We start from the raw sequence: 72,089 nt of genomic DNA on the forward strand, positions 1-72,089 counted from the left end.
AGCAGCGCTCCACCACAGCTCCACCCGCTCTGGACTCGTCCAGCCCCGTGACGGTGAGTAGTCGGCAGCTCCGCAGCTGGAACCCCGGGTCGTTCCTGTTGGAGGCCGCTCCACGTTGCAGCCCCAACGACAACGGAGACCCGACAAAGAAAAGGTCGGGTCTCCCGTGCAAGGGAAAGATTTTAAAGTTACCCCCTCCCCCCCCCCCCCCCCCCCCCCCACACACATACCCCGACAAAAAAAATAAATAAAAACTACATAGAAACAAGACAAAAATAATAAAAACACAGACGGACTGCAGAGGCCGCTGCTGACGAGAGTCGCGCCGCACACGCTTGCCTCTTGGCATAAACGAACTGAATGATGCGTGGAATAAAACTTCTTGAAAACAGAACGATCCTAAATTTAGTGTCAGTCATGGACTATGTGCAGACGGCTGGAGGCATATCACAGCTTGATAAGATTCTTTGCTCACAAATACAACCTTTACTTAGAACTTCAAAGTGGGTGAAAAAAGCTTCATGACATTTTTAGCACAGTTTGTTCCATTTTAAATTATTTGATGTTTACAATAAATATAAAAAAATTAAAATTCTGATTCAATTCGCTTTCAAGATGGCTGGGGTGTTGAAAATGCTGGGTTTAGAGAGCGAATACTGTTACTTACCCTTATGGCAAGAAAAAAGTAGGCCATTTTGAGATGAGAATTGAATAGTGCCTTTAGAGCACAGAGAGTAGCTACAGAGAATGATTCAAATAAGATGTTGACAAGGACAACAGCTTACAAGTCAGGCAGAGAAATTTAATGAAATGTGAAGGTTATTCATTAAAATATCCGAGAACTAAGGGAAGAATTTCATGTTTTGGAAGGTTTGACTATAAATAGAAGCCCTCAATTGCAGAGGAGCACTTCATTAATTGCAGCTTAATATTCATCTACATTAATTTATGTTGGATGGGGAAATGTATACAATAATTTTTGGTCATGGCTCAATTGCTAACATAAAAAAATCTTTTTTTTTAAGATTGTGAAAAAGATTGCATTTCCCTGCATTATAAAAAATACTTTATTCTCTGTAAAGACGTTGGACGTCATCATGTGTTTGAAATTATAATATACATGCAAGTCATTCTTCCCTTTTATCTTGGTTCAAAGAGAGAGGTGGAGAGTTTTTTTTAAACTTGGAGGAATTAATAAAGGTTAGATACCAGAACCATTTAACTTTGAAGTTCAGGAATCAAAATCTTTGGTAAAGTCCCTTCTAGAGGAAAAAAGTGTAATCTAATGACCATCATTTGCTTCATAACTAAAGAAGCAAACTGATGGTTCATATATCAGTCCCTGCATTAATCAAAAGTTGTCTGGGTTATTGTTCCAGACTTGAGTTCAAATCTCGCCATGGAAATAGGCAAATTCAAAAGCAAATAATTAAATTAATCTCATAGCAAAGAAAATTGGCTTTAACTACCAGAATAATTGTAAAAGACAAAACTCAGATGCACTAATGTCCTTCAGAGAAGTAAATCTGCCATCACCACCCAGCCTGACCGGTACTGACAGCAGATTCAGCAGTTCCTCTCATGTAATGGATACTAAATGCCTTCCCAGTGATAGACAGACAACAAATGGACATCCAGTGACATCCACATCCCAGGAACAATTAAATGAAAAATAAAGGTGTATAAAAATGGCAGGAGCTGTGGTGTGTGAATCTTTGAGAATATTGGAACATAGCAATGTAAAAGCTCATATTTGGACATCAGTCACAGAGCCATAGAGCCATGCAGCATGGAAACAAATCCTTTGACCCAACTCATCCATGCCAACAAAGATGTCCCATCAAAGCTAGTCCCATTTGCCTGGGTTTGGCTCATATCCCTTTAAACCTTTCATAGCCATGTACCCATCCAAGTGTCTTTTAAATGATGTTATTGTACCTGCCTCAATTAGAGGTGGCGCAGTGGCAGAGTTGCTGCCTTACAATGCCAGACACCCGGGTTCGGTCCTGACTATGGGTGCTGTCTGTATGGAGTTTGTATGTTCTCCTCGTGACCTACGGGGTGGGTTTTCTCTGGGATCTCTAGTTTCGTCCCACACTCCAAAGACGTGGGTAGAGGGTACTGCACCGAGGAGTCCCCTGCAACCTGTTTCTCTCGCGGTTGATGGACTCACTAGCTGCCTGCCACTTTTGCGGGCTGGAAGAGTCTGTGCACCACGTATGTATGGAGTTAGTGAGGTTGCATCCCCTGTTCCATTATCTAAAGGGGCTGCTCCTTGCCTTCTGGCTGCACTTCTCACCCACCATCTTCATCTTCGGACACCCTGTGTGTAGAGGAGAGGGTAGGACCGAGGATATCCTGGTTGGGTTGCTCCTGGGTCTGGCCAAACTGGCCATCTGCGAGTCACGGCTGCCTGCCCTTTCCTGGGGTTATGTCCGTGCCTGGGTGGTGTTAGAGAGGGACTACACGCTGTCCATGGGCGCCCTGGGGGAATTGCGGGACTGCTGGGCACCGCGGGGGGTTGAATGCATCCTTGACAAAAAGTGAAAGATTGTCGTGTATAATGGTGATCGGTTCTGTCTTATTTTTTACTGTATTGTATATATAATTTTAATATTTGAATAAATATTTTTGATGAAAAAGAAATGATAAAAGCTGGTTATGCGAGCCATCCACGAGTCATGGTGCCAGGCGGAAGAGGGCTCTGCCCGAACCAGATGCTTGTCGGCAACCGGGTGGTGTTAGAGAGGGACTTAGTTGTATAGTAGTTATTTAGTATATTTGTAAGGATTGTAACACAGTTGTTTGAAAATTTAGTGTCTAGATAATTTGGTGATTTTGTACTAAGTTGGTGGGTGCGTTACCACGGTAATGTTCTTTTAACAGAGAGGTATGGTATAACAAGGGCAGCTCTTCAAAGTTACTTTGATGCCTACAAAGTACTTTGGGCTTTCCTATTGCCAGTAATAATGTTTCAGAACTCCTTTATCTGGCAGAGAGGACTCAGTCTACCCCACGACAGAAGGTGGAGGAGTTGTACAGTTTGATAGCCACAGGGAAAAAAGGATCTGTAGACAGACTCCAGACACGCTATGTGATCCAAAATCATCTTTAATGAACACTTATACTTTAACAGCACAAAGGATGGTTAGATGTCAGAACATTCCAACTGCTGCTCGAACTGAGCAGTGCCGGAAGCAAGTGTCAATATAAACGTTATAGTGGGGTGGGGTTAGTGACGCTAACTTAGATGTGATTGGTTGACATGCGTATTCAATCTACAGGATGTCCTGTGGCATTCTGTGCTGGATCATTGACAATTTGTGTGATTGTGTTTTGCTGGTATCCTCAAGTTGTCAGGAGGTAGCTGTTTCTAGTGAGGGTACTCCACTGAGAGTCAGCATGGTTTTCTCTCAGTTCAGGTGGCAGCATCAGTACATCATAACCAGAGTATTTCTGTCTCTGGATAGTGTTGCAGATTTCCAAGATTCTTCAGGAAGACACAAAAGACACAACTGTAGCTAATGTCAAATTGTCTGTGTGTAATATTATATCTTAATATAATATTACGAACATGGTTAATAATAATAATAATAAATTTTATTTAATGGGCGCCTTTCAGACATCTCAAGGACACCTTACATAGTAATCGGAATAAAAACATATAATCGGAATATAACAAGTAATAAAGACATCACAGAGACACAAATTAAAAACAGAATTCAATCCAAAAACAGAAAATCAAAAACACAGTGTGAAGAGAGAGCAGCGGCAGCCAAAGCGCGCCAGCGTCCACTCTCTCTTCACCAACCATGGTTGGTTTAGATCCTCGTTGAACAAATGAAAAATACAATATCAAGGGGAGCAATATGGGAATTGAGTACTCTTCTTGCAGTACTCGAGTTATTGCACATCCTAAAGCCCTAATCCATTGCTGGCAGTCTTTATTTCGATTAGATGACTATTCATTACCTGCATCGATTACTGAACACAGGGAACTTTTTAAAACTTCCATCAGACAAACAACACAATCAGCAATTGCCGAGCACTTCCTTCAATTGTGAAGTAAATATGCTGATCATCGTTTGGCATCTCATATTCCTCATGCACCAGAAAGATAATCAAGCGAATATGTGGTCATGGTGCATAAAAGTTCTGTCATCCTTCCCAATCCACATTTGCAAAGGCCTCAGTAAAATGCCAATTGGCCGTATTAAATAGGCACAGATATAGTAGGTCCTTCAGATTGAAATAATTCTTGGGAATTGGATAGTTTTAATAGTCATGTTGAATAAACACATTGATCAAGTGAGCAATGATTTACTTTAAAATCGAATACATTGAGAGTTGGTCATTTTTTTGGTTGTCTTAGCTTCTCTCAGAAAATCCTGTTCTTGTTGTTTGTTTTCATGTGTAATTATTGCATTAACATCTGATTTGAGATAATAGAAAGATAAATGCTTGTTGGCAACGAAGTAAATGCACAAATTAAGCCAATTACTACAGCCACAGACTCCATTTACTGAAGTAAAAAACTGTTTACAATGTCACTCATCTTTTACACTTCCAAGGAGACATTCGCAAGTCAGTAAAAATTGAGAGAACATTTTTCAAAACTTCGATACACATGTCGTCACTCTTACCCAGTCCAATTGATTCATCACCCCTGGGCTTGAGGTTAACTTTAAGTTCTCCTCCTTGTTCTCAGGTCTCTCAATCATTCCCATCCCTTCCTGCCAATAAAATCTTCTCCACCTTTGTAAACTTCTTAGAATTCAAACTCTTCCAGTTCTGGTCTCTTGAAATTGTTATTATTCTGCCATTGGCTGACATACCTTAATCTGCCTATGCCAAAAACTCTGGAGTTTCCTCCTTAAAACTATACACTACTGCAGCATTTCTTCCCTTTTCATGCTGCATCAGTAAGGCTGCCAGCATTGTTAAGGACGTGTATCACCACAAATACTCCCTCTTCTTCCCTCTCCCATCAGGCAAGAGGTACAGAAGTGTGAAAACGCACACCTCCAGATTCAGGAACAGTTTCTCCCCAGCTGTTATAAGGCAACTAAGCCATCCAGTACATGTGTCGGAGTACTGGCACCTACATCAGAGTTTATGGGGGGGAAGGCAGGAGAATGGGGTTCGGAGGGATGGATAGATCAGTTAGGATTGAATGGTGGAGTTAACTTGATGGGCCAAATGGCCTAATTCTACTCCTATTCCTTATGACCATATGATCCTGTACCAAGTAGAGAGCAATTCTGAGCTACCATCCAGTACCTCTTTGGAGACCTTCATACTATCGTTAATTGGACATTACTGGACTTAATCTTGCGTTAAACTTTATTTCCTTTATCCTGTATCTGTACACTTTGGACGGCTTCATGTATAGTCCTTCTGCTGACTGGAAAGCACGCACAAAAAAGCTTTTGACTCTACCTCGATAAAGTGACAATCAATTAAACTATACTCTTCTGTGAAGTTCTTGAAACTTCCTCTTTGAACAGACTTTTGTTCATTTGTCCTTATATTTCTGTATACATCACATTGCCATTTTGTTTATGTTTGACAATGCTCTGGTGAACATCTTCAGCCCCTTTATTTACTTTAAAGTGGTGAGCAAACAAATTAGTTGTTCTATTTGTCGTATTTGAGGTCCAAACGACATTTCGTTTGGACCTCAAGGGGTCCAAATGACAATCTCCAGCCCGTGTCGCGGGGTTGGAACGACCCGGAGCGGGGTCGTACATCACCCGGCACGGCTTCATGGCCATGGGACATTCCAGCGCCCGCCGGGGGCTCCAACTTCGAGACTTCTAGACCGGGAGCGGGGCCGTAAATCGCCCGGCACGGACTAAAATGGCCGTGGAACTTATCATCGCCCGCCTGGGTCTTCGACATCGGGAGAGACATGGAGAACAGGGGAGAGAAAAGACAACAGTTTTATAGGTGATGACCACTTTGTTCGGGGCACTATATCAGTGGGGTGGGTGAATGCAAGGATGGAGGGTGGTAGATCAAGGCACAGGAACCTGGGCCTGAGACTCAGATGATTGTTTGGTCAGGAATAAGAGATGTTGGGAAGTAATCAATGCCATGTACCAGAGGGGATGTGTCAAAGAATAATGGGAGACACAAAATGCTGGAGTAACTCAGCGGGACAGGCAGCATCTCCTGAGAGAAGGAATGGGTGATGCTTCGGGTCGAGACCCTTCTTCAGACCGAAATATCTTCGGTTTAAACCAGCATGTGCAGTTCTTTCCTACACAAAGGATAATGTTAGACTGGAAAGGCCATGTTGACATGGGAATGTCCTATGATTAGCAGCCCTCAGATGATGTGGACCAAGTAGAGGATTTTACAGGAAGCAACATCATCTTGTGTGACTCTGATATAGAAATTGTGGGACCCAATGCAATGACGTGCCCGATCAATTTTCTGGAATGATGCAAAATGACTAGAAATGGTCACTGTGTTTTGCACTGGGGAATGAAATGATTTATACATCCACAACACTGAGAAAAACAATATAAAGCATTTGAATTTCAGGCAACTGTTTCTTAAACACAAGGAAAACAAATCCCATGTGGAATTGAAGTGTTTTGCTGTGACTAATGGCCGATACCATGGGTTTGAGTACATATACAGGTTTCACAGTGATATACAAGTTTGAAGGCAGGTTTCACAGGTAGCGCATAGAGAAAAATAACCAGAGTACAAAATATAATGTTCATAGCATTACGGTGTTATAGCTACAATGAAAATGCAGATTAAAAAAAGTGGAAGGGCCACATATATGAGGTAGGTAGGGAAATGGTACCCTTAGGATTATACTCTTAGTTAATGAGTGTATTCAACAGCCTGATAATAATGGGGAAGTAGCTGTTTCTGAACTGGGTACATCTGCTTTCAAGATTTGTATCTTCTGCCAGATAGTGCCCCATCACAAAACCTATGTGAATTCTATTCATACTTTCTTTAGTGTTAGTTGCAGTTCAGTTTTGTTTTAATTTTTAGAGATAGAGAGGAAACAGGCCCTACGGCCCATCGAATCCATGCCGGCCAGCAATTTCCATACACTAGTTCTATCCTACACTTACCAGGGAAATTTTCCAGAAGCCAATTAACCTACAAACATGCATGTCTTTGGAATGTGGGTGGAAACCGGAGCACCTGGAGAAACCCCATGCAGTCACACGGAGGACGTACAAACTCCGTACAGACAGCGCCCATAGTCAGGATCGAACCCGGGTCTCTGGTGCTGTAGGGCAACAACTCTACCACTGCACCACTATTGCCTGCGAACTTTGCTCTTGGTAAACTAGTTCAGTTCTCTTTATACATTTTGTATTTATTTACTTACTTATTTTCACAAAAAATTCATAACAGGGAATTTTTTTTACAAATCTCAAATTTTGCTCATTATTTTTTTTATACGGACAAAATGACACCACAGCCTCCCTCCCCTTGGTTATTCTGCAGGCAAATGGTGCCAGATTGAAAATATGCCTGATCATGGGAATTGCTGGAACACAGAATGCTGGAGCAAGGAGTTTCAACCTGCAGTGGAAAAATAGTGCCATTGGAAATAAATGATCAATAGAATCCAAGCAATCCATCTCCATTCGAATCAAGTTTATTTATTGTTGTGAAGTTATCCATTTGGCACCCATTGAAATGTGCCTCTCTCACACACTCTGTGTCACTTGTGGAAAGTAGCAGGACAGTGCTGAATGCAAGCTCCAATTTTACAATATAAATATTCGCCACTGATCCTTCTAATCTTTGACAAAATGAGTAGAAATGTCCTCCAAAACCCCTTAAAATGTTTCCAAAAATAGTTAATGATTGTGCTTTGTCATTTCATTATGTTGTTTGAGCAAGTTAAGAGTGTGATTATTAAAGTCTGAACTCTCGGTGTAGTAGCAGGTACCCACCTTGAACTGTAAGTCCTGGCTAAAACAGAGCAGTAACAGCACCAACATTTAGTAAAGGACTCATGTATTGTTAGGCCATTTTGGTCAAGTCTGATGTGCACTGCTGAAATAAGACAAGCTTCTGAATGGTGCCAGTTATGGTCCTGTCCCACGGTACGAGTTCATTCCAAGAGCTCTCCTGAGTTTGCCCTGATTCGAACTCAGAGATTTACGATAATGGCCGCTCGTTGGTACTCGGTGCTCTCGTGGACATTTTCCAACGTTGAAAAATATTCCCGAGTCTTCCCGAGCTTACCTGCTGTTAGCGAGTCTTCCCGAGTACCTGCCGTTAGCGTTACGAGTCGCTAAGGGATGTCCCCGAGCTCCGACGTACCCGCTACGTACATTCTCCGTGCTTACCACGCGTTTGATTTTTTTTAAACTCGGGAGAGCTCTAGGAATGAACTCGTACCGTGGGACAGTCCCTTAAGTCTAGGGCCCAAATCAATGTTACAGCTTCAATTGACAGAATGAATGAGATTTCTGCAGAGAACATCCAAGGAAGTGTAAAATGCATTGATGTGATTGGATTACTGCAAAAGCATTGTATATATTGTAAACAATGTTGCTAGACAGTTACCCTGCTGTTTGTTGATTGGCCAAAATGTTGAGCCCCTGGCAGGTTTGTTTGGATTCCAGGGTAAATGTTGCATTATTCAGGTTAAGTTAGCTTCTTCCAGAAGCTTTTCCTGAAACAATTTAAGGGAGATTCTGTTATTGGTCTGGGTAACTGTCACTAATGTATTGTTGTAATTAATATGTTTGATTGAATTGTAAAGAGACCCCCCTCAGTAGTTCGGCCCCTCGAAGTTTGGGGACCTATAAAAGGCAGCCCCCATGAGGTCCTTGATCGATCTTCTGGAAGAGCGCTTGGGACTGGTGACCTTTTGGAGTGTTTCTGCTTGTACGAGGCTGAAGGGCTTGGCCAGGCAGATACAAGGATCGAACCCACAGTGGTTTAGGTATCGTATAGGGGGATTTGTTGTGCAATCCAAAAATAGAGATCAGTTGTTCCAGTGCTTGACTCAGTGCTTTATTGACTGAACTAGACTGGAGGGAAGCTTAGAAGAGCTTATTTACATTGGGGGCTCATCCGGGATCTCAATGGACCCCCAAACATAAGCTTGCGATTAAGGGTGTTGGACTGTTCCCGATCGTGAGTGCAGAAATCGGCGCCATGGTGCAGTTTTCGCATCAGTTTTTGTCACCTTGCTAGTCGGAGCGGATCGATCATTCGCGGGCTTGGGAAAGGGTCCCAACATGATCGTAGAACAGAGTCTAGCAAGCACTGGGGGCAAAAGTGCCTTTCGGGCTAGAGACCCTAAATCAGGGTTGAGGCAAAGGCCCTCTCCTTTTTACGCAGTTGGAAAAAGGTACCCCTAAGTCTAAGTTAAAGACCCGTAAAACTTGGTCGTAGTCTGTAGCTGCAGCTGCTGGCAAAAACCAAAAAACTATTCCATAAAAAACCCCCAAAAACTAGAGGTTCGATGCCCTATCCTGATTGGGTATCCAATTGAGTGGATATTTCAAGATGACCTGGGTGTAACAGTGCTAAGTGGCTAAACACTGCGTCGTTGCTGGGGGTGCAGATTGGAAGTGCGCTTGAAGAGTCTGCATCGACTGCCAGCATGAAGAGGTTACGCTCTAACGCCCAATGTCAAGCAGGTGAAAAGGAAGAAGCCTTTTTGACAGGGTGAGCCTATGTTGGTTAAAGTCCATGCCTGTTTGAGGGGGGGCGGGGGGGGGGACCCTCATAAAGACATCGGGCACTCGGTGATTAGAGTATAGATTGGTTGAGAATACTCTAATCAATTGGAGAATTCTATATCCGAACAAATTTGAATTCGAATTTGCATACGTCGAGTTATGCACCAAAAAGCTAATTGGTCCGATTTGAGCGATCTGAAATTTTTCGATTTGAAAGTCACTAAATTCAGAATCTCATATTGAGGTACTAGACAATTTAAAGTGTGCACATATATTGTCAGATTAATTTGTGTATATAAAAACTTCAAAGTCTGTATAGAATGTTTAAGATCGATTCCGAATCGCGGCTGATCAACCAGGAGTTCGTACCCCCTCTGATCAATTGTTGATTAGTACCTGATAGTGAAGAGTAACTGAGAGAGGGAAAGTAATTTTTAGTAAAATGTAACCTAACAGGAAATGGTACCCCTAAGTCTAAGCATGTAGTGTGAGGAAAAGGTATCTGAAGGTAAAGAGTAGCTAATAAAGAACTAGTACCCCTCTGCGAAGAGTACCCTAGGAAGGGGAAAGACTTCTGTATCGGGAGGAGAGGTTCACCGATGGGATTAAAATATTATAACTTGCTTTTGAAAATGTATTAAAGATCGCTGTTAGTGTGTTGTGGTTATAGTGATTGCCTGTGATAGGATTTAGTGAATCTTAAGTACATATTTCCTTCAGAGTTGAATTGTGTATAAATATTTGTTGCCTGTAAGAGACATTTGGAAAGTGTTAATCGTGAATTGTTATATTGTACTGATTGAGTATTGTTTAAGCGCTTTGAGTGTTGGAAAACTGGCGTAAAAGTGGATTAAAGTGACGTGTAAGAATTTTATTTGGTTGGGATTGTATTAGTATTGAAGTCCGATCCATGGTTGTTTGATCGAGGGTTCGTATCCTTCCGATCGATTGCTTCGTGAGAGTGATTGTTCCGTTGACGGAGCACACCACGAGGAGGAATTAAAATAGTGTGTGATTTACTTGAGATATTAAGTGGATGCTTGTAGTTTATATTGGAGTGTGTTTTTGTTTGCTTGTAATAGGTGGTATAGTTTCTAGCTTGGGTATAATTTTGCTTGCCTGGTTCGGATTTATTTGTCTTTGTTAAATTGAAGTATTTTGAGTGGGAGAGACTGCTGCTATTTGAACATTAAGCACCTTAATCTGGGAGACTGAGGATTCTTCCGGAACTGTTTACAGATGGGAAGTTGATGGGTGGTTGTGAATGAGACAAGGCTGATAACAACGATTGAGTAGAGCGGCTGAACAGAGCGATTGAATAGAATGATTGAATAGCGATTGAATAGTAGATTTGGAAGATTAATTGTGCCATTGTTTGAGAAAGGTGAGTTAGTGCTTTGGAGACATTGGCTATTGTTCAAGAGTGATCTGGGTAGCCTTGGAGACTGAAAGGGAGGAGCGAATTATTGAAGAGGTGTGAGTTGTTAGTGAGTCAGAAATGTATCTGTATTGTGTTGGTGAGTCAGAAATGTATCTGTAGCTGTATTGTTTCTATTGTACAATGGAAAAAATGGGAAATAAACTGGAGAAGGATTTAACGACCACTTCTGAAAGCCCATTACAAATAATGTGTGATGAATTCCCTCTGAAAGTTGCGAAGTTACGGAAATTTTCGGGGAAATTAAATAAAGAGTTAGGAAGTGAATTATCGGTGGTCTGAAGTCAGTGACGGGGATAATGTATATTGAGAAAATTATCCGGCTGTATGGGAATAGCGAAAAGGGAGCTTATAGAGTTATGGAGAATGTATTTTACGAAGAGTGGCTAAAGAAATTGTTTAAGAAGGAACTGCAGATGCTGGAAAATCGAAGGTACACAAAAATGCTGGAGAAACACAGCGGGTGCAGCAGCATCTATGGAGCGAAGGAAATAGGCAACGTTTCGGGCCGAAACCCTCCAACAAATTTAACGAAGACGGCAGCTTCAAAGTCGGGAATAGAGCTTAAAGAAGTGGGAGCTGGTCCTTCTCTGGATATTTCTGGAAAGAAAGAGAAAGATATCAAGGATCGAGAGCAGGAGCAGAGAAGAGCGGAGACTCTTAAAGGGGAGTTGACTACGGTAACTCTTACGGGGAAGTGGCCCTGACAACAATTAAATTTAGCAAGAGCGCGATGGTTAGTGTGGACCTTGAAGGGAAGGAAGCCCAACATTTAAAAAGATGGGCAGACTTTTTTGATATAGAATCGCACCATTCCTCTCAGCCATCTCACGTTCCCGATCCTAAGGCACTGTGTGTTGCTTGTTAACAGGGCACTCGAGTGGAGTCAACGGCATCTTTGACTCCACCAACTAATTTTAAATCTGTAACAGAGACATTGGAAAAGGATTCTCTGGCCCCGATTGCTTCATTGACAAAGGATAGCGTATTGAGTCAGGGAGCAAGGTTCCTTATAAGCCGGTTCCAGAATAAATTAAAGGGACAGCAGGAGAAGTAAATAAATAATTCCTAAAATATAGAGATTCCTTTATTGGAGAAAGCAGTGCTACTGAGGGTGAGACAATTGCGGGCTATAAGATAACTGATCCTAAAGACATTGTTAGGCCAACAAATGGGAAGATGGCGATTGTTCCAGTGCTTGACAGTGCTTTATTGACTGAACTAGACTGGGGGGAAGCTTAGAAGAGCTTATTTACAGAACCAGGTGCTGCAGGGTCCATTGAGAAGAACACTTGCAAAAAGATTCCTTGAAATAAGGCAGCAAAGAGTCGTTTAGATATTAAAATAGAAGTAACTGGCAAGTGAGATCACTTTCGGTCATGAGGTCATAAGTGATAGGAGTAGAATTTGGCCATTCGTCCCATCAAGTCTGCTCCGCCATTCAATTATGGCTGATCTATTTCTCCCTCCTAACCACATTCTTCTGCCTTCTCCCCATAACCTCTGACACCTGTACTAATCAAAAATCTATCTATCTCTGCTTCAAAATATCCACTGACATGGCCTCTACAGCCTCCTGTGTCAAAGAATTCCACAGATTCACCACCCTCTGACTAAATAAAAAATCCAAATTACACCCATGATTAGACACCATATTGTAAACCAGCATCTGCAGTTCTATCCTACACATAGTTACAATCTGTTCAAGCTTACGTACATGAGACAGAGCAAAGGGGAAAATACAGAGTGCAGAATATGGTTCTTAAGGGCCTGTCCCACTATACGAGTTTACCCAAGAGCTCTCCCGAGGTTAAAAAAAAAATCAAACTCGTGGTAAGTACTTAGAATGTACGTAGCGGGCACGTCGGAGCTCGGGACGTCTCTTAGTGACTAGTAACGCTAACGGCAGATACTCGGGAAACACGGTAAGCTCGTGAAGTTTTTTCAACATGTTGAAAAATGTCCACGAGAGCCCCGAGTGGCTATTACCGAAATTCTCCGAGTTCGAATTAGGGGAAACTCGGGAGAACTCTTGAATTACCTCGTACAGTGAGACAGGCCCTTTACTTTTCTAGCGCATTGTAGAGTGTCAGTTTCATTGACAATTCAGTTTCATGGACCTTCAGTGAGAGGTTCTAGATTGAGGCGGTGAATGCACTGCTGAATGATCTACAATAATGAGGGATGATCCTACCAGAATTCAAAACTTTCAGGATGACAAATCCATTTTATTCAATTTCGTGGGAAGTAAGAACACTTTTCAATTTTGCATTCATATTAAAAAGTCAGTCTGATAACCCCAGAGGCAGAGGGTGAGAGAAGGGAAGACAGAGAGATTTACGATGCATGCGGTCTTATGAACTGCAACACTTCTCTTGTGTGAAGAATAATTAAATCTTCATGAGAAAGGCTTAACAGAATGTTAGAGATGAAAAACATGTGTTAATTGGAGTCCATGATGAATATCTACCATCTTCCTTCTCAGCCTTTATGTATTGACAACAATCATTTTCATTAAAATTCTATAGTTCTTGTTATGTTCTTCTTATGTGCTTCTTACATGAGCTCCGTTGGTCAGAAATCTCTTTCTCTATTATTCTGATTCAGATTACTGATGAAGAATGTGGCAACCCAAATATATTTGACCCACTAGCCCTTGGGACATATACTGTTTTTTTAGTTGATTCCTCCTACTAGTGGAAACTTCCTCTCCACAAGTGACTGCCTCAATGGGGATCGCAGCAAAGTTTTATCTAATTCAATGTAATCTTTTGTTTTCTGATTTTTACAATGTATTTTACAGCAGCAGTCAATGGACTAATTAACCTTTCCTTATAATGTCTACAGATCCAACTATACCAAGCTTAACCATTTCAAAATGTCTTTTCTGTGAATATATTCTAATTTCTGGTCATGCATTTTCACGGCCTCTGAAGAAGTGATTTTAGTTTTCTATCAAACTTCAAATATCAAATATTGTTTTTATCTGCAAATTAAGACAAATTTATTATTCAGTTTAGAGAAATGCAGTTATCAGGAATGCTTTGGTTTGAATAGCATTTGAATACCACTTTATTCCCTTCCACACGATTAAAATTCTCTCGTTTGAACTTTTGGTAAAACATTTGATTCAGTTTGTCTCTTGTTTATCAATTTGATTTTGACTGAGATTTGTTATGATGGCTTCACTTTCCCGGTAATCTGAGAGGGCTGACTAAGCGATTTGGTGGAATTAGGTTCGTTCTTGATGCAACAAGACTGAGGGAGAAAGAAAGATTAAATGAGGAAGCAGGGTAACTGATTAGAAAGAAACACATAAGAAAGATGTATTTTTTATCCTCAAATTAAGATTAAAAAAAACTAACAGCTTTATTAAAAGTTTATGCATTAAAACCGTATCGAAATAGCTTAATTATTAAAAAAGAAAGATGGACATATAGTTTTGCTACGTTTGATTATTGCCAATAGGCAAATTATTTTTCACAAATGCTATTCAGACCAAAGCATTCCTGATAACTGCATTTCTCTAAACTGAATAATACATTTGTCTTAATTTGAGGATAAAAACAATATTTGAAGTCTGATAGAAAACTAAAATCATTTCTTCAGAGGCCGTGAAAATGCACGACCAGAAACTTGAAAATATTCACAGAAAAGACATTTTGAAATGGTTAAGCTTGGTATAGATGGATCTGTAGACATTATAAGGAAAGGTTAATTAGTCCATTGACTGCTGCTGTAAAATAAATTGTAAAAATGCACAAAACAGAAAACAAAAGATTCCTTTGAATTAGATAAAACTTCGCTGCAATGCCCATTGAGGCAGTCACTTGGCTTGGATGGAGTGGATGTGGAGACGATGTTTCCACTAGTAGGAGTGGGACTGGAGGGCAAAGCCTCAGAATTAAAGCACGTTCCTTTAGGAAGGAGATGAGGAGGAATTTTCCCAGTCAAAGGCTGGCGAATTCCTTTCCACAGAAGGCTGTGGAGGCCAAGTCAATAATAATTTTTAAGGCAGAGATAGATAGATAGATTAATATGGGTGTCAGAGGTTATGGGGAGACGACGAGAGAATGGGGTTAGGAGGGAGATATAGATCAGCAATGATTGAATGGCGGAAAAGTCTTGATGGGCCGAATGGCCTAATTCTGTTCCTATTACTTATGACCTTATGACCTTATGCCATTTCTACAATAGTCAAGATTTTATAATCTTACCTATGGAAGGAAATGCCCATTAATTAATCTGAAATTTTAGTTTTAATAGGAGCTATTTAAGGGCAGCACGGTGGCACAGCGGTGGAGTTGCTGCCTTACAGCCACAGAGACCCCGGTTCAATCCTGACTGCAGGTGCTGTCTGTCCGGAGTTTGTACGATCTTCCCGTGACCGGCATGGCTTTTCTCTGGGAGCTCTGGTTTCCTGCCACAAAGACGTACAGGTTTGTAGGTTAATTAGCTTGGTATAATTGTATAATTGTCCCTTGTGTGTGAGGGATAGTGTTAGTGTGCGGGGATCGCTGGTCGGTGCGAACTCGGTGGGCCGAAGGGCCTGTTTCAATGATGTGTCTCCACATTAAACTAAACTAAAAGAATGTGTCACCACAAGTGAAATAATGTACCACTTCCTCTTCTGCTTGCGTATGGCATGCACAGCCTAAAGTTGTAGGTCAACTTGTTCTATTTGATCTTGTTTGTGCACATTGGGTTGATTGCATTAGTCGGAACAGGGTGGACCACGTGAAGGTTGCAATCTCCCACCCCAATGTACCACTGAAACAACTCTACAGTGCGGCTCTAGAAATCGTTGTATCACCTTACATTCGTGAAGTTGGATAGTTGTCAGCTCTGGTTTACATGATTTTGTAGTCTAATCACCCCTCAGTCCCTCGGTTCCAGTATGAAACATTTTGCAGTGATGGCTATTAGTGCAGCTACAGGAAAAAGAAAATCAAAGTCACCAGACACGACACAGAACTGGCAACTTATAAGCATCACAGAGACATCATGACGATTGAACTGGAAGATCATTAACAAAATGCCATTCTCTTTCAACATAGCATGAGCTACACCCAGTGTGCTAGTTGTTAATTAAAGATTAAAAAATTGGCTTCTATAAGCATATGCAGTCTCAAGTCACTTTGTCTTGTCAAAAGATGAAAACTGTGAATTTCAGTTACACAATATAAATTAATTAATTTGCAACCTTATGAGATCCCTGTTTGCAGCGATGGAACACTTAATCTCCTAAAGGAAAGACCTTTGAGGTCTCAGAGTTGATCTATTGAAAGGTCTCACCTTTATGCTATCTGTGCTGAACATATGGTAAGCAATAATTAAACCCGATAAACACTCACTCAGTGAATATCTTTAAAGTCCTGCTTCCCTCTGTAACAAAATATTCGGTGTTATTGTGGAACAGTTTCACTGTACTTTCCTGAATAGAACAGTGTCTTCATTCAATTAATATTTGAGGACAAGAGAAAGGCAAATGCACAAACAATAGTTCACAGGAACTGGAAATTAAATGTTTGATTGTATCACATAATTGCAAATAGGAACCACAAAAGACCTGTAAACCAACATAATTTTAATCCTACTGGCACATTAAGAAAGGAGAACTCATATTTAACAGTTTGGCACTACTGACTTTGTAATAAAAAATGATTCTGAAACGCATTAATCCTTTCAGAACACAAGTCGGGCGATGGCATTGTGAAATCCATTTTCAGCATTTAATCAGGCCATTTATTAGAACCAAATTTGGTCTCATTAAAAAGTCACTTTTTGCTCCTCTGCTAAATTCCCGTTAGGATTGTTTCCATCACAGTCAGTTTGTTCACAGGCTGTAGGGTGAGCTGGAAGATTCTCATGTTGGCAGGCCATGAGTGAATTCAAGTGACACGTTGAAAGGTTTATAGTTAGCACTGCTGTTTGAGTATTCCCTACAAATTGATAAAAAATGTTGCCAGGGTTGCAGCCTGCAGTCATTTTGATTTTTAACTGTCTCTCTTCTGCGTTGTCGCTATCAGTCATACTCTCCCTCACTGAAATTAATATTCACAGAATGGCACTGAAAGGATCTATTTGGCCCACTGTACCTGTGCCGACTCATTGCAAGAACCAACCAACTATAGATAGACACAAAATGCTGGAGTAACTCGGGACAGGCAGCATCTCTGGAGAGAAGGAATTGGGTGACCTTTCGGGTCAAGACCCTTCTTTGCAAATCTTTGCATTTTAAGTATCCGACCAATTCCCTTCGGTTTACAATTTACAATTAAATCTACATTCGCTACTATTTCAGGCTGCGTGTTGCAAGGACGTCTGAAAAACTGAGGTGAGGACTGAAATGAAGAAATGCTTTTTCACCCAGAGAGTTGTGAATCTGTGGAATTCTCTGCCACAGAAGGCAGTGGAGGCCAATTCACTGGATGTTTTCAAGAAGGAGTTACATTTAGCTCTTGGGGCTAAATGAATCAAGTAAAATGGGGATAAAGCAGGAACGGAGTACTGATTTTAGATGATCAGCCATGATCATATTGAATGGCAGTGCTGGCTCGAAGGGCCGAATGGCCCACTCCTGCACCTATGTTTCTATGTTTCTATGTTCTATGTTTCTAAATGTCTCTTTGTCTTGCCTCCGGTTCTTTATTCATATTTTGTATCACTTCCATAGAGAGTGCAGCCATCAAGCTTTTCCATGGCATGATCACTTTGCAAAGAAGCAACATAATGGGCGATATGATATGGTGATTGCTCACTGTACTGCAGCAGCAGCAGCAAATTAAATATCTCCTTAAACCCATGTAACAGCCCGTTTTACTTTTGGCATTGAACCAACCCGCTGATGTTTCCGAGGTGATTTTACACACAAAAAAGAACCTTGGTTGATTGACTTAAAATTAATAACAATCATTTTTAAAAGAACAGTTACAGAATGAAAATGTGTAGAACACCGGCTAAATTAAACACATTGCTGGCAGTGAGCAATGCTGTATCTTCTACATAAAATTACAAAGAGACAATGATAGATTAAGTGAGTGGACTAAATGGTGACAGATAGATTTCAACATAATTGAGTGTGAAGCTGTCTATTTGGACCAAAAAAATAGGCTAGTAATAGTAAAAGTTATAAACAAAGGAGTTTCAAAGAATCCAGTGAACTGGTAGCAAAGTCCAGTTATCAGATACCCAAAAGAGGGAGGAGTGTGTAGGAAGGAACTGCAGATGCTGGTATACAACGAAGATAGACACAAAATGCTGGAGTAACTCAGCGGGACATGCAGCATCTATGGATGGAAGGAATGGGTAACGTTTCGGTTCGAGACCCCTCTTCAGACTGAGAGTCAGGGGAGAGGGAAACAAGAGATATGGAAGGGTAAGGTGTGAAAACTAGAGACCAAAGGGGACAGAGTGTCTCCCTGGTTAGAGACCGACTTCGGGAGCTCCAAGCCCTAGGAGCTTCGACCGCCCCGACGCGGGAGCATCGATCGCCCCGACACGGGGGCTTCGATCTCCGGCTGCAAGAACTTCGATCGCCCCAAATGTGGATGGTCGACTGCTCCGACCGTGGGAGAATAAAGAGTAAGTAGATTGGATTTATTGCCTTCCATCACAGTGAGGAATGTGGGAATCTGCTGTGGTAGATGTTTATGTTGACTTTCATGTGTCTTGGTGCTTTTTTTTAAAATACAGCTGTATGGTAAATCGAATTTCACCACGTTAATTGGTGCATGTGACAATAAACTGACCTTGAAACCTTGAAGATCAAGGAAAATGTAGAATAGATCATTGTTAGCTTGGGGAAGTTGACAACGAGGCATAATGAGGGAGGAGGTTTTACTACAGACACATAAAGCTGTGGTGACACTCCCTCTGCGGTTTGTACATATCTCTAGTTATTGTACTTAAAAAGTTTATAACAGCAATATAATAGTCTTAGAAGGAATGTATGAAAATTCACCAGTATTTTGTCAAAGCTCCTTGGATTATGAAAATAAATCACATAAATTAATCTGGCGGAACAGCCCGATTCAAAGAACTGTGCATAACAGCATGGCAGGAGCAGCATCAAACATTCCTGAAACTATAGCATCAACCTGCTTAAGGTGCAACCCAGGACTCCAGGTGATAATCGACAGAAACACACATGGTTGGCACACTGGCGCAACGGTAGATTGGCTGCCTAATGCCCCGTCCCACTTAGGAAACCTGAACGGAAACCTCTGGAGACTTTGCGCCCCACCCAAGGTTTCCGTGCGATTCCCGGAGGTTCCCGGAGGGTTTTGTCAGTCTCCCTACCTGCTTCCACTACCTGCAACCTCCTGCAACCTCCGGGAACCACACAGAAACCTTGGGTGGGGCGCAAAGTCTCCAGAGGTTTCCGTTCAGATTTCCTAAGTGGGACAGGGGCATTATAGCACCAGAGAACCAGGTTCAATCCCGACCACGGGTTCTGTCTGCACGGAGTTTGTGCGTTCTCCCTTGACAGCGTGGGTTTGTATCCGGTTTCCTCCGGTTGAGTCCCACATTCCAAAGATATACAGGTTTGTAGGTTAATTGGTTTTGGTTAGAAAAAAAAGTTAATTGTCCCATGTGTGTAGGATAGTGCTTGTGTACGGGGGGGGGGGTATCACTGGTTGGTGGAGACTCGGTGGGCCGAAGGGCCAGATTCCTTCCTGTATCTCTAAAGTCCACAGTAAAGTAAAGACCAAGAGATCAGATTAAAACTCTGCAGTTCTGCCACAACTTCCCACATAACATATGAGCATGGAAAATTGACAAGAAATATTCCTGATATTAAATACTGAATAAAAGTGCCAACAATGAACTAATGACCGTTCACATTTTACCAGAATAATGCCTTGATTAGGGGGATTTAGCTGCAGGGAGAGGTTGGAAAACTTGGATTGTTTTCTCTGGAATGCTGGAGGTTGCAGGGAGGTCTGATAGAAGTCTATACAATTATGAGAGGCATAGATAGGGTAGACAGTCGGAATCTTTTCCCTAGGATGAAAATAATCAAATGCTCGAGGGCGTAGCTTTAAGGTGAGAGGGGCAAAGTTTAAAGGAGATATGTGGGGCAATTATTTTACACGATGGGTAGTGAGTGCCTGGAAATGGCTGCGGGGATGTGATAGAAGCAGACATGTTTCCACACATAGACTGGGAAACACATTCTGTAAATGGGCTGGATGGGTTGGAGTTTGTAAAATGTGTGCAGGATAGTTTTTTGCAGCAATACATAGAAGTACCTACTAGAGAAGGAGCGGTGCTGGACCTCCTGTTAGGAAATGAGACGGGTCAGGTGGCAGAGGTATGCGTTGGGGAACAGTTCGGGACCAGTGATCACAATACCATTAGTTTCAATATAATTATGGAGAGGGTCAGACCTAGGGTTGTGATTTTTGATTGGAGAAAGGCTAACTTTGAGGAGATGCGAAAGGATGTAAAAGGAGTAAATTGGGACATTTTGTTTTATGGGAAAGATGTGGAAGAGAAATGGAGTACATTTAAAGGTGAAATTTTAAGAGTACAGAATTTTTATGTCCCTGTTCGGTTGAAAGGAAATAGTAAAAATCGGAAAGAGCCATGGTTTTCAAGGGAAATTGGACACGGTTCAGAAAAAGAGGGAGATCTACAATAATTATAGGCAGCATGGAGTAAATGAGGTGCTTGAGGAGTATAAAGAATGTAAAAAGAATCTTAAGAAAGAAATTAGAAAAGCTAAAAGAAGATATGAGGTTGCTTTGGCAAGTAAGGTGAAAGTAAACCCAAAGGGTTTCTACAGCTATATTAATAGCAAAAGGATAACGAGGGATAAAATTGGTCCATTAGAGAGTCAGAGTGGACAGCTATCTGCAGAGCCAAAAGAGATGGGGGAGATATTGAACAATTTCTTTTCTTCGGTATTCACCAAGGAGAAGGATATTGAATTATGTGAGGTAAGGGAAACAAGTAGAGTAGCTATGGAAACTATGAGATTCAAAGAAGAGGAAGTACTGACACTTTTGAGAAATATAAAAGTGGATAAGTCTCCAGGTCCGGACAGGATATTCCCTAGGACATTGAGGGAAGTTAGTATAGAAATAGCAGGGGCTATGACAGAAATATTTCAAATGTCATTAGAAACGGGAATAGTGCCGGAGGATTGGCGTACTGCGCATGTTGTTCCATTGTTTAAAAAGGGGTCTAAGAGTAAACCTAGCAATTATAGACCTGTTAGTTTGACGTCAGTGGTGGGCAAATTAATGGAAAGGATACTTAGAGATAATATATATAAGCATCTGGATAAACAGGGTCTGATTAGGAACAGTCAACATGGATTTGTGCCTGGAAGGTCATGTTTGACTAATCTTCTTGAATTTTTTTAAGAGGTTATTCGGGAAATTGATGAGGGTAAAGCAGTGGATGTTGTATATATGGACTTCAGTAAGGCCTTTGACAAGGTTCCTCATGGAAGGTTGGTTAAGAAGGTTCAATGGTTGGGTATTAATGGTGGAGTAGCAAGGTGGATTCAACAGTGGCTGAATGGGAGATGCCAGAGAGTAATGGTGGATGGTTGTTTGTCAGGTTGGAGGCCAGTGACTAGTGGGGTGCCACAGGGATCTGTGTTGGGTCCACTGTTGTTTGTCATGTACATCAATGATCTGGATGATGGTGTGGTAAATTGGATTAGTAAGTATGCAGATGATACTAAGATAGGTGGGGTTGTGGATAATGAAGTAGATTTTCAAAGTCTACAGAGAGATTTATGCCAGTTGGAAGAGTGGACTGAAAGATGGCAGATGGAGTTTAATGCTGATAAGTGTGAGGTGCTACATCTTGGCAGGACAAATCAAAATAGGACGTACATGGTAAATGGTAGGGAATTGAAGAATGCAGGTGAACAGAGGGATCTGGGAATAACTGTGCACAGTTCCCTGAAAGTGGAATCTCATGTAGATAGGGTGGTAAAGAAAGCTTTTGGTGTGCTGGCCTTTATAAATCAGAGCATTGAGTATAGAAGTTGGGATGTAATGTTAAAATTGTACAAGGCATTGGTGAGGCCAATTCTGGAGTATGGGGTACAATTTTGGTCGCCTAATTATGGGAAGGATGTCAACAAAATAGAGAGAGTACAGAGGAGATTTACTAGAATGTTGCCTGGGTTTCAGCAACTAAGTTACAGAGAAAGGTTGAACAAGTTAGGGCTTTATTCTTTGGAGCGCAGAAGGTTAAGGGGGGACTTGATAGAGGTTTTTAAAATGATGAGAGGGATAGACAGAGTTGACGTGGAAAAGCTTTTCCCACTGAGAGTAGGGAAGATTCAAACAAGGGGACATGACTTGAGAATTAAGGGACTGAAGTTTAGGGGTAACATGAGGGGGAACTTCTTTACTCAGAGAGTGGTAGCTGTGTGGAATGAGCTTCCAGTGAAGGTGGTGGAGGCAGGTTCGTTTTTATCATTTAAAAGTAAATTGGATAGTTATATGGATGGGAAAGGAATGGAGGGTTATGGTCTGAGCGCAGGTATATGGGACTAGGGGAGATTATGTGTTCGGCATGGACTAGAAGAGTCGAGATGGCCTGTTTCCGTGCTGTAATTGTTATATGGTTATATATGGTTATATGTTAGTGGCTTTTAAAAGACTTTTGGATAAGCAGGGAATGGAGGGATATGGGTTATGTGCAGGTAGATGAGAGATGATCTTGGCATCCTGTTCGGCACAGGCAATGTGGACCGAAGGGCCTGTTTTTCTGCTGTACTGTTCTATGCTCTATTCAAACGCATTTCAATTGCTAATCACATCAATATTCTAGGACAGTTACATTGAGAAGAAGCTCAAATGGACCAGTCACTTATGTCTGATGGATTTCGGAGCAGATTAGGGATTGGGTATGCTCTGGCAAACAACTCACCTCACGATTTCCCGAAACCTTTCCACTATACACGGCATGAGTTGCAATGTCGGGTTTTAGGCGCAGGGGAATACTGTTGCTTCCAATCTCTCCTTTAAATTCGGATTTGGGAATCTATTGTAGGTCCTTCATTATTGCTGGGTGTAATTCCTGGAACTCCATACTTAACAGTCTTGACAAAAGGATTGAAGTACTGCAGAGGTTCACACAGTCACACGTGGGCAATTCGGGATGGGCTTTCAATGCTGACCTTCCCTTTCTGCACATTGAATTAAATGTAATGGCCTGTCCCTGTGTTCTGCTGTTCACACTGAGTCTATTCTTTGTAAATACAGCTCTTAGAGTCATAGATTCATACAACATGGAAATAGGTCCTTCGGCCAAACTTGTCCATGCCAACCAAGATGTATTTTCTAAGCTGGACTTACATCCTTTTAAACGTTTCCCATTCATGTACGTGTCCAAATGTCTTTGAAATGTTGTTAATGCAACTGCCCCAACCTCTTCCTCTAGCACCTCATTCCATTTACCCGCCACCCTCAGTGTGAAAACGTTGCCCCTCTGGTTCCATTAAATCTTTGTCCTCTCACCTTAAACCTTTGCTCTATAGTTCTTCATTCCACAACCCTGGAAAAAAGTCTATGTGCAGTCACCTTATCTATGCCCCTCAAGGTGTTATACACCGTTATATAATCACCCTTCAGTCTCTCACACTCGAAGAAATAAGGTCTAGCCTGCCCAACCATTCCCTATAACTCATTCCCTCAAGTCCTGGCTTGTAAATCTTTTTTCCAATGTTTCCAGCTTAATAGCATCTTTCCTCCAGCAGTGACCAAAACTATGCACTATACTCCATTAATACTTTTATAATATCCCAAGGGGATGTTATTTCCAGAAGATATCCAATGATGCATCGAAATGTATAATGCAATATGACTAATAATAATGGTATGTTTTTAAATTTTGAATTTCTTAAATTACAGTATTTTTTATATTTAAACCAACCTTGTAAATATTGATTTCACAGCCGTGCCCAAGTTGTTGTATTCACTGGGGCTTCTTCATCATAAAATGTTTACAAGTAATCACTCACGAACTGTAGTAACTACGGCGAGAAAAAGCACAGCCGTTTAGTTTAGCTTAGTCTAGTTTAAAGATGCAGCACTGAAACAAGCCCTCTGGCCCACCGAGCCAAGCCAACCATTGAACACCATTCACACTAGTAGGGGTCCGGCCTACCACACGCTCATGGTTGGCTGCCAATGGCCAGCTGAGGCAGGAATTCACACCAGGTTCCTGACACCGTAGTGTGCAGCCCAAGTAGATATCTTCATGGAGATATGTACATTGGAGTGTTTAATCTGGATGTGCAAGAGAACAATAGTGGATCCGTACTCCAGTGTAGCACTGATTAGGTACTGGTGTGTAGGAAGGAAGGGATATTGGAAAAGGAACACCAACGTATTTGAGATGGTTTACTGAGAATGATCAAAAGTTCTAGTTAATACGCCACCATGATGAATACGGACGATCAATGTTTATACTCAATTTTAAGACATGTGACCACAAATCCTTTTAGGAATCTAAGTGATCCATTCTTGTACCCTTATATTTATTGTCCATGTTTCTCTATCCCAGAGGGAGATTTCTGCCCTGTCAGTTGTACAGGCTCAATCATTGGAGATAATCAGTAGTAAAATTCATGAAAGATCAGGCAACCGATGGCATTGCATGGGGCCAGGCCAATCCCTAATTCATTGATTAGATACCACCAGGATACTAAGCCTTAAAATGAGAAAACAAGAAATTGCAGTTGTGAATCTGTGGAATTCTCTGCCTCAGAAGGCAGTGGAAGCCAATTCTCTGCTCGAAGGGCTGAATAGCCTATTCCTGCACCTATTGTCTATTGTCTATTAGGCCAAGATTGGATTTTTCAGAGACTCGCAATTTGTAAGATGGCACTGAAATGTGTCAACTCTCTGTCTGCTGTTCCAGAAGAGAATCTATTGTACTAATGTATGGTTTGACTGGATAGCATGTGGAACAAACGTTTCACTAGATCTCTGTATGCATGACAATAAAGAAGCCATTCAACTATTGAACATTGAACCATTGGAATTGAGGGCAATGAAGAAACGGCACAGAAGAAGAAAGGTCTCGACCCGAAGCATCACCTATTCAATTTCTCCAGAGATGCTGCCTGAGCCGCTGAGTTACTGCAGCTTTGTGTGTCTATCTTTGGCACAGAAGAGGAGTTGTGACTCGGAGCAGATCCGCCACGATCACGTTGCATGGTGGGATAGGCTTATGGGTTGAGGTGTCCGCACCTGCTCTGATGTCCTTATGCTCTTAAATTCTTATTTCATATTACTTCCACAAAGTAGAAACATGTTCTCCATCTGCACTATCACAACCTTTCATTATTTTTTGTCTTACATCTCTCAAACAGGTTACACATTTTTTTTCTCTCTCTCTAACCCATTCAATCTTCTCTGATGGATCTTAGCATCATTCCAGTAAACCTTCTTCGATGCTTCAGTACCACACATATATAAGGCTTCAATATAATTTGTCAGCTTTTCAATCCAGAAATCAGCTCCAATGCATTTTATCTCATTTTGTTCATGGATGTAAACCTGAGTTGCTGCATCTAATTTATATGTTACATCGGTATCCTCAGTCATTCTGTTTCTCTGCCTCTTTTGGAACATTATTTTCCAAGGAAGATGTTGCCTACTTACTAATCCACAGGAAGTACATTTCCCCATTGCACAGAAGTGTATAAATGTATTCATGCCTTTGCCTAATTTGTCATTGTCTTCCGTTGTGTTATCACTTGCCACAATTTGGTGCAGTTAGCAAATTTTGAAATTGCGCTTTATTTCCAGACTTATTTGAACTGAAGCCAAAAGAACCAAGTTTGGGAGGCAGAGGATCTCATTGTATTGTTGGAGAAACAAGGAACTGCAGAGTATCCAAGAAGGAACTGCAGATGCTGGAAAATCGAAGGTACACAAAAATGCTGGAGAAACTCAGCGGGTGCAGCAGCATCTATGGAGCGAAGGAAATAGGTAACGTTTCGGGCCGAAACCCTTCTTCAGACTGCAGAGGTTTGTTTACAAAAAAAGATACAATGTGCTGGAGTAATTCAGCGGGATCAGGCAGCATCTCTGGAGAACATGGGTTGGTGACGGTTTGGGTCGAGACCTTTGGATAGCATTCGGTATTCGTATACCATAGAACTGTTTGTTAATCTCTCCTGACTGACAACTTAAAAACACCCTCAAATCATTCGTTCAGATTGCTGATAATAGTAGTCCTTAAAAAATGACTACTTCCCAAATGGTGATCTGATTAACTATGTTTGCCTTTGCTGTCTATCACCATCTTTCTATTGGTATCAGTTTATTGATTATCATGTACACCGAGACATGGAGAAAAAGAATTGTTTGCGTGCTATCCAGTCAAATCACATTGTGCAAGAGTACAATGAGTACAATCAGGCCATTCACAAGTGCAACAGGTAGTGCAAAAAGACAGGCAAAACTGTTCTGAATGTAGTGTTAATGCCCCTGTCCCACTTAGGAAACCTGAACGGAAACCTCTGGAGACTTTGCGCCCCACCCAAGGTTTCCGTGCGGTTCCTGGAGGTTGCAGGTGGTTGCCGGAGGTTGCAGGTAGTGGAAGCAGGTAGGGAGACTGACAAAAACCTCCAGGAGCCGCACGGAAACCTTGGGTGGGGCTCAAAGTCTCCAGAGGTTTCCGTTCAGGTTTCCTAAGTGGGACAGGGGCATAAACAGCCATGGAGAAAAAGTAGGTAAAGGGTGAAAATACTATTCTGACGCCACATATCCTAAATGTTGTCATAAATTGGCAACTGATTTTGCTTCCTTTTAAGAAACAAAGAAGACAGAACAAATACATAAGACAGCACCTCAAATGAAAAAATATGAAAGGCTCCTACTTTATGCTTGGAGCAGTACTCTTAATATAGATAGTGCATGGAAACGCATGATATTTTTTATTTCACGCTATTTCTGAGTCAAATAGCCTTCTGTTGCCTTGCAGTTGTATTCTGAATTTGAAATACTACAATAATACCAGCAGAATGTATAAATGGAAGATCAGGTATTCTGCTGGAAAGTAATTTGAGGAAACAATGTAACTCTTATTTTTGTGGTAAGATTTCACTGACACCCAACTACAATATCCTGAACATTGATATACAGATAGATAGATGGACAGTGACAGCTTAGTAATGATTCCTCTCAGGCCGTGCTGTTACAGGTATAGTTTTTCACTGTCAGGTAGACAAGAGCATCTTAATAAGGATTCCAATTGGGCTTCACTAGCAGCAGCTGGGAGTCACCGCTTGATGGACAGGGAAAGCTTATCAGAGTCCTTCCGTCCATCATGATAATTAACTCAGGGGTGACACAGATGGACAGGATCAATCTGGTAACAAACCCATTCAGACACTCATGGGTAGGAAACCTAACATGACGTGGGTGGGGAGAAGTTATCAACAATTGCCTTCAAGATATTACCTGAAAAGATGCAGTTAAATAAACATGGAGTTATTAGGTAAGGACCAAACCCTTGCAGTGTTTCTGCTGGAGGTGCATTGAGATACACTCACAATGCACTCAGCCATGATCACAATGAATGGCAGTGCTGGCTCGAAGGGCCGAATGGCCACCTCCTGCACCTATTTTCAATGTTTCTATGTTTCAAACACACAATAACACAAAAAAGCACCTGCATCTAATACATATGCATATGTATACATACACATACACAATGAGTCATACACACACATACCCACTCACACACACAAATGAGATTTGTTTTTCTTATTTATTATATTGTTTGCAGAGCACTAAGTTTATATATTCTGTTGTGCTGCTGCATGTAAGAATTTATTTGTTCTGTTTGGGACATATGACAATAAAACACTCTTGACTCTATTGGCTCTCTGCACCCACACGTTCTCATGCACTTAAGCATGTACAGAATGTGACTTCATACCATGATGAATGAATACCGAGTTTAAATCTGTCACAGTCTTTGAATGCAGGGTCTCCACCCAAAATGTTAATAATTGTTTTCCCACCACAGATGCTGCTCGACCCACAGAGTTCCTCAGGCAGTTTGTTTTTTTGCCTCTGATTCCTGCATCTCCTCATTGGGATGGATGGCCTTGGGTCTTCAAAGGAGAGTTGAGGAAGTAGAATGAATGGTCAGTATGTAGAGGAAAGGCAGTTTGTTTGATTCAGTTACAACAAATTGAAATTTTTAACAAAAGAGATGAGTAACCAATGGTAGAAAAGTGGGTGATAGGGCTCACATATCTCCACAGAACTACTGTATATTTTCTCTTGTCCATTCATTCCAAGGTCAAAAGATTAAAATGAGCTGACTGTTGCTTGTTCAAGATACTAGCATGGAACTCGAACTAGAGTTCTACGTTAGTATCTAATTTAGATACTAACATGGAACTCGGCAAGTGGGAAACCAAGCCAAACAAGGCACTAATGAGTTTATCCCAAGATTTAAGATGATCAGGACAAAGACTTTGTATCGGATTTTAAATATGCCCAGACATGCTGAAATTGCACAGCAGTACATGCAGCATCTGCAGAGAGGAAGGGTCACAACCCAAAACATCACCTATCCAAGTTATCTCGGAATGCTGCCTGACCCGTTGAGTTTTTAATCCACCCTTGATCCTGTCTCCTTTCAGCTAGTCTAGGAAGTTCCCATAGCAGTTATTTCTTCCAGTTTTCTGACCATCATTCATTCCCATACAAAGCAAGTAAAGTGCATTAAAGGTACACAAAATTGCTGGGGAAACTCAGCGGGTGCAGCAGCATCTATGGAGCGAAGGAAATAGGCGACGTTTCGGGCCGAAACCCTTCTTCAGACTGATGGGGGGTGGGGGGGGGGAAGAAAGAAGGAAAAGGGGAGGAGGGGGAGGAGCCCGAGGGCGGGCGGATGGGAGGGTGGGAGGAGACAGCTAGAGGGTTAAGGAAGGGGAGGAGACAGCAAGGGCTAGCAAAATTGGGAGAATTCAATGTTAATGCCATACGGACGCAAGGTCCCCAGACGGAATATGAGGTGCATTGACTGGTCATTCATTTTGTACTGAACATTGAGTTTCATGTTCATATATAGATCGCAGTGTTTAACCATAGAACAGTCACCATTACAATTCTATACTACGATTCATTAGCTCTGAAGAGATATCTTGGGAATGTAAAAGGTCTCTTTAAATCTCTTTATTTTAACAATAAATTACAAGAATTGGTTTTGTGCGGTTTTAATTTAAATTAACAGATAGTTTAAATCAAATTACTTCAAACAAAGAGTACTTTGGATTAAATTCCAAATTTAAAACTACCTGTCAGAAATAGTGGAGTTATTCATTTTTGAAGGGGGTTTGAGTGGCTATATAGATTATTTACACTGTGGGAACATCTCTTGTGAATGCTTACTCTGAGGATATGGAGGCGTAAGCTGTAATTTAGAAGTACACTGTCATGCCCTGCTTTAACATGCTGGTTGATCAGACTGAGAGGAAGCTATGAACTCCCCAGATAACAGACTTGTGCTCCTTCTCAGGTTAGTGAAAGTGATGAGGAATCTGCCTGGGGGTTAGGGCAGGGCAAGATGACTGACAGCAACCTACTGTACTGCTGAATGGCACAAGGGGGTTCCACAAGCATCAACCAGAGATGCTGGTAGATAAAAATGCTGGAGAAGCTCAGCGGGTGAGGCAGCATCTATGGAGCGAAGGAAATAGGCAACGTTTCAGGCCGAAACCCTTCTTCAGCGAGATGCTGCCTGTCCCGCCCAGTTACACCAGCATTTTGTGTCTATCTTCGGTTTAAACCAGCATCTGCAGTTCCTTCCCACACATTTTGTCTGCTCCACTGGGAAATCTCCTCACAGTATGTCTACTTTGACGAAGATCTCCTCCTCTCTCTGACGATAGTTCAGCATCGGTCTGAAGAAGGGTCTAGGCCCGAAAGGTCACCCCTTCCTTCTCTCCAGAAATGCTGCCTGTCCTGCCCAGTTACACCAGCATTTTGTGTCCATCAACCTTACCTTATACAGCATCAATAGTATGCACATTACTCAGTGTGGCAGGAGATGGCAGGTTGACCGCTCTGCTATTACAGCAGGCCTGGTGGAACAGGCTGATGGCAACTCCACTGCCTACTTACAACCAAATGGAGACATAGAATCATAGAGTCAAGCAGTCTGGAAATAGGCCCTTCAGCCCAACTTGCCCACACCACCCAACATGTCCTATCTGCACTAGTCCCACTTGCCTACATTTAACTATACCTTGAAACAAGGAACTGCAGATGCTGGTCTACAAAAAAAGACCCAAATGTTGGAGTAACTCAGCAGGCCAGGCAGCATTTCTGGAGAACATGGACAGGTGACGTTTCAGGTCTGGACCTTTCTTCAGACTGATTGTGGGGGTGGGGGTGAGGGAGGGGGGGATGAAAGGTGGAAGTGAGACAGGCACAAGGACAAAGACAGGCACATAACAGGTGATTGCAGATGGGGTGTGGGGGTGATAGGCAGATGTTTGGACAAATGGCAGTGATAAAAAGACAAAAGGTGTGAGACAAAAAGATTGAAGGGTTGCAAATCATGAATCCAGAGGAAAGAATGTAGGTGGAAGTGGAAGGGAGAAATAGGGTGTGAGTCCATGTGGACACTGGGGAAAAACGGAGGAAAATATTTAAAGCAAGCTTTACCATCAGGCCTTTGACAAGGTTACAAATGGGGGGCTGGGCAGGGAGGTTAGATCTCTTGCGATCTGGGATAAGATAGCAAATTGGAAACAAAATTGGTTTGAAGGTACAGACAGAGGATGATGGTAGGGTGTTGTTTTTCAGACTGGAGGCCTGTAACAAGAGGTGTGCCAAATGGATCAGTGCTGGGTCCACTGTTGTTCATTATTGCAGGTAGACAGTGTGGTGAAGAAGGTGTTTAGCATGCTTGCCATCATCAGTCAGGGTCTTAATTACATGAGTGGAATGAGTGGGTAAGCATATGATGAGCGTTTGACAGCACTGGGCCTGTACTCACTGGAGTTTATGAAGAACCTCATTAAAACTTACAAAATAATGAAAGGCATGGATAGAGTCAATGTGAACCAGAGGTCATAGCCTCAGAATTAAAGGGCCCTCTTTTAGAAAGGAGGTGATGAGAACTTCTCTAGTCAGATGGTAGTTAATCTGTAGAACTCATTGTCATGGAGGGCTGTGAAGGCCAAGTCAGCGGATATTTTTAAGGCAGAGATAAACAAATTCTTTATTAGAACTGGTGTCACAGGTTAAGGGGAGAAGGCAGGAAAATGGGATTAGGAGGCAGAGATCAGCCATGATTGAATGGCAGAGTAGACATGATGGGCCGAATGGCCTAATTCTACTCCTATAACTGTGAACTTGGGTACTTGTGAGTTGAGATGTCATGTTAGAATTGTACAAGATGTTGATAAGGCCATATTTTGAATATTGTGTATAGTTCTGGTGACCCTTCGGTGGAAATATGTCAGCAAAAGGAAAGCATAAAAGATTTACAAGAATGTTACCAGGTCTGGAAGGTTTGAGTTACGAGGAGAGGCTAGATAGCTAAGATTTTTCCCTGGAGCAGAGGAAACTGAGGGATAACATTATAGAGGCTTATAAAATCATGAAGGGCATAGGTAACGTGAATATCCACAGGATTTACTCCAACATAGGGGAATCTGAAAGCAGAGACCATAAATTTAAGTTGGGAAAGTTTTAAAAGTGACCTGAGGGTCAACTCTTTCACATTGAGGATGGTTTGTAAATGAAACAAGCTGCTCGAAGAAGTGGTACATATATGACATCTAAGGCACTTAGACACTAGACAGGTACATGGATAGGACAGGTTTGGAGGAAAATGGACCAAACGCGGGCAGGTGGGACTATTGTAGCTGGGACATGTTGGCTGTAGCAAAATGGCTGTACCTGAACCTGGTGGTGTGATCTCAGGCTTCTGTACCTCCTGCTCAATGCTAACAGCAAGAAGAGGGACTTACCTCAATACTGATGACCCTTCATATTAGATGCCACCTTCTTTAGTCCTTGCCTTGTGTAGATGCTTTCGATGGTGGAGAGGGCTGTACCTGTGATATACCGGGCTGAATCCAACATTCTCTACAGCCTCTTGTGTTCCATTGCATTGGAATTGCTGTACCAGGCCACAATGCAACTAGTCAGGATCTTTCTATGGTACATCTGTAGACGTTTGTTACAGGTTTCAGTCAAGGAAAATATATATTGGATTCCAGAATTAACACAGGATTTCCCCATTAAATAGTACGTAGATGAACTACAGACACCTCAAAAGTGAACATTTTAAGGTATGGTTATATTAATGATAACTGCAACACTGAGAATCATTTAAAATGCTAGCAGGTTCATTTAAAAGTAATACGTTCCTATGATTTTTGCCGTAGGTTTTAATTTGCAAAGAATATTAAGAATTCCACCTTTATTGATAAGAAGATTATTTAATCCATTGTGCACTCTTTTATGGGTCTCGTTTGTTCAAGGTTGGTAACAAGAGACATGGTCATGGGTATGACTCCTACCTGTAACAGCAATTGATTTATCAAAGTAACATGATATTTGTTTCACTCTTCCTACAAGACTTAGAAATGATCTCACTAAAATGTACTAAATTTAAACAGGACTTGGCCGGATCAACGCAGGAAAGTTATTTTGCCAGTCAGGGTGTCAAGACCCACTGATCAGTCTCAAAATAAGGGTTGTCCATTTTGGACTGAAACGGTAAGAAATATATGCACCTTGAAGGTAGTGATATTTACCAGCATTTTCTACCGGTGATGTTTGTGGGTTGTGGTACATCAAGTATATTCATGTCCAGGGTCGATAAATCAATGGATTCTTAGATCTAAAGAGAACGAATTAATCTGGGGTTAGTGTCGGAAGCCTATGCTGAGGAATAAAATCCGTCAGGATCGTATTGAAAGGCAGAGTAGGTCTGAGGAATATGAAAGCCTATTTCTGCTTCTATTTTTTATAACCGTGATGGAAGATCTGTGTGTGTGTGTGTGTGTGTGTGTGTGTGTGTGTGTGTGTGTGTGTGTGTGTGTGTGTGTGTGTGTGTGTGTGTGTGTGTGTGTGTGTGTGTGTGTGTGTGTGTGTGTGTGTGTGTGTGTGTGTGTGTGTGTGTGATTGAGATTGTATCTACGCCAAAATGGTACACGTTAGCGCTAAATTTTTTGCAGAACCTTACTCAGCTTTTACCCATCGTCGGTCTTATCAAGTTTCCTTCAGATTTGATGTTATATGTTACGTTATTGATATTTAAAGGTTTAAAGAAGCCAACTTTTAGAATAATAACTGATGAGATAGCTTCCAGTGATGATGTCACAATTGCTGCATTGTTGCAATCTCGGCACACTCAGTCCAGTACATTTTTTTAAAATCCTGACAGCATGGTTTTATAGTCAAAATACAGTGAATTTTGAATAAGGCAAACTGAACAGCCCCAACGCAGTTGGGGGCTATGGGTGATCGCTGGAATCATGCTTTGGGGGAACGGATTGTGTTGGGGAAACGGGCAAGTGGTGTGCAATATTGCCTTGGGGAATGGGTTGCATTGGGGGACCAGGCCTCCAGTTTGGGAAACGGGTGCGTGGTGGAATATTGCCTTGGGGGACCATTGGGGGCTATGGGTGAGTGGTGCAATATTGCGTTGGGGGACCAGGCCTCCCGTGTGACAGGAGCCCAATGGTTTCCTTCAGATTTGATGTTATATTTTACAAGTTATTGATATTTACAAGATTAAAAAAAAACACTTTGAGAAGAATAATAATAATAAATAATAATAATACATTTTATTTATTGGGCGCCTTTCAGACATCTCAAGGACACCTTACATAGATTAACAGGAATATAAACATATAATCAGAATAAAATAAATAATAAAGATATCACAGAAACACAAATTAAAAACAGAATTCAGTCCAAAAACAAATAAATCAAAAATACAATGTGAAGAGAGAGCAGCGGCAGCTAAAGCGCGCCAGCGTCCACTCTCCCTTCACGGCAGCCATCTTGGACAAAGACTAACAGGATTACCATACAGACAAAAGAATGACTGTCACTCTGCTCTGGCAGTTGAAGCTATGACGTCACAATGGGGTCTCACAGTCCTCAGACATTTGCAACAATGTTGCAATCATAGAACACTTAGTCGTGATCCTGGCAGCACAGGATATGGAGGGGCCGGAGGAAGTGGAAGTGGAATTGGAAGTGCTGGGGGAGGCAGGGGAAGTGTAATTGGAATTTGTTTTTAATGTCCAGTGCTGAGGGAGGCAGGGGAGTGGTGGAATCTTACGTTGGGGAACAGGGTTGCGTTGTGGGACCAGGCCTCCTGTGGGGGCTATGGGTGAGTGGTGGAATATTGTGTTGGGGGAACGGGTTGTGTTGGAGGACCAGGCCTCCCGTCTGACAGGAACCAAACGGGTCGCACTTGCTCTATTATCTTATAACATTGTTCAGAGCTGCAAAAATGCCACATGTAATGCTCTGGTGAATGAAAGTATTAATGTATTTGTTTGGCAGCTGCATTACAGAAAGACCTTGGCTTTATTCCAGCTTATTACAGAGTAGCCATGTTCCGGAAATTGGCAATTAACAAGTGAAATCTAAACTCAGTCATGAGTTTAGCTGCACGCTGGGTTATCTAAAATTCACGTCAAGGATTATTACCTTGAATGAGTCAGAGTGTCTGGAACCGGAGCTGGAATCCACGAGGTAAAAAATGGAGGCACAGGCAAGTCCGAAGTCTGAAAAAGAGTCTTGACCCCAAACGTTACCCATTCCTTCTCTCCAGAGATGCTGCCTGTCCCACTGAGTTACTCCAGCGTTTTGTGGTGACCTTGAATGATGTCGGTAACTCGAATGGCCAAGAACGAAGGATGCTGCAGAAAGTGGTGGACGTTGCCCTGTCCATCATGGGCTTTGACCTCCCCGACATCAAAGGACTCTGCAGGAAAGTCCAGTCTCAAAAAGGCAGCTGATATCAAAGACCCACTGCACATTGGCCATGTTGTCATCTCGCTGCTACCATCGGTAAGAAGGTACAGTAGCCGGAGCACGAAGGCCTCCAGGTTCAAGATCAGCTACTTCCCATCAGATGATCAAGCTCTTGAACCACACTGCACACGGCCCTAACCACAACCCTGGCTCAGCAATGATCTACACATTGTTTTGCTTGCACCACCTGCTTCAGTTTGCGCTATTATAGTCTAGTTATCTAGTATCACTGATCATTTATTGCATTATTGATTATTATATTTATTGGTTGTGTTATTGTGTTACTGTGCCTGTGAAGCTGCGGCAAGTAAAAATGTAATTGTTCTGTTCCTGGTGCATGTGACAATTAAACACTCTTAAACTGTGGCAATGCCTGTCTCAATAATTTTTGCCTGTTTTCCTTTTTAGAGATTCTCCTTCGAGTCCATTGCAATCTCAGATGTCGTTCTGCCAGTATCTGGCGCAGGTCACAGCTGGTCGGGTCGGTTCAGCCAGGTCCTGGGGGCTGCACTGGGGGGCGTCGTCACACTCCAGTAGGTGGGACATTGTCTGTACTGCTCCACAGCTGCATGTGTCTTCTGCCTGGTAGTTCCATGCTTTCATAAGTGCTTTGCACCTCCCCTGCTCCACTCGTAATCTGTTGAGGGTCTTCCAGGTTGGCCATGGGAGGTCGTGCCCGCTGGCGAGGCATTCAGTCGGAGTGATTCCTCTCTCCATCCAGTCGTGGGCTCGTGTGTTGAGCTGGTTCCATTCATCTTTCCAGATGTTGGTCCTTGCTGTTTCTTTGGTTGTCTGGAGAGGTGGGACTGTCTGCAAGAAACTGGCTCTGGATTTCAGTCGGGGTGGAGGTGCTGTGTGTCCGTGCAGGGGGTGCCTGGTATCGATCTCCTGTGCTCTCCGCTCGTCTTGGGCGACGATGGATCGTCTGATATGGGGGGGGGGCAATACCAGCTAGGGCGTAGAGGCACGGGACTGGCGTTATCTTTATGCATCCCGTGATAATGCGGCAGGTGTCGTTGAGGGCTGTGTCAACCAGTTTGGTGTGGTGGGAGCGGCTCCAGCTTGAGCACGCGTATTCAGCTGTGGAGAAGCACAGGGCTAGGGCAGTTGCACGGATGGTTGGTGGATCAGCGCCCCACTTTGAGTTTACCAGTTTGCGCAGGATGTTGTTGCGAGTGTTGACCTTGGCTTTGGGGTTCTGAAGGTGGGTTTTGAAAGAGAGTGTCCTGTCGAGTGTGACTCCGAGGTACACGGGGTGGAAGTGGTTGGAGAGTTTGTGGCCATCCCATGAGATGCTCAGTTGTTTTCCTGCATCTCGATTTTTAAGATGGAAGCTGCATAGTTGGGTTTTTGATGGGTTGGGTTTCAGGTGGTTGTTATTGTAGTAGGTTGTCATCTCTTGGAGGGCGCTTTCCAGGACAGACTCGATCTTCTGGAAGTTCTCCTGTTGGGTGGTGATGCAGAGGTCATCAGCATAGATGAAGCGGCGGCATTGTGGGGGAAGTGGTTGGTCGTTGGTGTAGATGTTGAAGAGGAGGGGGGCCAGTATGCTGGCTTGTGGTAGGCCATTCTTTTGGGCTTTCCATTTGCTCTTCTTATCGTTTAGTTGAACGAAGAAGCGCCTGTTGTTGAGAAGGCTTTTGATGACTTGGCACAGGTCGAGGTCACCAGTCATGTCAAAAAGTTTCCTGATCATGGTGCGGTGCTGGACAGTGTCGTAGGCAGCGGTGAGGTCTATGAAAGCTGCTCCGGTGATGAGTTTGCACTCAAAACCGTCCTCAATGTGTTGGGTGAGGTTCAGTAGCTGCCCGGCACAGGAGCGGCCAGGGCGGAAGCCAGCTTGATCTTTAGTAAGCTTGGAGTCTATAAGTGGCATAAGGCATTGGAGTAGTAGCCTCTCGTAGAGCTTGTAGGTGATGCAGAGGAGGGAAATGGGTCTGTAGCTCTTTGGGGATGATGGGTCCTTTCCAGGTTTGGGAATTGCGACAGTCTTGGCCTTTCTCCATACAGGTGGGGTTGTTTTCTGTGCCATGCATAAGTTCAGCATTGCTAGGAGCCAGGTCTTTGATTTAGGTCCATGGTGCTGTATCATTTCCGTCAGTACATCATCGATTCCTGCTGCTTTCCCAGGTTTCAGCATGCTCATTGCAGCTTCGAGTTCTTCTAGGTTGAAGGGCTTGGTGAGAGCGCTGGCTGGTTGTAGGCGATCTGTTACCGCTGTCCGGCGGTATTCTCCTGTGGGTCTGCGCCGGTTTTGGCTACGACCGTTTGCCACCAGCTGTGCTGCAACTGAGTTTGCGGTGACTGTTGTGAGCGTGGGCGGTGTGGTATGGTCTTCACCGAGGCGGCGGATTGTGGCCCATGCCTTCCTGCTGTTATTGGTCATGTTGGTGTTTTCTATCAACTCCTTCCAGACTTGCCTTCGGTCCTCCCCGACTGTGTTCAACAGGGTCTCTCCGAGTTCCATGGTGGTGGAGGAGAAAGGGTCCTCGTGGTATGCCCTGTGGTAGGCTTTCAGTAGATCGCTGGATGTTTCCGACAGCCCGGGGATGTACTCGGTCTGGCATCCTCTTGGTATATGTCGCCTGGCTGACCTTTTCAGCAGTTCTGTGAACATGGTATAGTTGTTGTGGTGTGGTGGAATGCTGGGGATGGAGTCTTCGATCTCCTGTTGGAATGACAGCCAGTCGGCCTTCCGCAGATTGAACCTTCTGCGGAAGGGGACGGTTGTTGCTTGGAGAGCGGATCGGATGGTTATGGTGATTGGCCGGTGTTGCGTATGGGGGATAGGGTCCAGGACCTCTTTCACAGCTCTGGATGATAGTTCGCTGCTCACACAAACAAGGTCTGGGTTATATCCTCGTTGCCATCTGGCACTGTGGAAAGATTTTGGCAGTTTGGCGTCATGGATCAGGGTCAGGTGTATCGACACGAGCCAGGTTTCGACTTCATCTCCATCTTGATTGTTCACTTCATATCCCCACAATGAGCTATGGGCATTGAAGTCCCCAATGCTAATGTGGTATTTCCTCTTGCATCTATCTGGCAGTTCAGAGTGGAGGAACGGTCTTTGGGGGGGTTTATACACTGATGTGACAGAGATGTTTGGGAGGGCAACTGTGATGGTTTCCATTTGCCCTTCGGTGGTGTGGGTGCAGACCTCTTCGATCGCGAGGTTTGGTCTGCTGAATACAGCTGACCCATACTGTCTGTGTCGGATCTCGGCCACCAGCTTCATTCCAGGGATGGCTAGTCGGTGTTGTGTAGGGCCGGTGTGGGTTTCCTGCATGCACACTATGTCGAAGCGTTTGGCCGCTGTCGCTAGTATGTCTGCCTTGCATCTGGAGAAGCCTTCAATATTGATTGAGGCGATTGACAGTGCAGGCCCCGAGGAGGGCGAGTGTCTGTGGCGCTTCGGCATCGTCATCTAGTAGATTGCTTGGGTAAGTATACAGATATTGGCCTACTGGTGGTAATAATATCAGATTATACCATTCAGTGTTTCCCAGGCTGCACCACGGGGAGGTTGCTGTATTAGCAGCCTTAGAGATGAAGTACACATTAATTATCTTTAAGCTGAGTGAAGATATAAATATATCCGGGGGAGGAGCCATCTTGGTGAACGGCTGCTAGCCAGCAGCCGTCCGTTTTAAATTCGTTTTTTTTATGGTTTATAGTGAGTCCTGTTTTTTGTTTGTAGGGGATATGGTCTTTTTAATGTGGGGGGTAGGTGTAAACTTTATTTCTAGGTCCCTACCTGGCAGCCTTTTCTCCGGGCTGCCCGTCGACCCGTCCTCGTGGCCTACCAGCAGGCTTGGAGCGCCGTTTCCTGGCGGGGACCGCCCAGCGCCTCGGCCTCGGCGGCGGCACAGCGCTGGAGCGCCACAGCGGAGCGGGCGACGCCTTGCCTGGGTCGCCGCGCTGGAGCTCTGGCGAGCTGGACCGCCCAGAGCAACATCTCCGGGCTGCGGGTCTGCGGAGCGGAGAGGCGGGAGTGCGGAGAGGCGGCAGTGCGGAGAGGCGGCAGTGCGGAGAGGCGGCGCCGACTTTATCATCGGGAGCCTGGGAGCTCCAAACCGGCGCGGCCTTGTCGGCTTCGGCAGCCGCGGGCTCCAACCAGGAAGCGGCCGTTCCAGGTGGCCCAGCCGCCGAAAGGACTCTCCCGACGCCAGGGCAAGACCACCCGGTGAGAACGGCCAGGGACATCGGGCCTCCGTAGAGGCAATTGCGGTGGCCTCAATAGGCCTGACTTTGGGGTGAACATGGGGTGGGGACTGGACATTGTGCCTTCCCCCACAGTGCTATCCACTGTGGGGGGATAATTTTTTTTGTCTAATTGTAATCCTGTAAGTCTATGTCCAAGATGGCTGCCGTGAAGAGAGAGTGGACGCTGGCACGCTTTGGCTGCCGCTGCTCTCTCTTCACACTGTGTTTTTGATTTTCTGTTTTTGGATTGAATTCTGTTTTTAATTTGTGTCTCTGTGATGTCTTTATTACTTATTTTATTCCGATTATATGTTTTTATTCCTATTACTATGTAAGGTGTCCTTGAGATGTCTGAAAGGCGCCCATTAAATAAAATTTATTATTATTATTATTATATAATGTCATTGGTTTCAATTAACATAGGCTGCTCTTCCTTATAGTACTAATGTACTTTTTAGTTTAGAAATACACAGTGAAAACAGGCCCTTTGGTCCACCGGGTCCGCGCCGACCAATGACCACCCATACATTAGTTCTAACTTACACACTAGGTACAATTGACAGAAGCCAATTAACCTAATAACATGCACATCTTTGGAATGTGTGGGGAAACTGGAGCACCCAAAGAAAATTCATGTAGTCATAGAGAGTACGTACAAACTCCACACAGAGAACACCCATAGTCAGGATTGAACCTGGGTCTCTGGCACTGTGAGGCAACAACTCTACTGCAGCACCACTGTGCCACTCTACCCCAGTCTCTCATGTGACAGGCAGGGATACTAACCACTATACCTCTATACTGTTCCCACCACTTGCTGTTCCCAAACCAGGCTGCGATACATCCCGATGCTTTGTATAGGGCATCTGTAGACGTTGGTAGGAATTGTTGTAGACATACCGAATTTCACAAATTAGTCATTAAAATTGAATTTTATTTAGACATTAAGAAAAATGCAAAAGGTGGAATCCAAGATCTAAATGTACAGGGGGAAAACAAATAATTCTCTTTTCTTTTCACAATGAATTAACTCGGCTTCAAAAGCACTAGATAAGGTGTATGGAGCAGGGTCTGTTCTGAAGATTGAAGGAGAGCAACTCTGCAAACCTAGTGCAGACCTGAAATATGCAACTTTACAGCAAGAAGGAGACATTGTTACATTCCATCTGTTTCTATTTTATTTTTAAATTTGCAGAAGTCAAGTGTAGTCCTTTGAACTATATAATGAAACACTTATCTACTTAAGCATATTGTGCCGTCTGAGTATGGTGAATGGCTTTGTCCTTATTATGAAGAGCCTTTAGACCATTTTATTCATGAATTGTTATCTACTGTTGCTAGCGAAAATATTGACAGTATAAAGTCATGGCCAGAATACAGAAGATTGAATGCTACAATGCACATCTCCATTTGTCTATATTTGTGTCTATTTGTGTGTCTGCAGGTGCCATCCCAGTGAAAATAAGAAATACTCTGATAGTCTCCTCAGACTGTTGTGTCTTTTTCAACAGGGTTCACATTGTGGGAAGTAAGATTATTATAGACTAGATTCTCTGTTGTTATCCCATATGAAGCGTTCACATAAACCAAACCTTATCTACGGAATTTTGCCCAAAAGCCTATTCAATTGATATCAAAATTAATTTCAGTGAACAATATTCCATCACATAGGAATTGAGTTTGGGACACATCCTGATTAGTTTGTGCCTTTTCATATATTAAAATCCTGGATTGACAGCTGGCAGAGCTGTTGCCTCAAAGCATCAGAGACTCAGGTTCGATCCTGACCTTGGGTGCTGTGTGTTTGCTTGTTCTCCCTGTAACTACATGTGTTTCCCATGGGTGCTCCGGTTTCCTCCCACATCCCAAGGATGTCTGCGATTGTAGGTTAATTGGCCCCTGTAAAATGTCCCCAAATATGCAGGGATTGGATGCATCAAAATAGTGGTTGACATGGTCTCAGTGGGCTGACGGGGCTGTTTCCATGTTCTATCCTAGACTAAATTAAACTAAAACCAAACTCTTTGGGATGTGGTTAATGCTATGAATGAGAAACATCAACGGAGGTTAATGCATAGGGTCATGCCAGTGGCTCAGGATATTTCCACAAAGAAGTGCAGTTGGCTTGCTCAAGTTTAGTTTAGTTTAGTTTATAGTTGTATGCTATCTAGTCAAAGAAAAGTCCATACATAATTATAATCAAGCCATCCACAGTGTACAGATAAGGGATAAAGGGTACAACATTTAGTGCAAGATAAAGTCTGATTAAAGATAGTTCATAGGTTTCCAATGAGGTATATAGGTCAGGACCGTTCTTTCGCTGATGAGATCGAAGACCATCGAAGACCATCATCCTACCACAACTAGAGAGCTGTCCTGAACTACTATCTACCTCATTGGAGACCATCATTCTCCCACATCTAGAGAGCTGTCCTGAACTACTGTCTACCTCATTGGTGACCCTCGGGCTATTTTTGATTGGACTTTACTGGCTATACCTTGCACTAAGCGTTACTCCCTTTATCATAAATCTATACATTGTAAATTGCACAATTGTAATTGTGTATTGTCTTTCCGCTGACAGGTTAGCGGGTGACAAAAGCTTTTCATTGTACAATGGTACATGTGAAAATGAACTAAACTAAACTAAACCATTGAAGTCTCTCAGAACTCCCTTTTCTGTTCATGACCTCACCACTAAGTCCAGGGACAGTTCCTAATCTTACTGAGCTGAAGGCCTGAGAACACATTACCCTCAGCACCACTGGACCCAATTAATTTGAAAAGCGTTACAAACTGTTATTATTAAAAAGGTAAGTTAGGGAAAATATTTTCTTCATTATATTAACGTTAACACTTTCAATTAATTTATGTAAACTGAAAGTATTACAAAATATTATAAAAGTATTATAAAATTACATTACAAAAACAGTATTACAAAATAATGAAACATAGCAAACTAGAAAGCCAGATCCACCCTTTATGTTTATTAGTGTCACGCGTGTCGAGGTACAGAGAAAAGCTTTGTTTTGCATGTTTTCCAAACAGATCAGATAATACTATACATAAATGCAAACACGTAAAACTTAAGTAGAGCAAAGGGTAAGATGCAAAGATGAACTCAAAAACCTGGAGTAACTCATCGTTGGAGAGAAGGAATGGGTGTCGTTTCGGGTCAAGACTGAAGAAGGGTCTCGACCCGAAACGTCACCTATTCCTTCGCTCCATAGATGCTACCTCACCCGCAGAGTTTCTCCAGCATTTTTGTCTACCTTCGATTTTTCCAGCATCTGCAGTTCTTTCTTGAACAGATGTATTCAGCTCTTCAGTTCAGTTAGATTGGGAAAGAGCATCTAAGAAGAGCTGACATTTGATCTGCAGTGGTTTCTCTTCTTCTGGGCTTTAGTGTAAAAGTACTGACTCATGCAGGGAAACTAACCAGCGCCTCTCTGCGAAAGATTCAGCTGGCTTTTAGTGCAAGGGTGAAATGATAGCACAGCTTGAAGAGCTGCTGCCTCACAGGGCCAGAGACACCTGTATGATCTGGACAAAGGGTGCTGTCTGCATGGAGTTTGTATGTTCTCTTTGTGAAGACATGGGCTTTAACCTTGTGCTCCGGCTTCCTCCAATATCCCAAAGATGTGCCGGTTTGTAGGTTAATCGATCTCTCTGTAAAATGGGATAACATGGAATTCGTGTGAACGAGTGATCGATAGTCAGCATAGACCTGGCGGGCAGAGGAGGCCATTTCCATGCTGTGTCTCCAAATAAAACCGTGCCCATTATGATAGAACCAAAACAGACAACAGTGATTTCTTCAAACAAAACCCTGTAACTTAAGGGCCTGTCCCACTTTCACGACCTAATTCACGACCTCTGCCGAGTTTGCCCTTGACTCATACTCAAAGCACGGTCGTTACGAGGTCGTGGGAGGTCGTAGGAGGTCATAGGTATGTCTTAGGTAGGTCGTGATGCTAGTCGTAGGTGCTCGTGGCATCAAGTAAGTCGGGGCGTTTTTCTAGCTAGATCAAAAATGTCCACGAGTAAAAAAGGTTGTGAATTAGTTTGTGAAAGTGGGACAGGCCCTTTATAATTATAATTGTAATTATCACCTTTGCAATAATTAATCTCAGTACAGAGTCAAACTAGACAATAAAATAATCTGAAGTGCAACGTTAATATGTTCATAAGGTACAGGAGCAGAATTAGGCCATTCGGCCCATCAAGTCTTGCTTCAGTTTCAATTTAGTTTATTTTCATGTGTACCGAGGTACAGTGAAAAGCTTATGTTGCGTGCTAACCAGTCAGCAAAAAGACAATACATGATTACAATCGAGCCGTTTACAGTGTATAGATACATGATACTGGAATAACATTTAGTGCAAGGTAAAGCTAGCAAAGTCCGACCAAGAATAGTCCAAGGGTCACCAAAGAAGTAGATAGTAGTTCAGCAGTCCTCTCTGGTTGTGGTAGGATGATTCAGTTGCCTCATAACAGCTGGGAAGAAACTGTCCCTGAATCTGGTGGTGTGCATTTTCACACTTCTATACCTTTTGCCTGATGGGAGAAGGGAGAAGAGGGAGTGGCCAGGTTGCGATTCATCCTTGATGATACTGCTAGCCTTGCCGAGGCAGCGTGAGGTATAAATGGAGTCAATAGAAGGGAGGTTGGTTAGTGTGATGGTCTGGGCTGTGTACACAATTCACTGCAATTTCTTGGGTCGGTCTTGGATGGAGCTGTTCCCAAACCAAGCAGTGATGCAAGCTGATAAATTGCTTTCTATGTCCTTGTTCCCCATGATCAATTCACCTGTTTCTGACTGCAAGGGACCAACATTTGTATTAACTAATCTTTTTCTCTTCACATATCTATAAAAACGTTTGCAGTTAGTTTTTATGTTCCCTGCCAGTTTTCTTTCATAATTTATTTTCCCTTTCCTAATTAAGCCCTTTATCCTCCTTTGCTGGACTCTGAATTTCTCCCAGTCCTCTGGTAGGTTGGTACACAACCGCACTCCTATATAAACCACAATCATTCATCTAATATCGCATTCATTAATGGTACAATTCCAAAAGCAAATCACAGTATATTTTAATTCCTCCTCGTGGTATGCTCGGTCAATGGAACAATCCCGCCCCCGACACAGCGATCGGATGGATATGAATCTCTGGCCGAACAATCACGAGTCGGACTCTGATTATAATAATAGTCCCAATCAAACTATATTTTTATACAGCCGATTTAAACTATTATTATAACAGTGTACCTAACATTCAAAATTTAAATCAAAGGCAATACACAATAAACACAATGCAACAACGGCAGTCTTACATACACTTTATACACAACTTCGAAGTTTTATTATCATACACAGATTAATTTGAAATGAAATGTGCACACTTCAAATTGTCCAACACCTCAATATGAGATTCTGAATATTAGTAAATTTAAATAGAAGAATTTCAACTCACTCTGCTCTGACTAATTAGTTTTTGGTGCGTAGATTCGACGTACGAAAATTCGAATTCAAAATTTGCTCGGATATAGAATTCTCAAATTGATTAGAGTATTTTCGACCAATCTATACTCTAATCACTGAGTGCCCGATACCTTTATGAGACTCCTCCCCCATCCTTTCAGAGATCTAGATATCTCACACAGGCATGGACTTTAACTGATATAGGCTCACCCTATCAAAAATGCTTCTTCCTTTCAACCTGCTTGGCACTGGATGTCAGCGCGTAATCTCTTCATGCTGGCAGTCGATGCCGATTTTTGGAGTGGCTACCAATCTGTGCCTCCAGCATCGACACAGTACTTTGCCTCTTAGCACTGTTACTACACCCAGTTCATCTTTAAATATCCAGTCAATTGGATACCAGATTTGGGTAGGGCCTCGAACCTCTAGTTTTTATTTTTTATGGAATAGTTTTCTTAGCAGCAGCTGCAGTTTCCAACTAAGGTTAAGTTTTACGGGCCTTAACCCAAAGGTGAGGGCCTTTAACCCCAAAGGCATGAATGCCCCCAGTGCTTGTAGACTCTGTTCTTCGATCTCGTTGGGACCCTTTCCCAAGCTCGCGAATGATCGATCTGCTCTGACTAGCGAAGTGGGGAAACCGATGCGAAAACTACACCGTGGCGCCGAATTTCTTCACTCGCGATCTGGAACAGCTCAACACCCTTAATAGCAAACTTGTGTTTGGGGGTCCGTTGAGATCCCGGATGAGCCCCAATGTAAATAAGCTCCAGAAGCTTACCCTCCTAGTCTAGTTCAGTAAAAAACACTGACTCAAGCACTGGACCAACTAATCTTTATTTTTAGAATGAACAGCAAATTCCCCTATACGATACCTAAACCACCGCCTGTTCGATCCTTGTCTAGCCTGGCCAAGTACTTCAGCCTCGTGCAAGCTGACACTGCCCAAAAGGTTATGCAGTCCCAAGCGCCCTTCCAGAAAATCGACACCGATCCAAAATGGGGCTACTTTATATAGGTCCACGTACCTTGAGGGGCAGAACTACATAGGGGTGGTCCCCTTACAATCCAATGAAACATATCAATTACGTCAATACATTATTGACAGTTCCCCAATCCAATTACAGAGAGTCTAAAACAATGTTTCTTACAGAAGCTTCTGAAAGGAAGCAAGTCAACTGAACAATGCAACATTTACCCTGGAACACAAAACAATTCTGCTAGGGCTTAAAACTTTGGCCAATCAACAAACAGCAGGATAACTGTCTTGTAACATTATTTACTTTATTTACAATTCATTTGCAGCAATTAAATCATATCAATGCATTAAGTTTATTTACAGAGTTTTAATACATATTATCAATTAAGGGGAAATGAGGAGAACGCCTGGATCTTTCACCATCCTGAATATCAATCTGAGGCTCAGACTGGTCGGCGCCATCCACAGCCTGTAATTTTCCGCTGACAAATGTTAAGCAATTCTGACAAATGCAGGGGTTCTCCATTTTATAGTGTCTTTAATTTGGTCAATATTAACAAAGTTAGATAAGTCAATAGTCATACCACTGGGGTGTAAGCTGCCCAAGCGAAATATGATGTGCTGTTCCTTCAATTTGCGCTGTGCCTTATTCTGACAATGGAGGAGGCCCAGAACAGAAAGGTCAGTGTGGGAATGGGAGGGGGATTTAAAGTGTTGAGCAACTAGGAGATCAGGTAGGTTCAGGCAGACCGAGTGAAGGTGTTCAGCGAAATGATCGGCGAGCCTACGATTTGGTCTCACTGATATATTTGAATCCACACCTGGAACAGCGGATACAGTAGATGAGGTTGGAGGAGGTACAAGTGAACCTCCGCCTCACCTGTGAAGGCTGTTGGGGTCCTTGGATGGAGTCGAAGGGGGAGTATAGGGACAGGTGTTGCATCTCCTGCAGTTGCTGGGGAAAATATCTGGTGAGGGGGGTGGGTTGGGCGGGAGGGGCGGGAAGGGCTCAGTTATTCAGGGAGTTGTGGAGGGACCCAGAAAAAATTAGAACACCCTACCATCATCCTTAAGTGCAACTCATCACCACTGGCCATTGAATATATGAGGAGACCTCAGTTCTACAGATTTACAACAATAAGACTGAAGAAGGGACTCGACCCGAAATGCCACCCATTCCTTCTCTTCAGAGATGCTGTCTGTCCCGCTGAGTTACTCCAGCATTTTGTGTCTGTCTTCAGTTTAATCCGGCGTCTGCAGTTCCTTCCTAAATATAAGACTTTCTGTGGGCTTTTGCTATTAGTCATATATCTCCAGCACATGTCAGAGTTTGCCTCTCGAACAGAAATTAAATAACCTCATTAATTTTTTAAAGGTAATACGCTCTGTGGTTTACAGAAAGCATTAGTCTCTCTTGCCTGAAACCGATCTTTTAACATTGACTATCAACTTCCTCTCCCTGAGGAGGTAATCAGAATGAAGTAGAATACATATTTGGGTTGGATGAGATTCCACCCATTAAAGGGAATATGGAACCTGCAGCCATCTCTGTCTCGCACCCAAACATTACCCATTGCTATGGAGTGCACGAGGTTAATTCCCGGGATTGCGGGACTGTCATATGTTGATAGAATGGAGTGGCTGGGCTTGTATAGTGTGGAATTTAGAAGGATGAGAGGGAATCTTATTGAGACATATACAATTATGGAGGGTTTGGACGCGCTAGAGCCAGGAAAAATGTTCCCGATGTTGGGGGAGTCCAGAACCAGGGGCCACAGTTTAAGAATAAGGGGTAAGCCATTTAGAACGGAGACGAGGAAAAACTTTTTCACACATAGAGGGTTGTGAATTTGTGGAATTCTCTGCCTCAGATGCAGTGGAGGCCAAATCTCTGGATGCTTTCAAGAGAGAGTTAGATAGAGCTCTTAAAGATAGCGGGCTCAGAGGATATGGGGAGAAGGCATGAACGGGGTACTGATTGTGGATGATCACAGTGAATGGCAGTGTTGGCTCGAAGGGCCAAATGGCCTACTCCTGCACCGATTGTCTATTATCTATAAACAAATAAAAACGATAAAAATGATGCAGAATTTATTTCTCATGCGCATTTCGAAAGTTAGAACTGAAGATTCCAACCAGTAACATCTAAAGTATATGAAAAGGCTTAGGCAGGCTATTTATATTAATTACACTTTAGTCACTGAGACGGGAAATAGCTGAGGAATCACATTGGAATACCAATGATGTTCCATGACCGGTGAATATACTCACTAGTTTGCCCTATAGAATAATAACACTTCAGTTAAAATAACTTGAAGGCATTGGAACATTTACACATCGCAGTTTTATTTCAGAGACAGTGGCATTTGTAACTCAGGCATGTGCTAGATTGGTGAATTCAATGAAAATGTTTTTAGATTCTACCCCAGAAAAGGGGCTTGTGCTATTTTAATTACTGAGTTTTTCTTTCAAAATCGCCGGCTAACTTCTCTCACATACTCCTGCACGAAAACTAGCAGAAATTGCCTGCTGACTGTGGCTGAGTTCAGGATCATTTGCTGGAGGCCTTCCTTTCTAAATCCCACAATCCAGAATGGGTTAGTGGTAAAAAGGAGCTTAATTCCGAAGAATTAAGCTGAATCCAGTCTGAAGAAGGGTCCCGACTCGAAATGTCACCCATTCTTTTTCTCCAGAGAGCATCTTATTCTACATCATTCATACAAGCACATGTGAACAACACACAGTATATTCAAGCTCAAGCACAGATATATAAAAGGAATAGGTGACATTTCGGGTCGAGACCCTTCTTCAGACTGAAGCAGGGTCTCAACCCAAAACGTCACCCATCCTTTTTCTCCAGATATACTGTATGACCCGCTGAGTTACTCTTGCATTGTGTGTCAATCTTTGATATAAACCAGCATCTGCAGTTGTTTCTACTCAATGTTCATACCATTGGGTTGTAAGCTACCAAGCCTATCCATTCCTTCCAAAGATGTTGCCTTAGTTACTCCAGCAGTTTGCATTTTATTCAGAAACAAAATGGAATATCAAACAAAGGCATTGAACAATTGTTATTATTACCACTAACAATTCTGCATTGCCCTTTTGTTCCCATAAATAGTGTTTATTTCCTATTGATAATGAAAACAATTTTACACAGTAATCATTAAGAATCGCAGTGCACAAAAATAGAGACCCCAGGGACAGGCATAAAGAGCTGTTCTATAATGGTGGGCGTGTGTTCTTTCTTTGGTAATTACCAGGTAATAAAAAATCTTCAACCATGACCACTTAAACAACCTGAACACAATACCACTTGGTTCCATTACATAACTGAGCACTACCTGCAAGACAATAATTTGCAACACAGTAAAATCTTTCAGTATGTCCAAGTTATTCAGCTAAATTAAATAGAAATTATTGGCACTTTGATGTATTCACTCAGCTTGCTTTTGAATGCACCTCCCCAATTTTTTACAGCAATTGGATGTGTGGGAGAGGGGTGGCTAATTGGGCGGCAAGGTTGCGCAGCGGTAGAGTTGTGGCCTTACAGCGAAAGCACTGCCGGAAATCCGGATTCGATCCCGACTACGGGTTCTGTATGTGGAGTTTGTACATTCTCCCCGTGATCTGCGTGGGATTTTTTCCAAGATTTTCGGTTTCCTCCCAAACTCCAAAGACATACAGGTATGTAGGTTAATTGGCTTGGTAAATGTAAAAAATTGTCCCTAGTGGGTGTACGACAGCGTTAATATGCGGAGATCGCTGGTCGGCGTGGACCTGGTGGCCTGAAGGGCCTGTTTCCGCGCTGTATCTCTAAACTAAACTAAACTAAACTAAACCTGATCTTTATGATTTGCACTGTTTTAACTCTCAAAAGCCAAGGGGAATCATGCTCAGCAAGTCACCTAGCACAGAAATGCATCTCTGTGGGTCAGTCTTCCAACTCCCGAAACTCCATTCCAAGCCGCGCGGGGCGATGGTGTAAGGCCCCGCTCCAGGTGCTCTTCAACCCCGCAACTCGGGCGGGAGAAGTCGCCGTTGCGGAAGCCCCGAAAAGCAGTCTCCCTCCAGGGACCCGCGGGCTCCCGGTGTCACTGTCCGCCAAACCCGCAGTTGCAGCCACCGGAACTCCGGAGGTCGGGCCGCAGCAGCGTCCACCACAGCTCCACCCGCTCTGGACTCGGCCAGCTCCGCGATGGTGAGGTGAGTAGTCGGCACCAGAGCCCCCCGGTCTTCCTGTTGGAGGCCGCTCCTCGTTGCAGCCCCAACGACAACGGAGACCCGACAAAGAAAAGGTCGGGTCTCCCGTGCAGGGAGAGATTTAAAAGTTACCCCCTCCCCCCACACCACCCCCACCCCCCCACACACATACCCCAACAAAAAATAACAAAACTACATAAAAACATAGACATAAAATAATAAAAACGGAGACGGACTGCAGAGGCTGCTGCTGACGAAAGTCATGCCGCCCACCGAAAGTGACGCTGTAAAGCAGCAACTCTACCGCTGTGCCACCGTGCCGCCCTTGTTATTGTTTAACTAACTGTTGTGCTCATTTCCACGAGTCACGTGTTCTCCACTTGCCATGGAAACATCAATCTTTATTTCCAACCATGACAACTCTACTAGATGGAATATAGTGTAGCAAAGTGCGGAGTCATGCATTGTAGTAGGAGGAATAAAGGCGTAGATTATTTTCTAAATGGGGAGAGAATCCAGAAATCGGAGGTGCAATGGGACTTGGGAGTGCTGATGCAGGATTCCCAAAAGTCAGATCAATAGTAAATAAAGCAAATGCAATGCTAGCATTTATTTCAAGAGAGCTTGTATTCAAAAACAGGGATGTAATGCTGAGGCTCTATAAGGCGCTGGTCAGGCCGCATTTGGAATATTGTGAGCACTTTTGGGCACTATATCTGAGGAAGGATGTGCTGGCTCTGGAGAGGGTCCAGAGGAGGTTTCCAAGAATGATCCCAGGAATGAGTAGGATAACATTTGATGAGCATTTGACGGCACTGGACCTATATTCATTGGAGTTTAGAAGAATGAGGAGGACCTCTTAGAAACATACAGAATAGTGAAAGGCTTGGATAGAGTGGATGTGGAGTGGATGTTTTCACTTGTGGCAGAGTCTGAGACTAGAGATCATAACCTCAGAATTAAAGGACGTTCTTTTAGGAAGGAGATGAGGGAATGTCTTTAGAGGGTGGTGAATCAGTGGAATTCTTTGCCATAGAAGGCTGTGGAAGATAAGTCAGTGCAATGGATATTTTTAAGGCGGAGATTGATAGATACTTGATTAGTACAGGTGCCAGGAGTTATGGGGAGGAGGAGAATGGGGTTGAGATAAATCAGCCATGATTGAATGGCAGAGTAGACTTGATGGGCCGAATGGCCTAATTTTACTCCTATCACATGATCTCATGATCTCCTGTGCAGGGTAGAATGTATTATTGGAGCAAATAACACATTCAGGAAACACATTCTAAATCTCAAAGGAACAAACTGCACCCCATCCTTTGGAAAGGAAACAGTTTAAAGCAGCATAGACATAGAACAGTACAACGTTGTGCAAACAATGTATTTGTGGTAAGTCATGCATATTTAAAAATTGCATTTATTTGCTAATGTTTCTGTATAATTTCCTTAAGATGTAAAAACGGAATAAAACACATCTCTAGCTGTGACACTCATCTTCTGTTCCCGTTAGTGTTCAGTCAACTGGCCCAGTTGATTCCAATGGTCACCAATTTGCCTACTGATATCATTCTTTCACATCGACTGACAGCTGACAGTCACTGGGAAGAGAGAAGAGGGTTGGGTGGTTGGAGTAGGTGCAGTAAAGCCAGTTATTTTCATGAAAGGCTGACAATCTGACACTTGTTCTGAAAAGGAGATAAGTTCATAAGTTGATGGAGCAGAATTAGGCCATTCGGCCCATCAAGTCTACTCCACCATTCAATCTTGGCTGATTGATCTTTCCCTCTCAACCCCATTCTCCTTCTCCCAATAACTCCTGACACCTGTACTAATCAAGTATCTATCAATATCCATCTTAAAATTATCCATTGACTTGACCATGGATGAAGGACCACAGGGCCGGGACGGAGCTGCAGACGTTGGACCGGGAGGAGCAAGGGCTGGTACGAGGGTGAACCGAGGTGGTGCCTCCAGCACCTTTAAGGTCGGCTGCAGGAGCTCCCCCCGGGACACAAAGATGGCCGAACAAGGAGAGGGATGTCAATTTGTGGAAATTGCTCCAGTACATCGAGTATTTGGGCCGACCAGTCTTTGGAATTTGGAAAATACATTGTTTTGGTGGCGTCCACATACGTACTGTAAATATGCAAAATGAATTTCACTGTGCAGTTGCATATGCGACAAATAAAGCATCATTAAACTATTGAAATCCTTTTAATGGTCAAGGAGCATCTTTACTCATCTTTCTCTGTCATCCTGTTTGCCTTCTTACAGACCCTCTAGGACTGACTGCTAATTAACTATCAGGCAACAACTACATGTTTTCACAATTTGTATTCACACAGAAGTAACTCTTTATGCTACTTATCCTTGTATCGTTACTATTGACCACCAGGGGCGCCACACTAAAAAAAATTAGTATGTGTTAAACGTTTGTGTAAATGTTCTCCGGTTTGTTTTATGTGGGGGGAGGGGGAGGGAGAGGGGGAAGCGTTGGGGGTGGGGTCAAGGGAAGCTTTTTTTTCAGTTTCTTACCTTGCCGGAGATGCGATTAATATTTGGAACGCATTCTCCGGTCGCTCTGCAGCTACCATCGATGGAGCTGGAGGCCACTTCGGACTAACCTTGGGCCCCACCGCGGGGCGTGAACTTGCCTCGGAGTCGATCCCTTACCAGGCTTGCGGACTTTACATCAGCAGCTCCCAGTCTCAGGAGAGGCCGTGGATGTCGGGAGCTCCAACGTCGCGCAAGGTTCGACCAGCCCCGACGCGGGGTTTGATCATTCGGTGTGGGGGAGCTGACATCCTCCCGATACAGGAGCTGATTGCCTCGACGCGGAAGGCTCGCCGTCAGCTACGGGAGTCAAGATCATCCCGTCAACGGAGGGCTTGGGGCCCCCGACCGCGGGAGAGCTAAGGGAAGAGATTGAACTTTTTGTCACCTTCCATCACAGAGAGGAATGTGGAGGAGTCACTGTGATGGATGTTTATGTTAAAATGTATTTTATGTGTTCCGTTGCTTGTTATTTGTATTAAATTAAATTCCTCATATGTTGCAAAACATACTTGGCTAATAAAGTATTATTGTGATTGTGATTATGATTCATCCTCTATTTCAAAGAAAAATTAACCCCCCACCAGTTAAAAAAGCAGCCACATTAACACATGGTAACATAGGGTCATCGACCCAACAAGTTAATTCAATGCTTTCTACCTCAGAGGATGCTGCCTGACGTGCTGAATATTTCCAACATTTGCTGTCTTTATTGAAGATGTACAAAATATACCTTTCATTTGCTCTATAAAATAGCCTGAATAAATCAGCCCTCATTTTATGATAGCCACTAAGGTAGCAACAAAACTTTGACATAATGAAATTGCAACAGGGTATCACAAAAAGGAATTTTTTAAAATCAATCTGTGAAAGGTCATTTCAAAGCTATTCTATTTAATGCCTGTGAAATGAACCCGAGATGTCAGCTGAGTGTATACTATAATGACTTGACTATGACCCGTAATTGACAGAGATCTAATATTTTTCACATTCAAGCATCATACAACCTGAACATGTTCTGTATGTTTTAAGTGTTGCAACGGACTCACTGCAACTGAAATAGCTTCTGACCATAGCAACCAATGCAACCCGACAAATAGCTGTGTCAAATGCATTATTATGGAAACTAGTTAAGCTTTAGCAGTCAAAAATCGGACCTGTGCAGAGGCCAATGCAAAGCACTATCTCAGGGTTTCTGTTTGCAAAACGAGTACTATTTCCTGCTCTGCCATCTCCATTATTATATGCTTTCATTCCTTGTGGCTGCTAATGGACTATTTTACAATAATCTTCAGCCTACACACTGAAGTGACAAGGCTAAGTATAGGCACAAAGTGCTGGAGTAACTCAGCGGGTCAGGCAGCTTCTCTGAAGAAAAAGATGGGTGACGTCAGAGGTCGGGACCCTTCTTCTTTTGGTATAAACCAGCATCTGCAGTTCTTTGCATGTTGACGGGGCTAAATATTGTTTTGTCTACTTGATCCACTGCTCCCAATCTAGAAAGAAAGACTTGCAATCTAGAGTATTTTGCATGACCCAAGAACATGCCAAAAATCTTCAGACCCAACAAAGTCCTTAGTAGTGTTGTCATTGTGTCTGTGTGGGAAACAGAGCATCTTGTAAACTGCAATCTCACACGAGCTGAAACATGATACTGACCAGGTAATCAGTTTTAGTGATTCTGATCGGCAGGTAAATATTAGCCTGGACTCCTAGGAGAACTTCCATGTTCTTCAGAACAGTATAACTTGATCTCAGAAAACCCGACCCAAGTCAGCACTGGGACTTCACTTTAACATCCCATTCAAAAGAAGAAAAATTGGAAAGATAAATATATAGATATTGGATTCGGCAAAATGCAAAGTGCCTCTGGAGTGTTGAAGTTCAGCCATGAAAGTCAAACAGACTGCAGATGCTGGAAACACTGAAATAAAACAGAAAATGCTGGAAAAACTGAGCAGGTCAGGCAGCATCTGTGGAAAGAGAAACAGAGCTCTGAGTCCTGAAATACTTGAACTTAAAGTAAAATGGAAACACTAAAAATGCACAGAACGTTTCCTAGATCTGATGAAGGATCTTGGCCTGTAAATGTTAACTCTGTTCCTCCTTCCAGAGATGTTGCCTGACTTGCTAATTGTTTCCAGCATTTTATATTTTTATTCCTGATATCGGCCGAGTTGCTCCACTGCAAGGGGTAGCAGGGGCCGATTAAACTCAAGATCAGGGCGCGCTCCTGCTTGAAGTTAACTAAAGGTATTTCTCAAATCCAGTCCACATAGCAATCACAAACTTTCCTTCCAAGCCATTGGGTGCAATGTCACCTTAGATTAAATCAACCACCCAAACACATTAGCCTATTTCGTGAAACCATGCAATGTGTGAGTAGAGCTGCACAACCCAGATACCATGTGCGCTGTGACATGATTATATTGCATAACATTACAATGAAGGTCACATTTCTAATGCATGACCATCTGTCTCTTTCGCTTTATAAATACTGACTTATCTGTTGCATAAAGTCATTAATTTAAATTCTGCAGATTAACTGCATTTCCCTTTTATTTTCATTCTGTTGTTCAGCCTTGCTCCACTGTGCTATGTAGATAATATTCCCCCTCACCTATCATCAGCTGAACAGCAAGCATCATATCTCTGATTATTTCACTTCAAAGCTCTCCTGATAAACCATGATGTTATTCCCAACCTTATGATTGCTTCATTTTTGTAGACCAGCAACTTTTCTACACAAACGTTTTTTTTTTCCAAACCAGTTTGCTTCAGGCTGCTTAACATTAAGCTTGTGCCTCCAGTTCTTTGTGCAGAGTTCAAGTCAAATCACTAGTGCACAACTACATTAAAAGCAAATTAAAGTTCCAGGAAGAGATATTAACACTGGGCACACAGCATGAACAAAGTGCTAGAGTAGTTGAATTGCGACAAATTGGACCCATACTGTGCATTAAAGCTGCTTTACAAACATTAGATTGCAATAGTTTTCATCTTCGGGTCAATTAGTGACCATAAGGAAATTGCCCGGAGCACCTCTGGGCATAAATTTCCTTAGCCTGACGTCAATTGCACGTCTTATGACATCTTCTACAATTACAAATCCAAGTTGATTGCAACCTTTTACCTTTGATTATTGGACCATAATGAAACAAGGAGTATCCCGCACAGTAACTCCAATAACAAGTTAAGAACTAAAGAATCCCTGAGGATTCACACATAGCTTTAGGTTCCAATAGTTGAAGGCTCAGTCCCCTACTCTACTCTCTCTATACCTAAGTTTGGTGGCCTAACATAGCTCCAATGTCATCTTTAAATTTGCCGACAATACTATTGTTGCTGAACGAATAACTGGTAACAATCACTCAGAGTGCAGGAGGGAGATTGATTATCTGGTTGAGTCTGAGTTTAGTTTATTGTCACATGTACCGAGGTACAGTGAAAAACTTTTGTTGCGTGCTGACCAGCCACCAAGGGTGCCGTATGATGGCAGCCTCTGCCTACAGTCTGTATGTTTTTTCACATTTTTGTTATTTTTAGTCTGTTTTAAAAGCATGTTTTGTAGGTTTCTTAGTCTTTTTATGTGGGGGAGGTGGGGAGGGTAAGGGGGATACCGTTTTGTCAGTCACTCCTTGGCGAGGATGCGACTATTCTCCAAGTCGCGTCTTCGTTCCCCCCCCCTCGCGGCCTAGCATCTGGATTGGTGCGGCCTTTCCTACCGGAGAACGACCAGAGCTTCAGCACTGATTTACCATCGCGGAGCGGGCGATGCCTTACTGGGGATTGTTGTGTTGAATCTCCGGAGTGTTGGCCTGCTGCTTTAACATCGTGGAGCTGTAGTCGTGGACCTTCTAGCCGCGGGCGGCGCTGACATCAACATCGCGGAGTCCTGGTGATCCCTTTGCCGAGGGCCACAAGTGTTGAATCTCTGTCCAGCTCGACCTGTGGACTTCGGGAGCCGCAGTAAGAAGCGGCCGATTCGGAACTCCAAGCCACTGAGTGTTCTTCCGTTCCCACGTTGGAGTTCCGATCATCCCAACGAAAGGGCCTGAACATCGGGCCGCCTGTAGCGGCGACTGCGGAGGGCTCGGGAGGCCCCGGCCATGGGTGAACAGAGAGGAAGATGATCTGAATTTTATTGCCTTCCCTCACAGTGGGAAACACTGATTCTGCTGTGTGTGGATGTTTATGTTAAATTCTATCATGTTGTGTTCTTTTTTTTCTTCGTATGGCTGTATGGTAACCCAAATTTCACGGGACCAATTGGTGCATGTGACAAATAAATGTAAACTTGAACTTGAACTTGAAAAACTTGGCCAGTCAGCGGAAAGACACCACATGATAACAATCGAGCCATCCACTGTGTACAGCTGCTGATCGAGTAGAGATTTTAAAGAGTGGAGGAATCGTAAAGCATGATCACAGATTCACTTCTGTAACTAGCACACCAAGAGTTCTGCACACAGTGTTAGCAAGACCAAGGAGCTGATCGTTGACCTTTAGAAAGGGAAAGCCAAAAGACAATCCACCAGTTTTCATCAATGGGATGCCGGAAGGCCCTCAGCATCCATAAGGACTCATCACACCCCTGCCACGGTCTGTTTCAACTACTTCCCTCCGGCAGACGTTACAAGGCCTTCTACGCCCGAACCTCCAGACTCAGGAACAGTTTCATCCCAAGAGCTATAGCGGCTCTGAACCGGCCCTAATGAGTGCCCCCCCACCCACCCCCTTTGGACAGTCTCCCTCAGATGGTCACGTCAATCAATTCAGCTTGTTTATTTATGTATTGTATTTATTTACCTTTCTTGTACATCAGTGGAGCTGCACACTATATCTCGTTGCACTGACGTGCAATGACAATAAAAGATATATTATTATTATTATTATTATTATGAGAGAGTCAAGAGCTTCAGGTTCTGGGTCTACATATCTCTAAAACTCTAATCGGGTCCCAGCGCATTAATGTAATGACAACAAAAGCTCACCAATGCCTTTAGCTCCTCAGAAGTGTAAGATTTGGCACGTTGCCAAGTTATCAACTCTACAGGTGTATGGTGGAGAGCATGCTGACTAGTAGCAGCATGGACTACTTTGCCAATGAATGAAGAAAGCTGCAGAAAGTGGTGGATATTGCTAGTCCATTACAAGTATTGACCTCCCCTCCTTCAAAGTTATCCACAGAAATCATTGCTTCTAGTAGGCAGCGAATGCCATCAAAGACCCACATCATACTGCCCACGCTCACATCTCAGTGAAGAAGGGACAGGAGCCTGAGAATCATTACCTCCAGGTTCAAGAACGACTTCTTCCCAGCAACAATCAGGCTCTTGAATCACACTGCACACCCCTCACCACAACCCGATCTCAGCAGCGAATTTGTATGGAGTTTCTACGACAGGCACACCATCGATTTTCAAGCACCCTTCCAGAGCCTTGTCAGATTTTTCCATTTTGCCAGACCGACAGAGGTTGTAAATAACTCTTTCTAAGCTTCCCCACAGTCTAGTTTCAGTCAATAAAATACTGAGTCAAGCACTTGCGCATCTAAACTTTATTTTGGAAAAACACAATAACAGTTCCCCACTACTATACCTAACCACCGTGGGTTTGATCCTTGTAACTGCTTGGCCAAGCGCTCCTAGCCTCGATCAAGCAGAATCACTCCAAAAGGACACGCAGTCCCAAGCGTTCTCCCAGAAGAACAACACAGGACCTCGTGGAAGCTACCTTTTATAGGTCCCCGAAACTTGAGGTGCCGAACTATATGGGGGTGGACTCTTTACAGTCCAATAACAGATATCGATTAACACAGTACATGATAGACATTTCCCTAACCCAATAATACATTGTATTCGAACGGAGCTTCTGGAAGGAAGCAAACATAGCAACATTTGCCCAGATATTCAAGAAACACTTAACCCAATCAACATCTAGCAAAGTAAAGCTTCGCAACAATATTTATAATGTGTATGTCTGGTTTGCATTCACCCGATCCGTTTCATGCAATTTACAACTAATTGTAAGAACCTGCAGATGACCCATTCTTTCCCTGCAACTTATCTGGGCTCTAGACAAGCTGGCACCATTCTGCAGCTTGTCCCATTTCTGCAGAAGGCACATTTAAATTGACCAAATGGCCTAGCAGCCCAGAAGCCTTTACTCAATTTTAGTGTCCTGGCATCTCCAATTTGGCCAGAATGAACAAGATCACATAATAATAATTCAACAATACACCTCTGACCCACTAATTATACCCGTGTCTCTAAATCACCGTGGACTGCTAGAAATTTAAATAAAGAATTAACAATTAACAAAGAAGTAAACAATTAATGCTTTAGGATGGAGGCACATGGAGAGAGAGTGCACCACACGCTTGTAACTTTGTCCACATTTAAAGAGTGCCGGACCATTACTGCCAGAACATCGATGGTGTGCCTGTACGTGGCTTGCACTCCTATGTCTTGTTTACATAGGGTAATGGATAATTTATTGTATATTTACTGTATATGTGGTGCTGTAGCGTTTAATGTCCCATTGAGGTCAAGGAAAGAGCGTTCACGTCGCGGCCCTGTTTCCACCAATCTTTCCACCACCACGCACAAGAAGCGACAAGCCAGACACCATTGTACGCAGATGCCGAGAAGTGTGTTCAGCTCTGGCTGAACAACTTCTAATCTGTGTGTGGAAGATAAGAAGATAAAAATAAGAAGAAGAATGTCCCTCTAAATCTGCAGCAAGTAAGAAGTTAATTGTTTCGGTCCCGTACACATGGCAATTAAACACTCTTGACTCTCGTGGTTAAATCAAATCTCCAAACATCATTAAGCGTTCCCTACGTGATTGTAACATCTGTGTTATGCACCTCAGTGCAAGATGCTGTGATACCTGCCTGGTTAATTAGCCCTTACTATTCAATAGCCTGCAGCCACTGGAGTAACTCAGCGCGACAGGCAACATCTCTGGAGAGAAGGAATATGTGACGTTTCAGATCGTGACCCTTCTTCAGACTGGTTAAGGATAAGGGAAATGAGAGATATAGACGATGATATAGAGAGATAAAGAACAATGAATGAAAGATATGCAAAAAGTAACAAAAACAGGCCATTGTGTGCTGTTTGTTGGGTGAAAACGAGAAACTGGTGCGACTTGGGTGGGGGAGGGATAGAGAGAGAGAGAGAGGGGGAATGCCGGGGCTACCTGAAGTTAGAGAAATCAATATTCATACCACTGGGCTGTAAGCTGCCCAAGTGAAATATGAGTAGTTGTTCCTCCAATTTGCATTTCAAGTTCAAGTGAATTTATTGTCATGTGTCCCTGTATAGGACAATGAAATTCTTGCTTTGCTTCAGCACACAGAACATAGTAGGCATTTACTACAAAACAGATAAGTGTGCCCATATACCATAATATAATTTAGCCTCACTCTGACAATGGAGGACACTGAGGACAGAAGGGCCTGTGTGGGATTGGGAAGGAGAATAAAAGAGTCCAGCAACCGGGAGATCAGGTTGGTTCAGGTGGACTGAGTGAAGGTGTTCAGGAGCCTCATGTTTCTCTCTCCCACACCCCCAGAACTCTTTTTTTCTGCCACTGCACTGTGGCAATATAATATGATTGTGACTGATACTGCACCTTATCCTCTTTTCTGACTGATCCCCATAATCTCTCATCCTTTCAGTGTCCAGTAGTCTATCGATCTCAGCCCTGAAAATACTCAATGGCTGAGCACCATCCATGCTATGATATCAGCAATCCACCCCCTGCATAAAGATATGTTTCATCTCTGTCTTAAATAGCCAGCCTCTTATCCTGAGATGATATCCTCTAAAGGGCCTGTCCCACTTGGGCATCATTTGCACGTCACACAGATGGCGCGGATATTTAGTTTAGCAATGTTACAAAATTTTGAGATTTTAAAAATCAAGTCTGTAATTTATCCCATCAGATAAAGCATAAAAATAAGTTTAATTTGACACCTAATTCACTTTCATATCTCAAGTATTTAAAAAGTTATGGCCATTTTCATACTCGGAAATTAACATCTTGTTCCCTATTGATTTTCTATGGACATAACAAAAAAGCTGTGATCGTGAACAGTCAAAAGCCCATAACTTTCTTAAAAATTAAGAGAACTGAATGAAATTTTCAGTTATCATAGATTGAAGCATTCTGAAACAAATATAACATAATCTTACTTGGATGACCTGAAATTAAAGCATATAATTAGTTAGTTACCTAATTGTAGCTAATTTCAGACTTCAATTACTAGATCTAAACATCTATCCATTTCTTAATAAATTATTAACATTTTTAAATAGCCTAAATGTCCAAATAATATTCACAAATTATTCACAATAAAACATGATTTTTAAATCTCATTTACATTAATTTATAGACCAAATGGAAGGAATTCAGTGTTCAATTGCTGTAAATAAATGCCCATTTAAATCAGCTTTCTAGTGGGTCCCTGTGAACGCGCTGGTTTAGAACGTTCACATTGCGGTAGATTTGTGCCCCAAATGCCCAGAAAAATACTGCGCGATATAATGGGCCCAAAATGAGCTACTCGCAATAGTAAATTTTGTATAAAGGGATCTTTAGAAGCCCTTTTTAATGTAAAAATATACAGCCCAACTTCTGCTATTTGCTTTATGAGACCTTGCGGTTGCTGGCGGTCGCGGGTTTAGAGATTGATTTTTAAACTACTATAACTATTATACGAGGCCTTTAAACCTAATAATAGCTTTTGCGACGGGGTCTTCCAGCGATTTTTCGTTAATAATTAACTAGGCTGAACATCTTCGATTTGAACAGCCTAGAGAAAATCGCGTTTTAAACCCGGCCCCCTCTAAACGGCGCCAAAATCGCGCACACCCGCAACGGCAGATTTTCAAAGACGCTTCAGGTAGGCTTTGCAACATACCTATTTAGTTCATCCCAAAATCTTGGGGCGCTGCGCACGACCGCGCATCACTGCCTATGTCACCACGCACCATGCGCGTGTAATGCACACCATGCGCATGTCGTGCCTCGTGACTGATGTTGTGTAAATTACGTGCAAATGATGCCCAAGTGGGACAGGTCCTTAACTCTAGACTCTCCAGAATGAGGAAACAGTCCCCTGGCATCTATCCACATCAATTCACCTCAGAATCCTTTATGTCTCACTCAGGTCAACTCTCATTCTTCTAATCTCCATTGCGTTAAATCCAATCTTGCTCGATCTCCTTTCAAAGAACAGCCCTCTCATCCCGGGATTAACCTTGTGAGCCCAGGCTGCACTGACTCCAAGGCAATTATTCCTTTTTCATCTACAGAAACCAAGATGACACAGAGTTCATCAGACGATGGTTCATTAAAGTCCTGTACAACCACACCAAGATTTCCTCAATTTCACACTCCAATCTCCTTGCAATAAAGGCCAGTAGACCATGCTATGAAACATAGCAGATGTGCTAACAGACATCTTTAACATCTCCCTTAGTCAAGCCATTGTCCCCACATGCCTCAAAACTTCCACGATAATCCCCATAGTGAAGAAACCAGTGGTTGCCTGCCTAAATGACTACCGCCCTGTCGCCCTGACCCCAATAATAATGAAGTGTTTTGAACGCCTGGTGAAACCCCACATTACTGCCAGCCTCCCCTCATCGTTAGACCCCCTCCAGTTTGCCTATCGCCCCAACCGTTCTACAGAGGATGCCATCTCTACCACGCTGCACACAGTACTCACGCATCTGGAAAACAAAAACACACACGCCAGAATCCTGTACATTGACTTCAGCTCAGCGTTTAACACCATCATCCCACAGAGACTTGTGGAGAAACTAACCTTGCTGGGCCTCAACACCACCCTGTGTCACTGGATCTTGGACTTTCTGACAGAGAGACCGCAGTCAGTCCGTGTTGGCAAGAACACTTCAGGCTCGATCACGCTGAGCACCGGCTCCCCTCAAGGCTGTGTGCTCAGCCCGCTGTTGTTCACATTGCTCACACATGACTGTGCTGCCAGATTCAGGGACAATAAGATCATAAAATTCGCGGATGACACAACAGTGGTGGGACTCATCAGCGGAGATGACGAATCAATGTACAGGGAGGAAGTAAAACAACTAGTGGACTGGTGCGGCAAAAATAATCTAGAATTAAATGTCGACAAAACGAAGGAGATGGTTGTCGACTTCAGGAGGGCGCAGCCAAAGCATACACCCCTCAACATCAGTGGCACCACAGTGGAGAGAGTGGAGAGCATAAAGTTCCTCGGTGTGCAAATTACAGACGGCCTCACCTGGTCCAGGAACACCACTGGGACCGTCAAACGGGCCCATCCGCGACTGCACTTCCTGAGGAAACTCAAACAGGCCTCACTCCCCACCAACATCCTCAGGACTTTCTACAGGGGTACGGTGGAGTCTGTACTCACGTACTGCATAAATACGTGGTACTCCACCTGCAACTGCTCGGACAGGAAGGCTCTGCAGAGGGTAGTGAGGGGAGCAGAGAGGATCATTGGCGTCTCCCTACCCTCGGTACAAGAACTGTTCCAGAGCCGCTGTCTGAAAAAAGCTCAGAGAATTGCTAAGGACAAACTGCACCCCCTCCACATACACCTGGATCTCCTGCCATCAGGCAAGAGATATCGAAGCATCAAAGCCCAGACTACAAGACTGCTAAACAGCTTCCTACCACAGGCTGTGAGGCTGCTAAACAGTCACTCTGTACTCACAGTCACTTGATTCTGCGGCTGGCACGGACACTTTAATAACTGGCACTGGCCACTTTAATAACTGGCACTGGCCACTTTAATAACTGGCACTGGCCACTCAAATCAGCTGCCCCGGACATTTTTATGATTGGTTTATTGTATTTTAACGTTGTGTTTTACCTGCTTTTAACTATTTATTTATACTGTTCCATCAGGGACTGGATTGTTTTTAGTGTTATTATGTGTGAAATGTTTTAAATTTCATGTGCGATGCTCCGCTATTCCCTGGGAAACGTCTTCTCATTTTGCACTGTACAACTGTTGCTTGCAAGATGACAATAAAGGTTGATTGATTGATTGATTGATTGATTGATTCATCTTTCAGTTTGCTTGACCTTTTCCTTTTTGTATTATATGAAAGCGAAAAGAAGATCCCCATTAATTTATTGGTTTGTTTGTGTTCATTGTGACAGCACCCCCTCCCTTGGATGTCTCTCTGACCCCTATCAGTGGGGGAGAGGCCAGTAGAGGCCAATCCCCAGCATCATTGGTAACAGTAGTCACTCATTAACTGATATTGGTTAGGACCACCTGAACCTTGTCAGCTTACTTCCTGTAAAATTCAGGCATTCTAGCCAGAGAAGGAAAAGGGGAAGAAGGAAGAAGGAAAAGGGGAAGAAGGAAGAAGGTCCTCTCTACCAGCTGTGTTCTCCTGTGGCAGGTTCTAGGAGCCACTGGGCCAAACCTAAGACATACAGCGTCACTGTGTGGTCAAGATGGAGTTGCCTGGAAGAAGCCCTAGACAGCCAGTGCCTCATAAGATAACAAGTGATAGGAGTAGATTTAGGCCATTTGACCCATCAAGTCTACTCTGCCATTCAATCATGGCTGATCCATCTCTCCCTCCTGACCCCGTTCTCTTGCTTTCTCCCCATAACCCTTGACACCCGTCAAGAATCTATCTATCTCTGCCTTAAATATATCCACTGACTTTGACTCCACAGCCTTCTATGGCAAAGAGTTCTACTAAGGCTATGATTGAATGGTCGGACAAAGCCTGAGATGCCAGAGCTTCTTCCTGCCCATGGACAATGATGTACTGTGCCATCACACAGAGGCAAAGACTGAGCCACCATTTATTGTCGCATGTACCGAGGTACAGTGAAAAGTTTTTGTTGCATGCTAACCAGTCAACGGAAAGACAAAACATGATTACAATTGATCCATTTACAATGTAGAGATACATTATAAGGGATTAACGTTTAGTGCAAGGTAATGCCAGCAAACTCCGATCAAGGATAGTCCAAGGGTCATCAAAGATAGTAGTTCAGTACTGCTCTCTACTTGTGGTGGGATGATTCAGTTGCTTGATAACAGCTGCTAACCCAGAGACACCAGCGCCGCCTCTTCAAGCCCAAAGCCGAGCCGCCAGTATAAACCTGAGACCACCAGTGCCTCCTCTCGAGACCACGGTGAACTGGAGGGAGAAGCCTGAGATTGTCATGCCTCCTCCTTCGAAGAGCAGGACTGAGCACCCGGGACAAGTCCAATTTTGCCAGCGCCACACCACATGCACGCCGATGGTGACGGATGTGGTCCCAATGTGGTCCTGTACTTTCTTACCCCTATAAATAAAAGTTCACTCTATTACAAGTGTCGGTGTGGTCACCGCCGAACCCGGTGACAGCCCTGGACACGTGTGTGTGTGTGTGTGTGTGTGTGTGTGTGTGTGAGTGTGAGAGAGAGCATATGACAATTTGACACTCTTGACTCTTCCTACAATATTTACCAGTTTTTGACCATTTGAAGAGTGTTTTGATTTTCTCACAATGTATATTTTCCCACATATTCCATCGGCCACCTTCTTGTCCTTTCATTTAACCTGTTTTTATTCCTTTACAGGTTCTTTGTACCCTTCTCATAGGTCACAGGCTTTGTGTCTTTCCCAAATTTGGATATGTCGCTCCATATCTTTTCATGAAAATCGCCAATATGATTTGAAGGTAGCTGATAGTCCAGCTGTAGATCCCAGCATGTAACAATCTGACAATCTGTAAACTATCTTTATTTTATCACCCTCTGTTTTCTGATGTCTTCTTTAGACTTCTATTCCAACATACCTCCTTCCATTCCTATTATATCCCTACCTCCGGCTTTACATTTCACTCATCTTTGTCTCTCCATATCTGATACCCTTTGTCACCTTTTCACCTTTGTCACATACTTCATCCATCTGCTAATTAACCCCTCCCCCCCTCCCCCCCCTCCCCCCCTCCCCCAACCCTTTCACCAAAAACCTATTACTTGCAGATAATAATTACCTATTATCCTGCTCCCACTTTTTCAGCTTTCCTTTCTGTCTGAAAAAGGGTCTTGATCTGAAACGTCATTTGTCCATTCCCTCCACAGATAGAAACATAGAAAATAGGTGCAGCAGTAGCCCATTCGGCCCTTTGAGCCAGCATCACCATTCAATATGATCATGGCTGGTCATCCAAAATCAGTACCCTGTTCTGGCTTTTTCCCCATATCCCCTGATTCCCTTAGCCGTAAGCGCTAAATCTAACTCTCTTGTATGATGCTGTCTGGTAGGCAGCGCGGCTCTCGCCAGCAGCGGCCTCTGCAGTCCGTCTGCGTTTTTATTATTTTATGTCTATGTTTTAATGTAGTTTTTGTTATTTTTGTTGGGGTATGTGTGTGGGGGGGTGGGGGTGGTGTGGGGGGGAGGGGGAAACTTTTAAATCTCTCCCTGCACGGGAGACCCGACCTTTTCTTTGTCGGGTCTCCGTTGTCGTTGGGGCTGCAACGAGGAGCGGCCTCCAACAGGAAAACCGGGGACTCCAGTGCCGAACTCACCTCACCGTCGCGGAGCTGGCCGAGTCCAGAGCGGGTGGAGCTGTGGTGGACGCTGCTGCGACCCGACCCCCGGAGATTCGGTGGCTGCAACTGCGGGTTTGGCGGACGGCACCGGGAGCCCGCGGGTCCCTGCTGGGTGACCGCTTTTCGGGGCTTCCGCAACGGCGACTTCTCCCGCCCGAGTTGCGGGGTTGAAGAGCTCCTGGAGCGGGGCCTTACAGCACCGCCCCGCGCGGCTGGGAATGGCGGCGGGCTGCGAGCGCGCGCCGGGGGCTCTAACACCAAGACCCGGTGCGCGAACTTGCATCACCCGGCGTGGTTTAATGGCCACGGGACAATTCGCCATCGCCCGCCGGGGGCTTTGACTTTGACTCTGACATGGGGGGGAGAGTGCAGTGGAGAGAGAAGTTTTTTTGGCCTTCCATCACAGCAATGTGATGGATGTTTATGTAAAATATGTTGTGTCTTGGGTCTATTTGTTGTAATGTATGGCTGCAGAAACGGCATTTCGTTTGGACCTCACGGGGTCCAAATGACAATAAATTGAATTGTATTGTATTGTATTGTATTGTCTGACGTGTTGAGTTCCTCCAGCACTTTGTTTTATGATTGCATCAGTAATGATGAATTACTGTATTTTTCCAATGTAAGGTCATAAGTGATAGGAGCAGAATTAGGCCATTCAGCCCATCAATCATGGCTGATCTATCTCTCCCTCCTAACCCCATTCTCCTGCCTTCTATGCATAACCCCGGACACCAGCACTAATCAAGAATCTATTGATCTCTGCCTTAAAAATATCCATTAACTTGGCCTCCATGGCCTTCTGTGGCAAAGAATTCCACAGATTCACCGTCCTCTGACAAAAGAAATTCCATCTCATCTCCTTCCTCAAGGAACGTCCTTTCAGTGGCCTCTTGTCATAGACTCTCCCACTAGTGGAAACATCCTCTCCACATCCACTCTATTCTAGCCTTTCACCATCCGATAAGTTTCAATGAGGTCGCCCCTCTTTCTTCCAAACTTCAGCGAATAAAGGCCCAGTGCCGTCAAACGCTCAATCATAAGTTAACCCACTTGTTCTTACCTTCTTAATTTTGTCTTTGGTATTCAAATCCAGCGCATTAACAGAAATAATTAAAATGCTTCAATCAGCCATGCAGCAGCCAGCAACATTGGGAAAGTAAAATACATTTCAGTTCATCAAGCCAGCAATATGTCAGTCAAATTTCAAAACATTTTGTCATTCACCCCAGAAAATTATTCCTCATAAGGTTTCAAATCATGTTAGATGGAAGACTAGCTCATCTTATTATTATGCAATATGTAAAAACAATAGATAATTAACGGAGGCCCTTTCATAACAATTGCACAAATCTAAAATATCTGGGCTGGCAGGATTATACAGTGGTTATAAGTTTAATACAATTAGGACTCTCTGGAAATTACTCATTTTAAACTTCATGATTGCATGGTCCTAAAATATATTCTGATCTGAGTAAGTTACATATGCATTTTGCTGAATTGACAATCACTGAGATCTAACTGCTTCAACTCTTAATTTGATTTCAGTCTACACATGTTCCCATGAGGAGAGCATTTGATCAAGCCACATTGGGAAATACCATTGGTCCCATAATTCTTAATATTGGTGCTCTTCAAGGACACATTTTCAGTTCTTTGCCATACTCCCTAAACACTGTTGATGAGGCGGTCAAATTCTGCTCTAACTTCACCTACAGATCAGCAAATGACACCATATTACTGGGCTGCACCTTGAGCAATAACAAGGAGTATGGGAAGGAGATAGAGACCCAAGTAACATGATACCAGAACCATGTGGCCTTGATACCATCTTACTCAGCTCTCTATCTCCCTCAATGTCAGCAAGATGAGGGAACTAGGTATTAAAGTGGAAATGATCGAGAGCTTCAAGATCCAAGGTGCAAATATCACCAACAATCTGTCTTGGATCAACCACAATGAAGCTACGAGCAGAAACGCACGCCAGTGCCTTTACTTCCTCAGGCGACAAAAGAAATTTGGCATGTCTCCAATGTCACAATGGTAGAGTGGCTGCCTTACAGCACCAGAGACCCGGGTTCAACCAGACTACGGGTGCTGTCTGTACGGAGATTGTACATTCTCCTCGTGACCTACATTGGTTTTCTCCAGGAGTTCTGGTTTCTTCCCACACTCCAAAAATGTACAGGTTTGTAGCTTAATTGGCTTGATAAAATTGTAAGTTGTCCCTAGTGTGCGTAGGATAATGTTAGTGTGGGGACTGCTGGCTGGCGCTGACTTGATGGGCCGAAGGGCCTGTTTCCACACTGTATCTCTAAACTAAGCTAAACTAAACTAAACACTTACCAACTGTATCCTGGCATCATATAATACGGTGTAATGCTGGTTCCTGACATCAAGGCCCCACCAGAACTATGGCCCGATCTATTAGAGTGCCCAATGTTGCTGTCTATCTCCCGTGCTGCCCCGAGCACAACTACTTACCTGATGGAGTGGCCGACTCCATGCTCCAGCTCTTGGGCCAACCAGCAGCAGCTATTCTCTCAGGAAACCAGGAATGAATAGGTTAACCTATGATGAACATTTGTCAGCACTGGGCCTGTACTCGCTGGAGTTCAGAAGAATGAGGGGGGACCTCATTGAAACAGACAGAATAGTGAAAGGCTTGGATAGAGAGGATGCAGGGAGGATGTTTCCACTAGTCGGGGAGTCTAGGATTCGGGGTCATAGCCTCAGAATTAAAGGGCGTTCTTTTATGAAGGAGATGAAGAGAAATTTATTTTGTCAGAGGGTGGTGAATCTGTGGAATTCTTTGCCACAGAGGCAGTGGAGGTCAAGTCACTGGATATTTTTAAGGCAGAGATGGACGACAGATGGCACAATGGGCTAAGTGTTCGGCTGGCGACCGGAAGGTAGCCGGTTCGAATCCCGCTTGGAGTGCATACTGTCGTTGTGTCCTTGGGCAAGACACTTCACCCACCTTTGCCTGTGTGTGGGTACACAAAATGGCTGGGGAAACTCAGCGGGTGCAGCAGCATCTATGGAGCGAAGGAAATAGGCGACGTTTCGGGCCGAAACCCTTTGCGTGTGTGTGAATGTGTGTGAATGTGTGTGAGTGATTGGTGGTGGTCGGAGGGGCCGTAGGCGCAGATTGGCAGCCACGCTTCCGTCAGCCTGCCCCAGGGCAGCTGTGGCTACAGAAGTAGCTTACCACCACCGAGTGTGACTGAGGAGTGAATGAATAATGCGATGTAAAGCGCCTTGAGTATTAGAAAGGCGCTATATAAATCCCATCCATTATTATTATTATTATTATCTTATTGATTAGTACGGGTATCAGAGGTTATGGGGAGAAGGTAGGAGATTATGGTTAGGAGGGAGAGATGGATCAGCTTTGATTGAATGACGGAGAAGACTTGATGGGCCAAAGGCCTAATTCTACTCCTATCACATGACCTTATCACCTTATGAAATGTGGGAAACAAACTGGACTGCAGGTGAGCTTAAAGCAATGTGATTTCAAGTCCCCCCCCCAGTATATTGCTGGCAAACATACAAGCTATGAGGAAACAGATGAGATCCTTTATGACTGCCTTGTTCCATATGCAAGGACACTGCGGTTAACCAAGATGAATATGCCACTGCCGTCACAGATTTCACCAGCAACTGTGTGGAGGACTGTGTGCCAAAGAAATTGATACACTTGTTGCCCAACCGAAAACCATGGATGAACCGCGAGGTCCATTCCCAGAAGAAGCCTTCAAGTCAAACGATCCTGCGCGGTAGAAGAAATCTACCTCCCACCTTTACAGAACCATTCAGGATGCCAAAAGTGAATTCCGGAGTCCTGAATCATGGAGATAGATACCTGTAGATTCTGGCAAGGCTTGCGCACTGCAATGGACTATAAAACGAAGCGGGGGTAGTTGTTACTGGCAACAATGGTCCCTCCCAGATGAACTCAATGCATTCTAAACCTGCTTTGAACGGAAGGTCAATGGTGGAATGGCATCTGCTCCGTCAGTCTAGGGTCCGTCCGCCTGTATCAACCGTTACTGCGGCAAAAGTAAGGTCGACATTCCTGGAAAACATCCATGGAAAGTATTAGGCCTGGATGGAGTCTGTGGCCATGCCCTCAGGATCTGTGCGGATCAGTGGGTAGAGGTATTCACAAATATTCAGGAAGCACGGTGGAGTACCCCATCATCATCATTGGTGCCAAAGTCCAAATGCTTGAGAGTGTCAAGTTCCTTGGCGTTAATATTACCAATGATCTGTCATGGACCAACCATCTTGTTACTGCAGCCAAGAAGGCACTTCAACACCTTCACTTCCTGAGGAGACTGAGGAAATTCAGCATGATGACAATAACTCTTACAAATTTCTACAGATGTGCCAGAGAAATCATACTGTCAGTTTGCATTGTCACCAGGTTTGGCAAGAACCCTACAGTAGAAAAGCAGCCAACATAATCAAAGACTTGTCCCATCCCAATCATTCTTTCTTCTCCCTGCCCCTATCTGGCAGAAAATACCGAAGCTTGAAAGCGCACACCACCAGACTCACAAACAGCTTCTTTCTTTCTGTTGGTACACAAAATTGCTGGGGAAACTCAGCAATTTGGAAACACTTTAACAAACTAAAAATAAAAATAAATAAAACGATGAAAAGACAGACAGCTGCTGGCTGGGCAGCCATACACAGGACAGCGCCCCCTGCATTTTCCTTCCACTTCACAATTATGCGCCACTTTGTGTTGGTCTATCACATAAAATCCCAATAAAATACATTTACGTTTGTGATTGTAACATGACAAAATGTGGAAAAGTTCAAGGGATATGAATACTTTAGCAAGCCACTGTATATTAACGATTTAGACGAGGGAATTAAATGTGACATCTCCAAGTTTGCGTATGACACAAAGCTGGGTGGCAGTGTGAGCTGCGAGGAGGATGCTATGAGGTTGCAGGGTGACCTGGATAGATTGGGTGAATGCGCAGATGCATGGCAGATGCAGTATAATGTGGATAAATGTGAGGTTATCCACTTTGTTGGCAAGAACAGGAAGGCAGATTATTATCTGAATTGTGTCAGATTAGGAGAAGGGGAGGCGCAATGAGACCTGGGTGTGCTTGTGCATCAGTCACTGAAAGTAAGCATGCCAGGTACAGCCGGCATTGAAGAAAGCTAATGGCACGTTGACCTTCATAGTGAGAGGATTTGAGAATAGGAACAAGAAGGTCCTATTGCAGTTGTACAGGGCCCTGGTGAGACCGCACCTGGAGTATTGTGTGCAATTTTGGTCTCCTAATTTGAGGAAGGACATTATTGCTATTGAGGGAGTGCAGCATAGGTTCACCAGATAATTAATTGCCGGGATGGCAGGACTGACATATGATGAAAGAATGGGTCGACTGAGCTTGTATTCATTGGAATTTAGAAGGATGATAGCAGATCTCATAGAAACATATAAAATTCTTAAACGATTAGACATGTTAGATGCAGGAAATATGTTAAAGATATTGGGTGTGTCCAGAACCAGGGGTCACTGTTTAAGAATAAGGGGCAGGCCATTTTGGACTGAGATGAGGAAAAAATGTTTCACCCAGTTGTGAATCTGTGGAATTTCTGCCACAGAAGGCAGTGGAGGCCAATTCACTGGATGTTTTCAGGAGAGAGTTACATTTAGCTCTTAGGGCTAAGTGAATGGGGAAAAAGCAAGAAGGCGGTACTGATTTTAGATGATCAGCCATGGTCACATTGAATAACGGTACTGGCTCGAAGGGCCGAATGGCCTACTCCTGCACCTATTTTTCTATGTTTCTATGTTTCCAGAGATGATGTTACTCCAGCACTTTGTGTCTTCTTCAGTCCTTTCAACTTAATTGACTCATCTTCATGGCAAGTGGAAACTGCATTATCCAAGAGGGGAAAAAG

Source organism: Amblyraja radiata, chromosome 10, assembly GCF_010909765.2.
Source record: "Amblyraja radiata isolate CabotCenter1 chromosome 10, sAmbRad1.1.pri, whole genome shotgun sequence".
NCBI lineage: Eukaryota > Metazoa > Chordata > Chondrichthyes > Rajiformes > Rajidae > Amblyraja > Amblyraja radiata.